The sequence below is a fragment of the Salmo trutta genome, chromosome 30 (genome assembly GCF_901001165.1).
Source record: "Salmo trutta chromosome 30, fSalTru1.1, whole genome shotgun sequence".
In the NCBI taxonomy this organism is placed as follows: Eukaryota; Metazoa; Chordata; class Actinopteri; order Salmoniformes; family Salmonidae; genus Salmo; species Salmo trutta.
Window position 1 is genome coordinate 39,864,660 of NC_042986.1, and position 61,226 is coordinate 39,925,885.

The 61,226-nt window shown below is 44.2% G+C and overlaps 4 protein-coding genes across 11 annotated transcripts; 3 read left to right on the plus strand and 1 right to left on the minus strand.

Annotated features, from left to right (window-relative positions):
* Window positions 1-6,283: 6,283 nt before the first annotated feature.
* LOC115168666 (matrix metalloproteinase-9) lies at window positions 6,284-13,641 on the plus strand. The gene is made up of 13 exons (XM_029724138.1): window positions 6,284-6,571; window positions 6,873-7,111; window positions 7,374-7,522; window positions 7,849-7,977; window positions 8,380-8,553; window positions 8,700-8,873; window positions 9,167-9,340; window positions 10,286-10,441; window positions 10,730-10,937; window positions 11,463-11,602; window positions 11,803-11,953; window positions 12,394-12,497; window positions 12,720-13,641. The coding sequence occupies exons 1-13, from the start codon at window positions 6,428-6,430 to the stop codon at window positions 12,842-12,844; spliced, it is 2,067 nt and encodes a 688-aa protein (XP_029579998.1). The 5' UTR covers window positions 6,284-6,427; the 3' UTR covers window positions 12,845-13,641.
* A 535-nt stretch (window positions 13,642-14,176) lies between these two features.
* On the plus strand, window positions 14,177-39,093 carry LOC115168667 (zinc finger protein 335). 3 transcript variants are annotated; one of them, XM_029724139.1, is made up of 30 exons: window positions 14,177-14,325; window positions 15,389-15,613; window positions 16,143-16,283; window positions 16,731-16,845; window positions 17,013-17,096; window positions 19,912-20,013; window positions 20,126-20,274; window positions 20,478-21,594; window positions 22,159-22,302; window positions 22,577-22,720; window positions 22,940-23,195; window positions 23,422-23,596; window positions 23,814-23,926; window positions 24,168-24,186; window positions 25,412-25,552; window positions 25,679-25,755; window positions 25,990-26,150; window positions 28,907-29,127; window positions 29,320-29,419; window positions 29,595-29,683; window positions 29,838-29,924; window positions 30,787-31,136; window positions 31,373-31,499; window positions 32,085-32,294; window positions 32,761-32,903; window positions 33,059-33,204; window positions 33,401-33,612; window positions 33,906-34,049; window positions 34,245-34,350; window positions 38,562-39,093. In XM_029724139.1, exons 2-30 carry the CDS (start codon window positions 15,389-15,391, stop codon window positions 38,687-38,689), a joined length of 5,226 nt encoding a protein of 1,741 aa, XP_029579999.1. In that variant the 5' UTR covers window positions 14,177-14,325; the 3' UTR covers window positions 38,690-39,093. The 3 variants fall into 3 exon arrangements, with proteins under 3 accessions (XP_029579999.1, XP_029580000.1, XP_029580001.1); XM_029724140.1 differs by having other exon boundaries at window positions 25,433-25,552; XM_029724141.1 differs by having other exon boundaries at window positions 17,013-17,063.
* Window positions 39,094-41,391: 2,298 nt separating this feature from the next.
* On the plus strand, window positions 41,392-43,745 carry LOC115168668 (uncharacterized). 4 transcript variants are annotated; one of them, XM_029724146.1, is made up of 7 exons: window positions 41,392-41,492; window positions 41,623-41,669; window positions 41,777-41,937; window positions 42,248-42,365; window positions 42,495-42,604; window positions 42,783-42,829; window positions 43,088-43,745. In XM_029724146.1, the coding sequence occupies exons 2-7, from the start codon at window positions 41,662-41,664 to the stop codon at window positions 43,271-43,273; spliced, it is 630 nt and encodes a 209-aa protein (XP_029580006.1). In that variant the 5' UTR covers window positions 41,392-41,492; window positions 41,623-41,661; the 3' UTR covers window positions 43,274-43,745. The 4 variants fall into 4 exon arrangements, 3 of the variants coding, with proteins under 3 accessions (XP_029580006.1, XP_029580004.1, XP_029580005.1); XR_003870720.1 differs by having other exon boundaries at window positions 41,623-41,884; XM_029724144.1 differs by having other exon boundaries at window positions 41,623-41,937.
* Window positions 43,746-46,134: 2,389 nt separating this feature from the next.
* On the minus strand, window positions 46,135-60,742 carry LOC115168669 (pepsin A-like). Of its 3 annotated transcripts, none has more exons than XM_029724147.1 (9): window positions 60,641-60,742; window positions 59,884-60,028; window positions 56,472-56,589; window positions 55,947-56,065; window positions 54,535-54,731; window positions 54,196-54,312; window positions 52,613-52,757; window positions 52,188-52,286; window positions 46,135-46,627 (listed from the first exon to the last, which is right to left on the minus strand). In XM_029724147.1, exons 1-9 carry the CDS (start codon window positions 60,697-60,699, stop codon window positions 46,490-46,492), a joined length of 1,137 nt encoding a protein of 378 aa, XP_029580007.1. In that variant the 5' UTR covers window positions 60,700-60,742; the 3' UTR covers window positions 46,135-46,489. The 3 variants fall into 3 exon arrangements, with proteins under 3 accessions (XP_029580007.1, XP_029580009.1, XP_029580008.1); XM_029724149.1 differs by lacking the exon at window positions 60,641-60,742 and adding an exon at window positions 60,311-60,316; XM_029724148.1 differs by lacking the exon at window positions 60,641-60,742 and adding an exon at window positions 60,146-60,253.
* Between the last annotated feature and the right edge of the window lie 484 nt (window positions 60,743-61,226).

Sequence of the window (61,226 nt, forward strand, 5' to 3'; positions counted from 1 at the left end):
ATTATCCTAAATGATTTTTTAGAAACAGTAAAAAAAACTAAAACAGTGGTTTCATATTTGTATTGTTACAAAAAAAATCTGGTAATTTTAGTACAGTTGAGTGAAAATAATGAGGGTTCAAGGTCAATTCAAACTCCCACACGCCAAGCAACAGTTGGCTAACCGGCCTCTGAAACAGCCATCCTTCTGTACTACTCAAAACTAAAAACAACTCTGAAGTGATTTACATTGTTTAGAACCCACCTGAACAGTTCTGTGTGTTTTTCTCCTCTTACAACGGGTATGTGGACACCCATTCAAATTAGTGGATTCAGCTATTTCAGCCACACCCATTGCTGACAGGTTATACAATTGAGCACACAGCCATGCAGTCACTACAGACAAACATTGGTAGTGGTAGGCCACCCAACCTCACAGAACAGGATCTCCGAGTGCTGAAACGCGAAGCGAGTAAAAATCGTCTGTCCTCGGTTGCAACACTCACTACCGAGTTCCAACCTGCCGCTGGAAGCAATGTCAGCACAATAAATGTTCGTCGGGAGCTTCATGAAATGGGTTTCCATGGCTGAGCAGCTGCACACAAGCCTAAGATAACCATGCACAATGCCAAGCATCGGCTGAGTGGTGTAAAACTCGACGCCATTGGAAACACGCTCTCTGGAGGGATGAATCATGCTTTACCATCTGGCAGTCCGACGGACAAATCTGGGTTTGGCAGATGCCAGGAGAACGCTACCTGCCCCAATGCATAGTGCTAACTGTAACGTTTGGTGGAGGAGGAATAATCAAATCAAATCAAATGTATTTATATAGCCCTTCTTACATCAGCTGATATCTCAAAGTGCTGTACAGAAACCCAGCCTAAAACCCCAAAGAGCAAGCAATGCAGGTGTAGAAGCACGGTGGCTAGGAAAAACTCCCTAGAAAGGCCAAAACCTAGGAAGAAACCTAGAGAGGAACCAGGCTATGAGGGGTGGCCAGTCCTCTTCTGGCTGTGCCGGGTGGAGATTATAACAGAACATGGCCAAGATGGTCAAATAATAATAATCACAGTTGTCGAGAGTGCAACAAGTCAGCACCTCAAGAGTAAATGTTAGTTGGCGTTTCATAGCCGATCATTGAGAGTATCTCTACCACTCCTGCTGTCTCTAGAGAGTTGAAAACAGCAGGTCTGGGACAGGTAGCACGTCCAGTGAACAGGTCAAGGTTCCATAGCCGCATGCAGAACAGTTGAAACTGGAGCAGCAGCACGGCCAGGTGGACTTGGGACAGCAAGGAGTCATCATGTCAGGTAGTCCTGAGGCGTGGTCCTAGGGCTCAGGTCCTCAGAGAGAGAGAAAGAAAGAAAGAGAGAAAGAGAGAATTAGAGAGAACATACTTAAATTCACACAGGACACCGTATAAGACAGGAGAAATACTCCAGATATAACAGACTGACCCTAGCCCCCCGAAACATAAACTACTGCAGCATAAATACTGGAGGCTGAGACAGGAGGGGTCAGGAGACACTGTGGGCCCATCCGACGATACCCCCAGACAGGGCCAAATAGGAAGGATATAACCCCACCCACTTTGCCAAAGCACAGCCCCCACACCACTAGAGGGATATCTTCAACCACCAACTTATCATCCTGAGACAAGGCCGAGTATAGCCCACAAAGATCTCCGCCACGGCACAACCCAAGGGGGGGCGCCAACCCAGACAGGAAGACCACGTCAGTGACTCAACCCACTCAAGTGACGCACCCCTCCTATGGACGGCATGGTCTGGGGCTATTTTTCATAGTTCAGGTTAGGCCTCTTAGTTCCAGTGAAGGGAAATCTTAACGCTACAACAGTTTGGGGAAGGTCCTTTCCTGTTTCAGCATGACAGTGCCCCCATGCACAAAGCGAGGTCCATACAGGTTTGTCAAGGTTTGTTGAGATTGGTGTGGAAGAATTTGACTGGCCTGCACAGAGCCCTGACCTCAACCCCATCAAACACCTTGGGGATGAATTGAAACGCTGATTGCGAGCCAGGCCTAATCGGGCAACATCCGTGCCAGACCTCACTAATGCTCTTGTGGCTGAATAGAAACGAGTCCCCGCAGCAATGTTCCAACATCTAGTGGAAAGCCTTCCCAGAAGAGTGGAGTCTGTTATACCAGCAAAGGGGGGACCAACTTTGTATTAATTCCCATGATTTTGGAATGAGATGTTTGACGAGCAGGTGTCCACATACTTTTGGCCATGTAGTGTAACAGTATGTCAGGTACACACACATACAGAAAAAACATACCTGCTGAAGGTGAGTCATGTATATTGTATAAGACCGTCCTGCGGGCAGGCGGAAACACTTCCCCTAACAGAGGAGTGGAGCCAGACTGATTTGACTCATCAGTCCCAAGGACAACAGCCAGTCAGATGTATTTATTTCTGGTCCATTAGACCAGTCTTCATCAAAACAGTCTATTTATCTGATATTTGATCTCTCTGTCAGTCTCCAGATCTCTCTGTCAGTCTCAACTGTGCTGAGTCTGACAAACAGCTTTTTAGGAGCAAGTTAGTATGATTGACTGGGTTTGAACAATTTACAAGACTGTGTAATTACGCTGAGCTTAAGGCTATGGAATTAGCTTCGAGAGCCAACACAAGTCTTCAGGTTTCTGTTACGCATCAAGCGAGCAAGGTTCTGACAAACTATAGCAGAGCAGATCTGTTCCACACATTTTCCCTTAACTCTGCTGGTATAATTAAGCAATAAGGCCCGGGGGGGGTGTGGTATATGACCAATATACCACGGCTAAAGGCTGTTCTTGTGCAGTAAAAATAAATAATTTGTCGTACCCGTAGTATACGGTTGATATACCATGGCTGTCAGCCAATCAGAATTCAGGGGTCGAACCACCCAGTTTATAAATGCAGACAATGACTCCTGTTGTGGTTTTACAGTAAGAGATTTCCAAGAGACGTTTCTATGGTTTTTCAATTTCCTTTGTTTTTATGGTACTTGTTACCTTTTCCTGACCTCCATTTTACACATTCTTTACTAAACAGGACCTTTATGGCATCAGGCCTACAGTGAGCATTGGCCAATGTGTGTTCCTGGACTGGAGCAGTATATTTTTAGGCTGTTACTGTATGTGTATACCAGGTGCATCAAAGCTACTTGTATACTGTAGACTGAAGTGAATTGTGTATGGGATCGAGTAACTATATTTTGCACCTTGGACAGCTATCAAGATAAGACACAAGATATGCTCACGGAACAACATTTCTTTGGTGTTGTTTGTCATATATATATATATCCCTTTACCAATAATTCTGAGAAAACCAACCAGCCTGTTACCAACCACTGGCAGAAAGTAGATGGACAACGCTTCCCATCAATCCCTTGCCTCACGTCCTGCCTACAGAACTAGAATGAATGTGATTCAATGTCTGTAGTTGTATCATCATCTGGATCATTCCTAGCTGTAGACTGCTACTCAGCACATCTGGTCCAGTGTATATGGGGACAGAGAGGGGGGAAATAAAAAACCCTCATGCAGGTTTGAGTCATCTTCCTGCTTCACTGAAATGCTGCTATATACAGAAGTAATTAACCACATAACCACATCATAATAATAGGTCATGTTGTATTTGGTCTTTCGGGGGTCATTGTCTCCATTTTGTTTGGAAAGCAGAAGACCAAACCAATACCCTACTCTGTACTTGGAAAGCTGTTGCACTGAGACTACATAGGCCTATGTAAGGTTATCGGATGCTTGGACTGGAAATAAAACCAGTCTTGAATGATGAAAGATCTCCTCAGTTGGGAAACACACACTACTGATATTCCTATGACCTAATATGGGGCTCACATGTTTGATCACAATGATTCAGGTGATGATCATCACTGTTATGGTGACATTAATGTAGCTTGTTACCTAAAACAAATTGACCACAGACGGTATTGCTACATCATTATTACATGGACATGTTCAGTAAGCCATGTTGTGAAATGAATCACAACGTGTGTTGATAGAAGCATTTTATTTGTGTAATAATGTGCATAGCATTATTAGATCCTTATATATATTTAAAAAATATATATGTAAAAATGTATAAATATATGACTTTCCGTATCAATTTATTTAGTTTGTATCATTTGTATTTAGTTCAATGTCAGCTTTCAGTCATATCATTCTGAACCATACCTCATCTACTACATGTATTCAGTCATTGATCTGTGGGGAAAGACAGAGAATGTTAGCTTGTATATCTTAGACAGTTGTCAGTACAGTAGTTATAGCTTGACCCAGTCAGTCACAGTTTTCCAAGTCTGAAAATAGAAAAGTGGAAGCAATCATCATTTAAATAAATATTTTTTTTGTGGTTACAATGTATTATTTTAGATAACAGAAGTTTGTGTATTATTTTACATTTTACATTTAGCTTCCACATTTGTTACAGTTGCACAACCTCTGGTTAAACCTCACAGATGAATATGACCATTGAATAAACATGCCATAACCATAACTATGCATTTATTTATGTCACTCAAACACGTCAGGTGCTTTTCCCAGAACCTCGTACAGGAAATGAAACCAATGGATTTCTGGGACACTACAGCATACCCTGTTCCAATGAAATCAAAGTTTATTTGTCACATGCGCTGAATACAACAGGTGTAGACCTTACAGTGAAATGCTTACTTACAGGCTCTAACCAATAGTTCAAAAAAGGTATTACGTGAACAATAGGTAGGTAAAGAAATAAAACAGTAAAAAGACAGGCTATATACAGTAGCGAGGCTATAAAAGTAGCGAGGCTACATACAGACACCGGTTAGTCAGGCTGATTGAGGTAGTATATACATGTAGATATGGTTAAAGTGACTATGCATATATGATGAACAGAGAGTAGCAGTAGCAGTAGCGTAAAAGATGGGTTGGCGGCTGGTGGGTGGCGGGACACAATGCAGATAGCCCGGTTAGACAATGTGTGGAAGCACTGGTTGGTCGGGACAGTTGAGGTAGTATGCACATGAATGTATAGTTAAAGTGACTATGCATATATGATAAACAGAGAGTAGCAGCAGCGTAAAAAGAGGGGGTGGCGGGGCACACAATGCAAATAGTCTGGGTAGCCATTTTATTACCTGTTCAGGAGTCTTATGACTTGGGGGTAAAAACTGTTGAGAAGCCTTTTTGTCCTAGACTTGGCACTCGGGTACCACTTGTCATGCGGTATTAGAGAGAACAGTCTATGACTGGGGTGGCTGGGGTCATTGACAATTTTTACAGCCTTCCTCTGACACCGCCTGGTGTAGAGGTCCTGGATGGCAGGCAGCTTAACCCCAGTGATGTACTGGGCCGTACGCACTACCCTCTGTAGTGCCTTGCGGTCAGAGGCCAAGCAATTGCCATATCAGGCAGTGATGCAACCAGTCAGGATGCTCTCGATGTTGTAGCTGTAGAACCTTTTGAGGGTCTCAGGATCCATGACAAATATTTTTAGTTTCCTGAGGGGGAATAGGCTTTGTCGTGCCCTTTTCACGACTGTCTTGGTGTGTTTGGACCTAGTTTGTTGTTGATGTGGACACCAAGGAACTTGAAGCTCTCAACCTGCTCAACTACAGCCCCGTCGATGAGAATGGGGGGCGTGCTCGGTCCTCCTTTTCCTGTAGTCCACAATCAGTCTTGGTTACGTTGAGGGATAGGTTGTTATTCTAGCATTTCCTGTTACTACAGGAAATAGGTTCCCATAAGAAATAGTTATTTAGATTACATTTATGTCATAGTGTCACTCTTTTGCTAAAATTCCATTCATTGCTTTGACTAGAATAAAAGCCAAAACATTATTATTAAACTGTGTATGTTCCCAACTGTGTATGCTATCCTCGTCAGTGGAGGCTGGTGACGGGAGGACAGCTCATAATAATGGCTGGAACGGAGCGAATGGAACGGCATCGAACTCATGGTAACCATGTGTTGATGTATTTGATATCATTCCACTTATTTCCACTCCAGTCATTACCACGAGCCCTGTCCTCCCTAATTAAGGTTCCACCAATCTCCTGTGATCCTTGTACATGTCAAAACGGAACAAAAAAGTTAGATATTTGGGATACATTTGTAGATGAGTACATTTTGGAAACCCCCTGAACAATAACATAATGCTCACTCCCAGTGGGAGGGGTAATGACTGGAAGAGAGATAGACAGAGAGAGAGAGAGAGAGAGAGAGAGAGAGAGAGAGAGAGAGAGAGAAAGGGGGTGGAGGTTAAGAGGGTGACTAAGACTAAGAGCATAAATACTGAACCCAAAGCACAAAGCACCAAAGGAGAACATCCTATCCACTACAAGCTTTGTTACTGCCACTGAGAGTCCCTTCATTGGCTGTCTGGCACATCATAGTATCTTCTCTATTACTTTGGGCGACTTTCATCTTACCTTGGTCTCACCATGAGATCTCACCATAGAGTTCTGGTTTTCCTAGTGTTGGCAATGTGCATAGTAGGTGGATGGTGTGTTCCCCTGAAGAAAACCGTGTCTGTCACCTTCCCTGGAGATGTCCTCAAGAACATGACGGATATGGAGCTGGCAGACGTGAGTAGCAGATGCATAGAAACGCATTAAATGTTTTAGATTTTTAAATCTATAAACAGATTTAATTTGTTGTGAAAACAAAACATACAGCCTGGGCTGTGTGTGGAGGATTGCGAAAATACATTTGGCGAATTGTCCATCGTGTCTCAATGTCATGACTTATAATATAAACCTAAAGTCAATCGATCTAAATGGAGTAATTTCTAATTATATGCAATTATCTCAACATTTGCAATCTCATTATTTGCACTTATCTAATTATCTATTAAATCTGGTTGCATTCATTATTTCCTACCTCCAGAGCTACCTGAAGAGGTTTGGCTACATGAACGTCCAGCACCGCAGTGGTTTCCAGTCAATGGTGTCCACCTCCAAGGCTCTGATGAGAATGCAGAGGCAGATGGGTTTGGAAGAGACAGGGACGCTGGACAAGTCTACGGTAGCAGCCATGAAGGCACCTCGCTGTGGGGTCCCTGATGTACGCTCCTACCAGACCTTTGACGGGGACCTGAAATGGGATCATCATGATGTTACATACAGGTACTGTGAAGTGGATTATGTGGGACTGGTTTAGGGTTCTAGCATTAGGGTTGGGGTAATCTCATCCACCCAGTCGGTAGCAATTGAGCGTGTGGACGAAGTTAGGGTTACAGGTATAGTGTGTGGAGATGTTAAAGCCAGGTGTGCACAGTGTAACAATGGCCTGGAAATACTATATGATTTATAGCAAACAGAGCAAGTAGCTAAACATGTGGCCGTTCAAGCCTCAGTTGCCTTCATAGTGAGTTACTTTTCTCTCTAGGATCCTGAACTACTCTCCAGACATGGAAGCGTCTCTGATAGACGATGCCTTCGCCAGAGCCTTCAAAGTGTGGAGTGATGTCACCCCTCTCACCTTCACGCGGCTGTTTGACGGCACCGCCGACATCATGGTGTCATTTGGAAGAGCAGGTAAGAAGGGCTGCAGTAACTGTATGCAGCCTGGGATCCAAACTGATGCTCTGTTTCACCAATTGCTTCACTTCAGTGAAACGGAGCATATCAGTTTTGGATTTCAAGGCTATGCAATATGTGCCATACAATCTCTGAAAGCATCAATTAAACAGCCTCGGCCTCCCAGAACATTTACATTTTTAAAACATATCTCTAAGAATACACATCCAAATGAATCTTTATTGAATAAACATGAAAGGAAGGAACTGACCAAATTGAAATATATTTGACCCCAACCCTGCATGAAATTAATGGAATTAATTCATTGCCTTGTTATTTTCCAGATCATGGAGACGGCTACCCCTTTGATGGTAAGGACGGCCTTCTGGCCCACGCCTTCCCCCCTGGTGAGGGCATACAGGGAGACGCTCACTTCGACGATGACGAAAACTGGACCCTTGGCAAAGGAGCAGGTAAGCATGGAGGTGTATAGTCAATCCTGGCTGTTTCAGTCAGTCAGTATTTCATGGAGCTAGGTCTCCCCGTAGTGTCCAGTATTTCATGGAGCTAGGTCTCCCCGTAGTGTCCAGTATTTCATGGATATTGGTCTACCCGTAATGTCCAGTATTTAATGTAGCTAGGTCTCGCCCTAGTGTGAAGTATTTCATGGTGCTAGGTCACCCCGTAGTGTCCATTTTAAGCATCTTATTGACTGAGATTGAACTGAACTATGTGCCTCTGCCAACATCCCCACATCATCTGTAGGATTGAAATCTTGAGCTGCTGTGAACCATCTTATTATATGTATTTAATCATGTTTGAAATAGCTATTGTTGACAATTGCTCCCAATAAAAACATAACTTTTTTGTTCTAGCTGTGAAGACTAGCTTTGGCAACGCAGAGGGTGCCCTGTGCTACTTCCCTTTTTCCTTCGAGGGCAAGCAGTACTCCACGTGCACCACAGAGGGGCGCTCTGACAACCTGCCCTGGTGTGCCACCACAGCCGACTACGGCAGAGACAAGAAATTCGGCTTCTGTCCAAGTGAACGTAAGATTGATAGTTAATACTTGAGAGGAATGATTGGTCAGAAAGTATTTTAGACAGAGTTTGCTTTGACATGCCTCTAATCATATGCCCCCTGTCTCTCTACCTCTTTCTCTCTCTCGCTCCCTCTCTCCTTTTCTCACACACAGTTCTGTACACATTCGACGGAAACAGCAACGGCAAAGAATGTGTGTTCCCCTTCGTGTTCCAGGGGGAGACATATGAAGGTTGCACGACAGAGGGTCGCAGTGATGGATACCGCTGGTGTTCCACCACAGACAACTTTGACAAGGATAAGAAATATGGCTTCTGTCCCAACAGAGGTGAGGGAGTATCACCTTTACAGCCACTACCAGACCTGGGTTCAAATAGTATTATTTTTCTTTCAAATACGTTGAATGTTTTATTGATTCTGTCTGGAGAGTCAGATGGGCAGGGTTTGCATTTTTGGGACTATTCCAATGGTTCCATTGCTCCAGGAAACCTCAATCAAGCACAGCTAAAGAAAACAAATAGTATTTGAACCCAGGTCTGATTACTGTCACACATACATTAATCACTAGCCTGCCTTCAGTGACACATGTTCCCTAATAGTGTTGTGTCTGTGTTATGACAGATACGGCTGTGATTGGTGGAAACTCTGAGGGAGAGCCGTGCCAGTTCCCCTTTGTCTTCCTGGGGAAGAAGTATGACTCATGCACCAGCGAGGGACGGGGAGACGGCAGGCTGTGGTGCGCTACCACCAGCGACTTTGACGCAGACACGAAATGGGGCTTCTGCCCAGATAGGGGTGAGTGACATAGACAGCGTAAGTGCACCTACCGTCTGACTCAAACTGCTGGCTGACAGTCAGAGACAACGTCAGTGCACCTACCATGCTGACTCAAACTGTTGGCTGACAGTCAGAGACAGCGCAAGTGCACCTACTATGCTGACTCAAACTGCTGGCTGACAGTCAGAGACAATGTCAGTGCACCTACTATGCTGACTCAAACTGCTGGCTGACAGTCAGAGACAATGTCAGGGCACCTACCATGCTGATTCAAACTGCTGGCTCAGATCATTTACTTTCAAATTGCCCTTTCCAGCACAATTCTAGGTATATGCATAACCAGGCTAGCGCAGTATAGCTCATCTTGGTTCAATAGTGTGGAAAGTGTATATTACTGTAGGTGCACTAGCCTGATCCCAGATCTGTTGTCCCATTCTATAGCCTGGTCCCAGATTTGTTTTCTCCTTCTATAGCCTGGTCCCAGATCTGTTTTCTCCTTCTATAGCCTGGTCCCAGATCTGTTGTCCCATTCTATAGCCTGGTCCCAGATCTGTTGTCCCATTCTATAGCCTGGTCCCAGATCTGTTGTCTCCTTCTATAGCCTGTTCCCAGATCTTTTGTCTCCTTCTATAGCCTGGTCCCAGATCTGTTGTCTCCTTCTGTAGCCTGGTCCCAGATCCGTTGTCTCCTTCTATAGCCTGGTCCCAGATCTGTTGTCTCCTTCTATAGCCTGGTCCCAGATCTGTTGTCTCCTTCTGTAGCCTGGTCCCAGATCTGTTGTCTCCTTCTATAGCCTGGTCCCAGATCTGTTTGTGCTCGAGCCAACTCCATTACTGTAATTTTACAGCCAAACATGACAATGATTGACGGGTAGTTGGCATGATAGCAGACTGGCACTCAGGCCATAAGTGCACACCACAACTGACTTAATGATGTGTTTCTACTCACCCTCTCCTCTCTCAGGCTACAGTCTCTTCCTGGTTGCGGCCCACGAGTTTGGTCATGCCCTGGGTCTGGACCACTCCAACATCAGAGACGCCCTCATGTATCCCATGTACAGCTACGTTGAAGACTTCTCCCTACATGGAGATGATGTTGAGGGCATTCAGTATCTCTATGGTATGATATTATCACAATATGACATGATTACACAATATCCCTAGTCTGGTCCTAGATCTGTTTGTGCTTTCTTGACTGACAACGACCATAGGAGTTGGCAAAACAAACAGACCTTGCACCAGGCTGCAATATCATGTGATCCCACAGAATTCACAACATACATACATACAACAACGCAGTATTTCCCTCTATCACCACAGAGACCAGATGGTAATGGAACAACAATGACAATAGTTAAGTGTTGTTCATTTCATTCATTGCCTTCCTTCCCACTATCTTCCCACCCAGGATCCAAGACAGGCCCTGACCCCACACCCCCTGGGCCCCCCATCCCTACACCTGGTCCCAGCGATGAGCCTGAGCCCAACACCCCCACTACCACCACTACCAGCCCCACCACCACACACCCTGTGGACCCATCCCAGGACCCCTGCCAGATCAACAAGTTCGACACCATCACAGAGATTGATGGAGACCTGCACTTCTTCAAGGACGGGTGAGCAACCTTTTAAAAAAGAAGGTTGCTTTGCGGTCAGACAGTAGAACCTTTTTGAGGGCTTTGATGTTAAATGGGTGTTGTGCCCTTTTAAGAGAGCACAAGAGTTGTGAGATAAGGGAGAGATAACTGGAGAGAGATACAGGACAGAGTTATGGGCTAAAGGAGAGATAACCAGAGAGAGATACAGGATAGAGTTATGAGCTAAGGGAGAAATAACCAGAGATACAGGATAGAGTTATGAGCTAAGGGAGAGATAACAGGAGAGAAAAACAGGATATACAATGTAAGAGTACAGGACAGAATGTAAATAAACAAGCCAAGGATTCACATATTCCTTACACTGGATTACCCTTTTACTACTAAGAACAGCTACACCACAAGGACCATAAGAGCTCATGAACACTTTTTGGTTCATTATAGCACAATTTCTTCTGACAGTGTAGCCCATTATCTTACAATGTAAAATATAATTATACATTGTTGCTAAATTCATAATTGTGATGTTTTTTGCTGATCCAACAGGCAATATTGGAGGCTGTCAAGCAAGACTGACGGTGGACTGAAGGGTCCGTTCTCCATGTCTGAGAGGTGGCCAGCTCTGCCAGCTGTTGTTGACACGGCCTTTGAGGACCTTGTAACAAAGAAAATCTACTTCTTCTCAGGTAAACAGAATTCTGATTTTTTTACACACACACACACACATTTCCCATCCACGCACACACACACGCACACACACACACACACACACACACACACACACACACACACACACACACACACACACACACACACACACACACACACACACACACACACACACACAGACGACATCACTCTAAGCTTTGTCTCTGTTGTCCCACAGGCACCAGGTTCTGGGTGTATACAGGACAGAGTCTCCTGGGACCCCGCAGCATTGACAAACTGGGTCTGCCCTCTACTGTAGAGAAGGTGGAGGGAGCACTGCAGAGAGGGAAAGGCAAGGTGCTGCTCTTCAGTGGAGAGAACTACTGGAGGTGAGTCAAGTTTCAATGTCCTGTATACAAGTACAGTGAAATGCCTTTCTTGCTAGCTCTAAAACACAAAAAAATGCAGTAATCAATATCAATTTAGTACTAAAAAAGAACATAAGGTAGAACAAAAACCTGAGTTCAGGAAGGAGGATGTGTTGAGATAAGGTTGTGGGTTCAAGTTCTGAAGGGATTGTCATCGCATACACACACTAGAAATGCATGCACTCACTGTATTGTAAATTGCTTTGGATAAAAGTGACTGCTAAGCAGCAGAATATTGTTATAAGTTATATTATCATAACCTAGAGAATACTGACCTAAAATGTAACTAGAAGATGAAGAGGATCAGAAGAGCTCAAGGAAGGGTTAAACTTATAACTATTTACTGTATCTGTAGGTCTGTGTTTTGTAATAACCAAACCACATGTATCTGATCCTTACAGGCTGGATGTGAAGGGCCAGAATATTGACAAGGGATATCCCCGCTTCACAGACATTGTCTTCGGGGGTGTTCCCAATGATGCTCATGATGTCTTCCACTTCAAGGGTAAATATTAAATTATTAATTTACTCTGTGTGTAGACCTTTAAAAGGGGGCCTTATTTTATTCTACATGAAGGAAAACAAATATTACAACAAACTGTCAGTTTAGTTTGTACTTTCTTATCAAAGTTAGACACATTATAATCATGTAGTAACTCACAATCATGTTATAACTCACAATCATGTTATAACTCCTCATAACGTATTGTGATTGTTTCTACTCTAGGCCACATCTACTTCTGTCGGGATCGTTTTTACTGGCGAATGAACTCTAGGAGACAGGTAGACCGTGTGGGATACGTGAAGTACGATATCCTGAAGTGTACCGACTCCTCCAACTACCGCTACTGAGCTACTTTACCCATAGAAATTGACATACTAGAATGAGTATCCCCATTCAAGTCAGTATTTTGTGACGGTCTAAGGGGCCATCTCGGTTCTAGTATGTATATTTCTATGGCACTGTTTCTGGGCTGAATATTTAAGAACCTTTCCAACAGGATGTTCATTCTTAGCCTGAGTCCCAGATTTGTTTGTGCTGTCTTGCCAACTTATTGCTATGCCATTCTCTCTCTCCTGAGGCTATAAAAGGGGACCTCTGATGTGAGAATTATGCAGATGAGTGCTTGTGGTACTGTTGGTGTAAGGGGTGCCGTTTGTAAAGTTGAAACAACACCCCAGTTTGTGTGCTTTGTACGATGGTGAAATATTGCCCCCCCCCCCCCCAGTTGATTCAGGTCAAACCAAATGATATACATGTATGGGCAATTTCCGTCTAACTGTGTGAGTAAATGGGTTTATTGTCCTCTAGCCTAGGGTCCAGAGACAGATAACCACAGCCCTGAAATAACGATTTTAGCACTAGCAGATCCGATTCACAATCTGTTGGTGCTTAAGCCTATCTGCCTGGCGCAGATATTTTTGATGAGCCATGAATTTGTATGTATATTACCCTCTGGTTTTATTTGTGTGTTCAACAATGCAATGTTGGTTTATTTGGTGTTATTTTATATTTCTGAACTGGCTCAAAAGCCATGTATTTTGCACTGGATGTCACGCATTGGTGTCTCCATCACTTTTAAGTTATTTTGTAAGTAAATCAATGTTTTGTATTAGAACTGGAAATTCAATAAACAAATAGCACTTCATTATTAGTTGTTGTCATTTTAATTATATAGCTAACTAATCATCTTGTGCAGCTGTCACCAAGCCTCTTCCTCTCTGCTGTCAACACAATGAGGTTCCGCATAATAGTTGGAGCTATGCCTGTTTTTTGTTGTTGTTGAATGTCCACACAGCTGACAGAGCCAAACATCCAGCGTTATTAAGGTGCCACTGCCACTGCTACATTATAAGAAATCTAAGTAAATAGATACGTTGTAACATCTAACCATGGTTATACAATCATCAAGATGCTATTTTACAATTGTAAGAAGCAGCTTGACGCAACATCGTAAGAAGCTCGATATTACACTTGATATTACTGCGCTGCTCGTAGTCAAATTCTGTAATACGTCTTCCTCTGGAAACAATAGTCCTATACATTCCCCAAACATCTAAATATACTCTTAATTCTCTTTATTGAATATAATCGTTTAATACGATGAATTGGGGGGGGGGGGGAGGTCCCCTTAACATAATGAAACTGCAAGGAGCACCTTTTAAAAGCCGCTTCCACTTTAGCAAAACAGAATAAGATCCGGTTTGTCGAACAGGAAGCGAGGACATACTGATGGCGCCCGACTAGAATGGAGTAGCAATAATCGCGTACAACTTCTTATACTGTTTGGCGTATCTACTAAGTCATAAACGAATTCAAGTCTCAATACACGGTAAGTAAAAATCCCACAGGATCTCGTGTTATATAGATAAATTAATTACATTTTCTTCAGGAACGAGCGTTGGGCGATCTGTTTTTTTGCTGAGGCCCTCGAGGCCCCACGCCTTGGTAGGTTGTATAATGCCTGAATGCAAAACGAAGGCTGGCGGAAAATGGCGGAGCAGGCAGGAGAGAGGGCAGCTAGGCTTGTTTAAATCATAAAGAGGGGTCGTTATTAGCTACACGCTCGACTCCAGGTGTGTTTAGCTAGAGTTGCCAACAATTAAAAACGACAATAATGGCTATATTTGACCTGTTATGCCACCGACCTTGTTTGCATGTGTTGTGCAACCTCATGTCAACGGTATTATATTACCAGGATCTGACTGGCTTATCCAAGAACGAAAGTTAGCTGGCTAACTAACCTTGCTATCTTCCTAGCAAAGCTGCTATTACTAGCTAGTTTAGCTACTAGCTAGTAAACTTGGCTTTCACTTTGGCTATCTAAGCACAAAGAAGAAGAAACCACGTCCAATGTGGTTAAGTTACAGTTAGCCATGTAGCTAACTAGCTAGCTAGCTACTGTATGTTCATTAGTATGTATGTTCATCATTGTTTACCTTCACACTCAAAGACCAACAGAAAGGAGTCCGTTCAACAAAGCACCCTCACGAATGTTACTCTAGAGAAACACATCTAAACTGATATGCAATAAGCTGCAATTCTTTAAAAAAATATATGGGCATTTAACACAATCAGTATCCAATTAAAAGTACACTCCATGTGAAAGAATAGGCTAATGCCAGAAGATGGATATTCGATAGATGTATGATAGTTGAAAACTGGTATCCATCATCAATATAGATGTCTCTAGTGTGACCATGATTGTCCTAAGGATGGAAATGGGTCAGATGGCTCAAGAGTTACAGCATTATGTTGACAATGCCAAGGTTGTGGGTTTGATTCCCTCACACACTGAACATGTCACCCAGTCTCTTTGGATACTGAATTTCCCTCTGGGGAAAATGAACATTATATTCTAAAAGCTCTGCTATGGACCATATTTTATATACTAGATGGAAGGGGAGATAGAGGTGGAGAGCAGCAGTGATGTGGGTCCGTCAGGGTCCGGGATGGAGGAGCCATCGGAGAGCGGTATGGGCATGGAGTCCTCAGAGGCCATGTCTGCAGACAGCAGTGATGCAGCGGCCCACCATGCATCCCACCATCACAGCCAGCACCACCACGGCATTGCCCCAGAGTCAGACTGCCACGTGGGACAGAGCTCAGAGGGGGTCCTGGTATGAACAACAACACTGAACTGTTCAGAATCATCAAACTTTAATGCTATGTAACATACAAGAGATACAAACCATTAGCATCTGTGTAATGGTACAGTGTAATAAAGTCAAAAGTAATACACTTAAAGCATGTGTGTTTGTAATGATAATCATAATACATTTTATAAAGCACTTTTTCAAGGATCCAACGACGTCTATGTTTGATTGTCCCGGTAGGGGCTCTAGTGATTTGGTAACACTTTTATTTTGGATAGTCCCAAATAGATGGTTTGTAGATGTTCAATAACTGTCAACAACATTTCAACTAACTATCTACTAAGCTTAACCATTATCCTAACCCTAAACTTAACCCTTACCCTAACCCGTATTCTCAACCTAACCCTAACCATAACAAGCAGTTGCTTATCAACAGATGGTCATACTGTCAACAAACTATCTGTAGAGCATCTATATGGGACTATCCACAGAGTGACCTTAAGTTTTAGTTAGTCTCCATGTCCATGCCTCTCACCCGTGTTTCTGTTTCCAGGTGTTCCTACCAGAGACTAGCTCCAGTACGGATGTCACCCACCACAGGGCCACCGTCCACCTCCCAGACTCCTCCTCTGTGGCCCAGTCCACCAGTGTCTCCACTGTAACGCAGTCCATCCTGGTGTCTGGGTCAGCCCAGGTGAGCATCTCTAATATTCAAGCACACCTTGGTTCACCTCCATAGTACCCCCCCCCCCCTATTTTTTTTTTACTGGTGTACTACACTCTTTTCTTACTAGCATTGATTTAGCTAATAGCTGTGTTTCTTTTAGGTTTGACTTGGATTGACTGATATATGGTTATTTTACCTACCTTAGTTGAATGTCACTGATCATTAGTCGCTTTGGATAGAAGGGGCGGCATGTAGCCTAGTGTTTAGATTGTTGGGCCAGTAACCGAAAGGTTGCTAGATCGAATCCCCAAGCTGACAAGGTAAAAATCTGTTGTTCAGCCCCTGAACAATGCAGTTAACCCACTGTTCCTAGGCCGTCATTGTAAATAAGATTTATTTCTTAACTGACTTGCCTAGTTAAATGAAGGTTAAAAATACATTTAAAAAAACGTCATACCGTATATTGTATTACAGGTGATGGTTCACTCCAGCGCGGCGGTGTCTGACTCGACAGCCTCCACCTCCTCTGATCTGGGATCAGCCATAGACAAGATCATAGAGTCTACCATCGGACCCGACATCATGAATGGTGAGGGAATGAAAACATTTTCCCCGAAGGGAATTTGATTCCTATCAATCGTGAAAATATATAAAACATTAGACACAAACGTAACAATCAATGTCAGTACAACATACGCCATTCAGGTAATGTAATCTGTCCATCACAGTCAATATCTATGTATCATTGTTCTCCAGGTTGTATAGCAGTGACCAGTGCAGAGGATGGCGCTGCAGAGACCAGTGAGGGTCAGTATTTGCTACTACAAGGATCAGATGATGGTGAGCTTTTCTCTCACAGGTTACAGTAACTAATGCCGCTTGTGTACAGTAGTTACAAAAACTCTCCGCTCATTGCTAGACAATTAAAATGCTATTACTAAAGTATTATGTAACAACACGCTAATAAAATGTTGCTTCAAAAGTAAATTAGTTTTTCTACATAGGCACAATAGTGTTTTAATGTTAAGTGTTAGTGAGAATGCTAACTGTAACAAAATATGGCTCTTAAGTATCGAAGGGAAACGAAACATTCCAAAACTGCCTTCTGGAATCAAATACAGCTGTTAGGTTCTAAATATCAGAGTAAGAACGCGACGGACTCTAAGAAAGCATAAATCAAGTTTATTCACGCCAAAGGGTCGAACAGCTGAACAGACAATAGACATAGTCACACAAGCACTGATATTTAACCCTTTCTCCTATGCTGAGTCTCCTCCTACACGTCTGAACAGCCAATGCATCTCTGTTGCTGGACAGAACCTTTCGTGATATCTGTTCTTCCTCACTTCATCTGACCTGACCTCTGCCTCAAAGTACAACGCTCCTCCCCAACTCACGGCTGATATGGTGACTGGTACCAGACTGTGTCTCTTCTCCTCCAGAGGATCCCTCCCCATAGCATCCCTGATGGCTACATATCCTGACAGAATGTAAATGTTATACATTCCCCTCTTTCCCTCAGTGAAAGGAATAAGTATATTTCATGATTTTGTAAGTCAAGAAATCAGAAGCAAACACAGCCAAGGCAGGTTGAACATCATGTTTGTATTCTGAAAAAACTATCCCTTTAAAGATGGTATAGTGTGTTTTTGAAACAAAATATCATTGGTTGATTGGTTTGACTTGATTAGGTACACCTGGAGCGATGGACATTTACAGAATGTAAAGATAGAAATGTATTGTGTAGATCAAATGAAGAGTTTAATTTCAAAAAGCTATAAATCAGGAAATGTCAGTAAATTAGCTTTTGTTGTTTAAAGAACTTATGAAAGAGATGTTTTTTCACCATCTTATCATGGAATGGGGTTGTTCAATGATAGACAAATAATCATGTTTTGTTGCAGAACGTTATATATCCACCTCACTCGCAGAGAAATGGGTAGTACTGCTTGATTTTACAGTCAAATGTGACAAATAACTACACTTAATAAAGAACTCTACAAATGATACATTTTGTGACATCAATATACACGGAGTATACAAAACATTAAGGACACCTGCTCTTTCCATGACATAGACTGACCAGGTGAATCCAAGCGAAAGATGTGATCCCTTATTGATGTCAATTGTTAAATCCACTTCAATCAGTGTAGATGAAGGGGAGGAGACAGGTTAAAGAATGATTTTTAAGCCTTGAAACAATTGAGACTTGGATTGTGTATGTGTGCTATTCAGAGGGTGAATGGGCAAGACAACAATTTAAGTGGCTTTTTTTTAGGGGTCAGGCGCACTGGTTTGTGTCAAGAACTCCAACGCTGCTGGGTTTTTCACGCTCAACAATTTCCTGTGTGTATCAAGAATGGTCCACCACCCAAAGAACACCCAGCAAACTTGACACAACTGTGGGAAGCATTGTAGTCAACATGGGACCGCATCTCTGTGGAACGTTTTCAACACCTTGTAGAGTCCATGCCCCGACGGATTGAGGCTGTTCTGAGGGTGAAAACGGGGGATGCAACTTAATATTAGGAAGGCGTCCTTAATGTTTTGTACACTCAGTGTATATATGAGATATTTTTGAAATAAAACATTTATCAATACAGTAATATGAGATCATGCATTTAAAGTATTTACGTTTGACATGTTAGTCATTTAGTAGATGCTCTTATCTAGAACAACTTAGTTAGTGCATTTATCTTAATATAGCTAGGTGAAACAACCACAAATCAAAGGTTCCATTATAGAAATGCATGAGAATGGTTCTTTATTGAATCTTCAAAAAGGGTTCTATAAAGCACCAAAAAGGGTTCCGCTATAGTTACAAGCCAAAGAACCCCTATCTGATACTATTTAGAACCATTGTTTTGTGTGTGTGTAAAGGACACAAACATTCCGTTTCAGCTAAACAATTGATATATAGCGTTTTGCAACAAAACCCCATTTTAATACACATCTAAAATCTATAAAATTAAGAATCTGAGAACAGTAGTATTTTACACATACACACATGAAGGTACACTCATAAGCAATTATTTCTGATTTAAAAATGTGAAATGTGAAGAATGTGTGTATGTCGCGTTTTGGACAGAAGCTCTAAAGAAATGTCAGATTGGAATAGTTGAGCATCACAACTTATTTATACTTTGTACAAAAATATCATTAGTTAACTGGTTTGACTTGATAATGTACACCTGGGGCAATGGACATTCAAGAGAATGGACATTTACACAATGTTCAGATAGAAATGTATTGCGTAGATCAACTATAACTGTCAGGATAGGATAGGAGATTGTATGTGCTCTATTAATTCTATTTCTATATCCAACATGCAGTTCCAGGCACAGCCCTGCCATTGGTTGAAGACAGCCAATCAAACATGCAGTTCCAGATACAGCCCTGCCATTAGTTGAAGGCACCCAATCCAATAGTTTCAGAAAAGGATTCACTTCCTGACATCTGTATTCAAATAGTTGTAGTCACCTCCAAAGTTACTATTTGTCCCCTGGAAAGATAATTTTTTTCCACAAAGCAGAGTTAAAACTAGAGTTATCCAGGTTTGTACTAGACCCAGACAGAGAGTTACTTTCCACAAAGCAGAGTTAAAACTAGAGTTATCCAGGTCTGACCAGTTTGGTTTCTCCCTCTCCTATGGTAGCTCACACGTCATCCTCGGCCCTGTTCAGCCATCACCGCATCACCATCGAGGCTCTGGGAGAGGGTCCTACCTCCACCTGCCACGACCAGGGAGACATGCAGGGTATGAAATATGCAACGTATGCCAGTGGGTTGCCATGAAAGAACATTGAAACATAGAGATTTCAAGTGAATGCTGTCCCTTTTTTTTCATAAAATGTTTTATGTCATGCAAGATAACCTGCACCCTGACCAGCCAGACCAGCCCTCTGGCAGCCACTACCCAGACCATGAGGACCATGAGGACCAGGACAACCAGCCCCAGCACTCCCACGCATCTCAGTACATGGACTGTAGCGGTGGAGATGTAGACGGACCTGACCAGGTAAGGGGCAGACACGATTTAGTTTTTTTTGAGTCACGTTTGAAAACACACCTTTTAAGTCAAGGATTTAATTGTTATTTTAGAAATCCTTCTTGTTTTATCTCCTTTATGGCTTTTCAGTTTATTTTATTCCGTTCTACGGTAAAGTGTGTTAAATTTTTAAATGCAGTTTTAAATAAAGTTTGACTATTTGATTTGACCAGACTGGAGAGTCGTCCTCCTTGTATGTAGACTACGAGGAACCTGACCAGACTAGGATCTCGTCCCGGTCTCTGTCCCGCTTCCCGGAGTACGGTGTAGTCGACAACTCTGACCAGGACCTGCGGGGGTACGTGGAGGGTAGCGGAGTTGCCGACTCCAACCCCTCGTCCCCTGGCATTCGACGACACCACTCTCACTATGTTGTGGACTGCAGTGCGGGGACGGAGGTGTACCTGGAGTGTGAAGAGGATTTGAGGCCACAGCACTCTCAGAGCTACATCGACAGCAGCAGCAGAGCTAACCACTCCCAGGGTCACCTAACCCTGCCTAACCACTCCCAGGGTCACCTAACCCTGCCTAACCACTCCCAGAGTCACCGTACCCTGCCTAACCACTCCCAGAGTCACCGTACCCTACAGCAGTATGTGGAGTTTGTTGCTGCAGATTCAGAGCAGCCCGGTTGTTCCAACTACCAGGATCAGGAAGGGCAAAGGGAGGACCCAAACAAGAGCCCAGACCAGAACCAGGGCCCAGACCAGGATCCAGACCAGCCACAGCACTCTGACCAGCAGCAACCCCAGCATTCCCACTACATGGAGACCACCAGCAGCAGCACTGGCCCAGAGGCCTCCCCGGGGCGGTACACTGGGATAGGGGAGGGAGGTGAGGGCTCCTCCACAGACCACCACCACCCCGAGGCAGACACTGTGGGATCAGGCACAGACCACCACCCCCAGGCAGACACAGCAGGCTCAGCAGAGGCTATGGAGTGCACAGAGAGCCAGCCTGGCCCTTACATCAGCAGCAGTGGGACCTACTCCTCCCGCCTGGAGCCTGAGGTTGAGGGGGCCCCTGAGCCTCAGTGGTCCCCCAGTCTGGGGAGTCCTTTCAGGGGAGAGGAGGGCGGCATGGTGGGGGGGTCTAGAACTTCAGCCGTGGAGGAGGGGGCCGGGGCTGGAAGAGGACCAGGGGTCACCGTCCCCCACACCATGGCTGAACTGGAGGAGATGATGGAGGTGGTGATCGTTCAGCAGTTCAAATGCAAGATGTGTCCCTACAAGAGCGTCTCCAAAGACACCCTCATCAACCACATGAGAGACAGGCACTTCAAACCCACAGGTACAGTAGCCCCATTCCATCTAGAGCGAGCTGAGAGACAGGCACTTCAAACCCACAGGTCAGTAGCCCCATCCCACCTAGAGAGAACTGAGGGAAGAAAGACACATAAACATACAGTACAGGAGGCAGTCATCTATGAATGAATCACTAGTATTGATCCTCAGTTTAGACGTAGATCTAGACACATCTGAGGGCAGAAACTGAATTCAAATGGAATCAAACTTTATTCATCCTCAATTGAAATAATTAGATGAAAACTATGTATCCTCAGCTGAATTAATTAGATTACAACTTTTATTTATCCCCCTGGGGAAAATAGACTAATACAACCTTTTTATCATTAACCGAACGTGCGCTCTGCCAACGAGGCCTGTATGGCATATGATCAAATAAAACGAGATAGTGCTTTATTAACTCCTAAACTGAGGTTCTGTGCTCCACTAGAAACTAAAAGGAATATGCCTAAATCAATCCCCAAAGGGAAAAATTGGATTTGATTGAGCTGATTGATGGTCCTGAATGGAATACAATGATCTGATTGGTGGTGTGCTGTGTGACTTCCAGGTGGCCCCCCTCCTAAGAAGCGTGGTCGGCCCAGGCGTAGTGATACGTTGGCCCGTCAGCAGGCTGAGGTGAAACCAGAGCCACAGCCTGAGGAGCCAGAGGACGAAGACATCGTAGACGCTGGGGCCATCGATGACTCAGAAGGTACGTTGAGATCCATGTGAAGTTTTTTTTTATATAAGTATATAGCACTTGTCACAAGAAGCCGATAGCCGGTCGGTCGGTCAGCTGGATGGTCAGCCGGGCGGTCAGTTGGTTGGTTAGCCAGTCGGTCGGTCAGTTAGCCCGTTAGCCGGTCAGTCGGTCGGTTAGCCGGTCAATCGGCCGGTCAGCTGGGCAGTCGGTTGGTTACTTGGGTGTAGGGGCTAGTGGTCGATTTGGGATTCACACACTCACTCTCTCCCTCTTTTCTCTCCAGAGGACAGTGACTATAACCCAGCAGATAAGGACTGTAGGGGCAGACAACCTGCCCCTCCTCCCTGCTCCTCCACAGACCGCCCCCGACGCAGGGTGGGACGCCCCAGGAAGTTCACCTACACAGAGGGCAGCTACAACTGCAAGGGTGGGTACTACTGTAGGAACAATACACTCACCATACTCACATTCACTGAACAATACGCTCAGCTGTTTCTGCACGTCTTCTCAATTTTTAAGTGAAGGCTTTTCCAAAGATCACTGCAAGAAGACAATTGTGTGCTGTTTTCATTCACTAAGCTGTTATTGAATAGGTTTCTTATGCATGAACTCTGCTCTGTATTTTCCTTGTTTCGGCTGAGTACAGAAGCTGAGGGTGCACCCAAGCAGCGTAACGGGAGTGTGGACCCTCAAGGCTCCGAGGAAGCCAGTTCCTCAGGCCTGGGAAACGGACCAGATTCCTTGGCCAATGGAAAAGCAGTGGAAGCCGGCATCAGCCAGTCAGACTCTGAGAACAAAGACCCGTCACCTAATGGGAGGCCGGAAGAGGCAGAGTTTTTCCCCAGGAAACGAGGTCGACCCTCCAAGCGGTTTCTCAGAAAGAAATACAAGAAGTACATGAAGTAAGACTCATTGTTATTGACACTTGAAGCGAGCTACTGTATCTCTGAATACCTGTATCGTACTGTCCTGGGATAGCCTGGATTTTAACATTTTACATGGTCCCTTCCAGCAACTATGGTGGTTGCGTACGGCACAGATCTGTACTGTTGGAAAGGATGATGTAGCCTCATACCCGAGATCTTCTAACTAAATACCTTCACTCCTCCTACCGGTGTGTATCACCAGGTATTACACGTCTCTGAAGCCGCTCCTGAGGCCTCACAACTGTTGGATTTGTGGCTCTCGCTTCCTGTCCCAGGATGACTTGAGGTTCCATGTAGACTCTCACCAAGGAAACGACCCAGAGTGCTTCAAGTGCCTGCAGTGTAACTACCGCTGCAAACGCTGGTCCTCGCTCAAGGTGAGTGGGGCCGGGGCATACGGTCCAATCAGTCAGTCAAATGTATTTAGCCTTCATTACAGCATCATCTTTATTGCAAATGAATTACACTGCTTCTTTAATCATTGAATCAGTCTTCAGTTTTTCTCTTGTATCTCAGGCCTGGTCTGTTCCCTGTACTGTCTGTAATAACCACAGTGGAATGTTAAGTGGCTGTTTTCTCTGCTGTGTTAAACAGGAACACATGTTCAACCACCAGGGGAACAAGCCCTTTAAGTGTGAGGAGTGTGACTACAGCAGTGTGTATAAGAAGGATGTCATCAGACACTCTGCAATACACAACAAGGACAAGTATGTACACACACACACACAGGACGTAATCATACACTCAGCAGTACGTAACCAGGAGCAGTATGTTTTCTGCTGACACCATGTGTGGAACATTCACATGTGATCGTCACCAGGACCAACATGGCACATTGACCTTTTATTTATTTATTTTTTTTAAGCTGGAGACTGATCAAAACTTAATCGATTTTAATTCATCAATCAAATCATTTGATCCAGTAACTTATTTTTCATCCTTTCCCAGGAAAACAAAGTCTGAGTCTGTAAGTATTTTCACCTTTTTATCTATAAAATGTTGAGTTACTATAGTTGGTCACCCTAGATAGACTTTTTCTATCCAGATCATCCCATGTAAAAACATGTTATAAACCTAGTGACATATCTTGTTTTCATGCCATAGCAGGTTTATGGAATCTGTATAAAGGTTTTAAACACAGTATGATATCTTGTTTTTTTATGCCATAGGAGTAGTATGGTCTGTCTGTACAAGCCAGATGTATTTGTACAGGTCTGTCTGACTCTCAGCAGGTATCTAAGGTGTTGTCGTTCTCGTGTCCAGTGTGGTCTGTCTGACTCTCAGCAGGTATCTAAGGTGTTGTCGTTCCTGTGCAGTGTGGTCTGTCTGACTCTCAGCAGGTATCTAAGGTGTTGTCGTTCCCGTGTCCAGTGTGGTCTGTCTGACTCTCAGCAGGTATCTAAGGTGTGGTCATTCCCGTGTCCAGTGTGGTCTGTCTGACTCTCAGCAGGTATCTAAGGTGTTGTCGTTCCCGTGTCCAGTGTGGTCTGTCTGACTCTCAGCAGGTATCTAAGGTGTTGTCATTCCCGTGTCCAGTGTGGTCTGTCTGACTCTCAGCAGGTATCTAAGGTGTTGTCGTTCCTGTGCAGTGTGGTCTGTCTGACTCTCAGCAGGTATCTAAGGTGTGGTCATTCCCGTGTCCAGTGTGGTCTGACTGACTCTCAGCAGGTATCTAAGGTGTTGTCGTTCCCGTGTCCAGTGTGGTCTGTCTGACTCTCAGCAGGTATCTAAGGTGTTGTCATTCCCGTGTCCAGTGTGGTCTGTCTGACTCTCAGCAGGTATCTAAGGTGTTGTCGTTCCCGTATCCAGTGTGGTCTGTCTGACTCTCAGCAGGTATCTAAGGTGTTGTCGTTCCTGTGCAGTGTGGTCTGTCTGACTCTCAGCAGGTATCTAAGGTGTGGTCATTCCCGTGTCCAGTGTGGTCTGACTGACTCTCAGCAGGTATCTAAGGTGTTGTCGTTCCCGTGTCCAGTGTGGTCTGTCTGACTCTCAGCAGGTATCTAAGGTGTTGTCATTCCCGTGTCCAGTGTGGTCTGACTGACTCTCAGCAGGTATCTAAGGTGTTGTCGTTCCCGTGTCCAGTGTGGTCTGTCTGACTCTCAGCAGGTATCTAAGGTGTTGTCGTTCCCGTATCCAGTGTGGTCTGTCTGACTCTCAGCAGGTATCTAAGGTGTTGTCGTTCTTGTGTCCAGTGTGGTCTGTCTGACTCTCAGCAGGTATCTAAGGTGTTGTCGTTCCCGTGTCCAGTGTGCCATAGAGTCTACCCCATGCAGAAGAGACTCACTCAACACATGAAGACACACAGTGCTGAGAAACCACACATGTGTGACAAGGTAACACATCATCTGACCTTGATTAACAATTCCAATAATCCACTCAAATCAATCAGGGTTCTAGTTTTAATCTCCTGATTTTCTTTGAAATCTTTATAAATATCTGTTTGTGCTTTGACTTCCCAGTGTGGGAAGTCCTTCAAGAAGAGATATACGTTCAAGATGCATCTCCTCACACACATCCAGAGTGTTGACAACAGCAGGTCAGTACAGGATGTAGCGCCATTTTCATTAGGCATCTCAGCAGAACATAGCGTCTCAGCAGAACATAGTCATAGTCCTGTGAAACCAGGGTGGTGTTCATTACACACTGTAGCAAAACCAATTTGCACTGTGAAGTTGTTAGTATCTCCCTGTTTCAAAATGTTTTCTCCTTATCATACACTACACAGTGTTAATATCCTGTAACCTGTCTAATGCATGTGTCCGTCTACCAGGTTCAAGTGTGAGTTCTGTGACTATGACTGTGACAACAAGAAGCTCCTGCTCAACCACCAGCTGTCCCACGCCAACGACCGGCCCTTTAAATGTGACTACTGTAAATACTCCACCTCTAAAGAGGACTTCCTGGTCTCTCACCTGGCCATCAAACACACAGGTGAGTTCTACACCTAATCCTGACTCTTAAAACCCAGTCAGTCCGGAGACCCCAGGGGGAAAAAATGTGTCTTTTCATTTATGACTTTCATTGATCTGCATGTCCAGCCCTTATATTTAGCTTCACTATGAGGTGTTTTACCATGTTCTGTTCAGGACAACCAGAGCTAGCTACATCAACAATTTGACATAAACAGTAGGGCTGACCCCAATTAGTCCACTGGTCAATTGTTTGATCGATAGGCTGTTTTGTCGACCAACATTTTGTATATATTATTATTGAAATATTTTTTTTTACGGCACACAAGATTGTTTTATTCGCGCCCATCTCAGTGAACTAATCCATTGTGGAGGCTGCGGGGATGGCACAGTCCAAGAAGGGGATTGTGGATGCACAATGCACTTCTCTCTCCAGAATGGGCTCTCTCTCGACAATTTGTGCACGTTCATTGTTTCATGACTTATTGTGTGAATTGTTTGCTTTTGATTGTTAGTGTCTATCAATTCTCCATTACATATATCACCAGTAGTATATTTACTGTTAATTCCTATCAATTCTAATCTACAATGTTTGTTTGATTACGTTCACGTCTGTTAATTCATTCAATGTATTATTATTCCAGTCTTTTACCGTTCTCATTGTCGGAGATGACACGTTGTTCGCAGAGCCCACAACCTATGTTACGCTTGTTGAGTAAGGACGTGCACCTGATTACGCATAGAAGTAGGCCTATAGGCTACCTAGCCTGTGTGCAAATGTTGGCATATAAATGTGCCCTGATAGTATTTCTGATTGGTCTAATGTACCACCACTAATGAGCTGTGGAGCTTCTCAAAGTAATGTTTTCTTCACCTCAAACAGCAAGAAAACAAAGTCTGTTTTTACATCCATTGAGAATGACAATAGTTCCTCAATGTATTTGAAAAATCTTTCCAACTCTCTCCCACTGTCGATAACCACTCAGCGTTAAAGGGGAAAATGTTGTGCTCTGAGGCAGTGGAAACGTCATAAAATAGACCTACCTAATTACTTATCTTTTGAGTCAAATAGCCTACAGCTGTGTCTGTCCTGAGCTCAATGACACAGGAAAGCTGAAGGCCCAGAATATTTTATACAATGTTGCAAGTTTGCTAGTGCAAGCTTTGGACCAGACCCAAGTTAAGAGTTGATACAATGTTTTAAGTTCATTGCAGACAGGCCATGTGCAGCCAATGTGATTTATAGGATATTTATTTTTATCAGGAGGTTTTCTACCTGCAGGCTGCACTGTTTTTTTTGTTTTTTTTTACATTTTTTGGTCTTTAAACACTTTTTACATAGTTGGCAATGCAATAGATGTTACTTTTCTAGGTTCATCATTTTTCATTTAGATTTGGATATACATTTTGATTAACCACATGACAATGATTTTCAGATACGAAGATGATATTATAAATTAAATGAAACTGTTCCAGGAAAATGTGCATATGAAAACCATAAATGGCAAGATAAATGGTCATTCCACATGAGAAAGGTTGCCGACTCCTCCTGTAGCCGATTACCGGCAATTTCAGGAGAGTAACGGCAGAATCTGCCAAAACCAATAGGAGCGGGAGGACGGCGGTCGGGTAAAGATATTTTTCTTCTGATTATCTTGCTCTCTGGCTCCCTCTTGAGTCATTTGTCTTATTCCATCAAACAGTGCGCTTTAACCATCAGACAAGCTCAATGCATATATGGTTTATTTTCTTAGCACATAGACATATGTATGGAAAAATACACGTTTTAAATTTCTACCAATCGGTTGGATCGAAAGAACAGACGACTTTTGGTCGACCAAGTCATTTTTAGTCATAGACAGCCCTAATAAACAGTTGCATTCAAATGTCAATAAAAAAAAACGCTAAAGCAAAAACCTGATAAAAATGTATTTATATAAATGCTGTAAGTACAGAAATTGTTTGCTCAGTAGGAAATTAAATCCAACTAGTCAGTGACAACTGTGTGGAGTTTGTGACAGCAACTATGTGAGTTTTTATTATAGACACTATGTCCATGATATTTCTTATGATCTTCTTTGTAGAAGAACCCCTTACCATCTAACAGCTCTGTAGCTTGTGAGCATCATATGACATGTTACATGTGCGTGTTTGACTCTCAGCCATTTTTTGTAAAAAGACACGGCGCCGGGCCCCTTTGGGTTTCGCCCTTGTCTCACTAACACCTCTCTAGCTCATCCCCCGTTTAATCACACAGATTAATGGTACCAACGGATGCGGAAGAAATAGACAAATCCTATGGTACAAGCCACACTGTTTAAAAGGGGTTAGTCCAAATTGCACCGGCGTTGCAGTGGGACTCAACCCTTTTAATGTGGCTACTGTAAATACTCCACTTCTAAAGAGGACTTCCTGGTCTCTCACCTGGCCATCAAACACATACGCGAGTTACTGTAATGTCACTAGGATCTTCTCCATCCCGATCAGTTTAGTTCACTAGCTATTACAAGGGTTTACCACTCAACCCCTGGAGACAAACACACCCTTGAGGGGTTGGTAGCACAAGGTCAGGCTTACTCTCCACCAGTCCCAGTCCCCCCCCCTGGACCTGGGATTCGAACCAGCGACCCTCCGGTTGATGGCTCTCTTCTCACCTCTCTCGGATATCTGCCGCCCCTATTCAAGGTGTTGAATATCTAGGAGCAGAAGGATTTGGGATCACTGCTTTAGCATATTTGCCCCATGGTAGATCTAATCTGCCCTCCTTTCACCCTCTAGGAGAAAAGCCGTTCTCCTGTGAGATGTGCCACTTCATGACGAAGCACCGTAAGAACCTGGGTCTGCACGTCCAGTGTCGCCACCCGGAGGCGTTTGAGGAGTGGAGCGCTACGCACCCTGAGGAGCCCGTCAGGCGGAGGAGGAGACCCTTCTTCACCCAGCAACAGATAGAGGAACTTAAACAGCAACACGACGACACAGCGAGCCTACAGAATACAATAGTACGCCTGGGGAAGAGATATACTGTACTTTAAATATCTATATACCTCTAAATATAGAGATGAACAGGAGTTTGTGGGCTTCAGTGGGTCTTCTAAAGGAAAAAGATTAGAAGCTACTAACTCGGAATTAATAATATCTAATGGATAGTTTTGGATAGGGGATGTTTGACTGTTTTTCCACCTATGTGTTAGGTAGCAGTGGATTCTGACACACTACAAGCCATGCAGACAATTCAGAACGCCTCAGTCTCCCAAGATGCAATGGGAAACACCACCATCACTTACGAACAGGGTCAGTTATTTTTCGTCTTCATTCCTCAATATTCTTCCTCCTTCTTCAGTGACCAAGGACAGATAAACAGACACTTTCGTATGGCCTAAGATCTCTACCAAGCCCAATGGTAATGTTTTATAATGCATTGAGAAGCATGACACAATAATAACTTCATCTCTCTCCATCTCCACAGCTGGGAATTCGGACCTGTCAGCCCAGAATGCTCTGGATCTGCTGTTGAATATGAGCAACGCCAGACAGTTGGTGGAAAACTCACTACAGGTACTGGCTTGTTCACACATTGGCTCATTGAGTAGACCTCTGCTGTTCTACTGACCTATATAATGATTCCTACAGGTCTGCTACACAGCTCTGCATGATTGGGACAAACTAGGTTGTGTATCGGATGAGCAGTTTGTCTGTGTGTACTCCTCAGGTACAGATGTTGAAATCATCGGACTCTGAGGTTCTAAAAGCGGGCTCCTGGACAGCGGTTACATCAGCGACCGGGGGAGCCCAAAAGGTTTATTTGATTTTCATTTATTTCAGGCTGGTGTAGCGTAATGTTTCTTTAAAGGAGAATTCTGGCTTATTTACAACCAGATCTCAATTTGTATGTAAATTGCATGTTATAGAAGAGTCCAGACACAATTTCGTACGCACACTTAGTACTGTATATATGTGCTTTAGGAAGCGTCATTACCCGGTAGATCAGAATTTCTTAATCCTGGTCCTGGGTAACCAAAGGGATGCAAGTTTAGTTGTTGCCTTAGCTCTCACACACCCGATTGAAATCAAAGGCTTGGTGATGAGTTGATTATTTGAATCAAGTGTCTGAGTGGAAGGGCAAAAGCAAAAAGAGTTAACCCCTTTTGGTCCCCGGGATTAAAGGAGAATTTTTTTTCTTTTTTACCAAATCTCTGTCTTTGTATTTGGCATGTTATAGAAGGGTCCAGACACTTTTTTTTTTCTTTTGCGATTTCAATTGTTTTTGTATAAACTTACCCCAGCCAGCGATTCAATTTCCTCATCCTTGTTGTGCAGTATGGGGTCTCTGATAAAAACACTATACCGAGAGCTTTTCCTTTTCTAAAAGGATGTGTTTCAGAGTCCGTCCGTCCCCCCCCCTCCCGTACTGCACAACGAGGATTAAGAAAGGCTGGTCTAGTGGGTAATAACGCTTCCTAAAGCACATACAGTACCAACCCCCGAGTGTGAGTACTAATCCCAGTCACACCACTGTCCTGCATTTCCTTTTCTCTCCATCTCCCCGCTTATTTTTAATGATATCCCTGGCTAAATAACATTTTAAAAGTGGCCAAAAATAGTAAGAATTTAAATAAAAAAAGTATAGTCCTTTTTTAATTTCCGCTGTGGTCCTTTAGGTTGTGACGTTCCACATGTCTGAGAATGGGGAGACCCTGGTGCAAGAGGTCCAGGAGGTCTATGAGGCTGGGACCAATGAGAATGGAGAGATTACTCAGATAGCCATCCAGGCCTATGAGGGGGCAGAGGGCTTCAGTGTTGTGGAACAGATGGAACAGGCTTCTGAGAAGGGGGCAGAGGACTTCAGTGTTGTGGAACAGATGCAACAGGCTACTGAGAAGGGGGCAGAGGGCTTCAGTGTTGTGGAACAGATGGAACAGGCTTCTGAGAAGGGGGCAGATGACTTCAGTGTTGTGGAACAGATGGAACAAACTACACAGGAGATACAAAGCACTGGACCTGGATACAGGTACAGTAGAACCTGGCCTCACCTGGCCAACACGGCACACTGGCCATTAGCTAATGAGCGCCATTCTGTCTTTCTGATCTGCTATACAATTTGCATTCCTGATGATATTTTACCATGATTTTTGAAGCGCTGAAATAAGTTTCTTCTCCCATTTTGAAAAAGTATCAAACAGTTTTGGAGATAAATCAACTTGGTTGACTTCCACTTCACAGTGTTCCAATGTGTTGTGTTTTCAGTAGTGGCGAGGGCAGTCCCCAGCCCATGGAGGAAGAGCAGGAGGGAACAAAAACACTCAAAGAGAACAGACACACCCAGTACTACCTGACCTCTGGTGTGGGGGATGGAGTTCTACAGCAGGTAGAGGTAAGCCAGCCACAGGAATACCACATACTGTAGCAGGGGGTGTTAGAGAACAGTTTCTACAGGAATACCACGTACTGTAGCAGGGGGTATTATAAAACAGTTTCCTCAGGAATACCACATACTGTAGCAGGGGGTATTATAAAACAGTTTCCTCAGGAATACCATATACTGTAGCAGGGGGTATTATAAAACAGTTTCTACAGGAATACCACATACTGTAGCAGGGGGTGTTAGAGAACAGTTTCCACAGGAATACCATATACTGTAGCAGGGGGTATTATAAAACAGTTTCTACAGGAATACCACATACTGTAGCAGGGGGTGTTAGAGAACAGTTTCCACAGGAATACCATATACTGTAGCAGGGGGTATTATAAAACAGTTTCTACAGGAATACCACATACTGTAGCAGGGGGTGTTATAGAACAGTTTCCACAGGAATACAGTGCCTGTATCTAAGATGATGTTAATGCTCTGAAACTCTCGGGAAACTCATCCCTGTTCAGTTGAACTGTAGATGTCTGAGAAGGTAATCTGCTGTCTCGTCCTCCATCACTCTCTCCATCTCTATCTCCCTCTCTTCAGCTAAGCAGTGAGCTCCCCGGTTCCCCCTCCATGGTGGGATCCCCCCAGGACCAGAACCAGCTCAACCCAAAGAGGTTCTCCTGTCGTATCTGCTCTGAGTCGTTCCAGGGCCGCAGTGACATGGAGAACCACAAGAGGGCCCATATCGATCCCTCCACCTTCAAGTGTCCTGACTGTGACTTCACTGCCTCCTCCTGGCCAGACGTCAAGGTGGGTCTTTTATCATTTTTCAGCCAGGGTGTAAATCTAAAAAAAAAAATCTTTCCTTGATTCCTTGTGTCCTCTCTAGAGGAGGGCTTTGGAGGAGTAGATAAGGACCCTCCCCTCGGATCTCTGGTCTTCTACACCTGCATTGCTTTCTGTTTGGGGTTTTAGGCTGGGTTTCTGTACAGCCCTTTGTGACATCAGCTGATGTAAGAAGGACTTTATAAATCAATTTGATTGATTGATTCTCTACCGTCTGACGTTTTCAGAAGGTGGTGAGGAGAGCACACCCAATAAATTGAGGAAAGAGTTTGAGATTAACCCTTTTAATAAATATGAAGGGACTTTTTATTTGCCCCCCAAAAATGTTTTTGGTCTTGAAAGGCAGCATTGACCCCAAGTAGTGAATTACAGTTTGTCTCTATCCAAAGCATGCTATCATTTGGTTATCAATGTACAATTCCTTTCCCAGACCCACATGGGCATGCATACCTACCTGCGGCCTCACAAGTGCCCCAGCTGCAGCTTTGCCTCTAAAAACAGGAAGGACCTGAGGAGACACATGATGACGCATACCAACGAGAAGCCCTTCACCTGCCAGATCTGTGGACAGAGGTAATTCAATCAATTAGGGCATCTTGAGGCCGTGAGAATAAACTTTGTTATGAAGTGTTGGGATGGTGATGCCAGCATAGAATGTTTTTTGTTGTTGTACAGAAAATGTTTTGAAAGCACCTTAGGTAACCATTCTGGTCTGTCCCACCTATCAGGTTTAATCGTAACGGCCACCTCAAGTTCCATATGGAGCGTCTCCACAGCCAGGACCATGCGACAAGGAAGACCCATTCTGGAGGAGGCTCCCAGCAGCAGACCTTTATAGTCAGCAGTGATGAGGAGGCTCTCGCCATGCTACAGTGTAAGGAACACACACAGACACACGTTTACACCAACTTGTAGGTAATTTCACTGGGTGAATAAATCACTGATGTCCTCTATTTCCATCCATCCCATTTGGAGGACGTTTTGTTTCAGCTACAGTTTGTTTGAAATGTTAACACTTATGTTGTTATTGGCCATTGTCTGAGATGCTGTTGTTTCTCTCTTTGTTACAGCCCTGCAGGCAGGACAGACCATCAGTCCGGAGCAGCTACAGAAGTCCCTGGGTCAGGACAACATTATAGTGTCCCAGGAACAGGGCCTGGATCAGGACCACATTATATTGTCCCAGGAACAGGGCCTGGAAGACAAGGAGGAGGCCACGTACATCCAGCAGATCACCACAGTGGACGGACAGACGTTACAGTACATAACAGGAGATAACCAGGTGACGTTACAGCACATAACAGGAGATAACCAGGTGACGTTACTGCACATAACAGGAGATAACCAGGTGACGTTACTGCACATAACAGGAGATAACCAGGTGACGTTACAGTAAATAACAGGAGATAATCAGGTGACGTTACAGTAAATAACAGGAGATAATCAGGTGACGTTACAGCACATAACAGGAGATAACCAGGCGACGTTACGGCACATGACAGGAGACAAGCAGTCTAATTCTAATTCTCCTCCTTCACCCTCCCGGGGTCTAATTCTCCTCCTTCACCCTCCCAGGTCCAGTATGTCATCTCTCAGGATGGAGTCCAACACTTCCTACCCCAGGAGTACGTGGTGCTAGCAGACGGGAACCACATCCAGATGTCAGATGGACAGATCATCCAATATGAGAATGATGGGGCCTTCCTACAGGAGCAACAGGTTAGATAGAGGATCCCAAAAACACTCCCATCACAAAACAATCAAGCCCCAAAAGAATCACTCCTAGAAATATTCAACCCCCAAAACAGACAAACAAGAATACTGCTGTATTTTGGGATAAGGAATTTAAATGTTCCCTGTGACATAGAGTAAGATGAAAGGTTAAGTGTTTAACTTCCCTGGCTCTCTTTTCAGATTTCCCTGAGTCATGACGGCCAGATCCAGTATCTTCCCATCAGTTCAGAACAACAGATAGTCATTCCTGAAGACGTGGAGGTTGCTGAAAACTCTGCTGTCACCGGTATGATAACACACTGTCTGCTTCAGTAGAGGGCCTGGAGGGGAGGGCCTGGAGGGGAGGGCCTGGAGGGGAGGGCCTGGAGGGGAGGGCCTGGAGGGTAGGGCCTGGAGGGGAGGGCCTGGAGGGGAGGGCCTGGAGGGGAGGGCCTGGAGGGGAGGGCCTGGAGGGGAGGGCCTGGAGGGGAGGGCCTGGAGGGGAGGGCCTGGAGGACAGTAGCATAAAGAAAGTATTCCCTGGGAGGTTCAGGAGGGTGTAGTATTAACAGCAGCAGCAGATAGTCAGTCCTGAACATCTGGAAGATTGGAGGTTGCAGAACACTGCTGTGACTGGTATGTTAACCCACTGTCTGCTTCATACATCACAGCATTGTTTCCCAAAGCACTACTCTGTCTTCAACCATTCCACTTACACAATGTGATCTATGACAGTGGTGGGACACCTGGCTCACCTTATCAGGGGACTGCAGATGGAAATGAGCTGTTAGCTAAATCTGGTTCAATGTATCATTTCTCAAGTGTACTAAGACTTGTGTTTTTGTTGTACACTGAGTATACAAAACATTATGTACACCTGCTCTTTCCGTGACAGACTGACCAGGTGAATCCAGGTGAAAGCTATAATCCCTTATTGATGTCACTTGTTAAATCCCCTTCAAATCAGTGTAGATTAAGGGGAGGAGACAGGTTAAAGAAGGGCGTTTTTAAGCCTTGAAACAATTGAGACATGGATTGTGTATGTGTGCTATTCAGAGGGTGAATGGGCAAGACAACAATTTAAGTGGCTTTGAATGGGGTATGGTAGTAGGTGACAGGCGCACCGGTTAAAGTGCGTCAAGGACTGCAATGCTGCTGGGTTTTTCACGCTCAACAGTTTCCTGTGTGTATTAAGAATGGTCCACCACCCAAAGGACATCCAGCTAACTTGACACAACTGTGGGAAGCATTGGAGTCAACATGGGCCAGCATCCCCGTGGAACGCTTTCAACACCTTGTAAACAATGTTCCCTCAATTGTTTTTAGTCACTGAGCAAATTTCAGGTCTGCTGAGCGCTAACTTGAACGGTGTGAAAATTCTGTGCAACTTCCAGTATGCGTTTACTGTGAACACTGAGGCTGTACCCGCTTTACATGTGTAAAGTAGGCTACTGTGGCTATTTGGTCATAATGTAAGCCTACTAGAGTGGCCTACCATCAAAAGAATGGAGAAAATGCATCCCATAACATTTTAACATGGAAATAGCTGTTCTCTCATTCAGCCTACAGTAGCAGCCAATGTGTGGTGTTCAATGTAAGCCTACATTCCATGAGACTTTTGAAAAAAAACATGTAGGACTTGACATTAACCTGTTGATCCACTTGTCCTTCAGACAAGGAAGTGACTGAAAATGTTGTTGTTTGACGTAAGAAACCACTTTACAAAATAAAATGCATTGTTATTCCCATACCATTAATACAGAGAATCAGACAAATTATACTACCCTCTACCTATTGGCTACTTAGCTTATTCAAGCCAGGGAATTAACGGGAATATATGCATATTAATACCATTTAAATGTAGATGCTTTTTGCATTGGATATATTTACCATATCATATGGCGACAGAAACATAAACCTTTTACCTTATCATAAGTAGACATAATTGCAAATTATTAAATCCTTCCAATAGAAAAAAATAATAATTTAGTTACGCATTTAACTTAAATTAAATGATTTGACTCTTCACATGGGATGATTTCACTGAACAACAAAAGAAAGGGAATATTGAATGATCCCAATGATCCATGGCATCTCCCAAAAACATTTCAACATCTGTAAAATGATAGTCTAGAAACTAAAGCTTTGGTTGTCTTCCTCTCAGGCTTCCATGTCTTCTCCCTGGACCTCCTCAATGTCCACCTCTTGAACATCAGACTCTGAGGCCCCATCTTCACTGTCACTTTCCAACCTTGTTGAGGATGGCTCGTTGTCAGGGTCAAAAAGCACGAATTGTTCAACCCTTGTATTGGTCAGCCTGTTGCGTGCTTTGGTGTGTGTGTGTGTGTGTGTTCTCAAACAAGGACCAGTTGCGCTCTGAGGCGGGTGATGTTGGTGGGATTTGGAGGAGGATAGTGGCAACAGAGGAAAGCGCCTCAGATCCACAAAGTCCCTTCCACCAGGTGGCTGATGAGATATGTTGGCACGACTGCCATATTGCATCTCCATCCCAAGGCCCTTGCTTGGAAGTGTACTTCGCCAGACTGCCAAGAACCTTGCCCTCATCCAGGCCAAGGTGGTGAGACATGGTAGTGATGACAGGCCTTGTTGATCTCTGCACCAGACAGGATGCTCTTGCCAGCATACTTGGGGTCCAACATGTACACTGCGGCGTGTATGGGCTTCAGGCAGAAGTCTTCACGCTTTTTGATGTATTTCAGAACTGCAGTTTCCTCTGCTTGGAGCAACAGTGAAGTGGGCAGGGCAGTACGGATTTCTTCTCTTACATTTGCAAGCAGAGTCTGAACATCAGACAGGATGGCATTGTCTCCCTCAATCCGTGCAATGGCTACTGCTATAGGTTTCAGGAGTTTCAGGCTGCTCTCTCCCAAAATACATCACCCAGGAAGATCCTCTTGATGGGGCTGTCCATATCGGCAGACTGTGATATGGCCATTTCTTCCTCCCCTCCAGGAGACTGTCAAACATGATGACAACACCACGCCAGCGGGTGTTGCTGGGCAGTTTCAATGTGGTGCTCTTGTTCTTCTCACTTTGCTTGGTGAGGTAGATTGCTGCTATAACTTTGACCCTTCACATACCTAACTATTTCCTTGGCTCTCTTGTAGAGTGTATCCATTGTTTTCAGTGCCATGATGTCCTTGAGGAGCAGATTCCATGCATGAGCAGCACAGCCAATGGGTGTGATGTGAGGTTAGGACTCCTCCACTTTAGACCAAGCAGCCTTCATGTTCACAGCATTGTCTGTCACTAGTGCAAATACCTTCTGTGGTCCAAGGTCAATGATGACTGCCTTCAGCTCATCTGCAATGTAGAGACCGGTGTGTCTGTTGTCCCTTGTGTCTGTGCTCTTGTAGAATACTGGTTGATGGGTGGAGATGATGTAGTTAATTATTCCTTGCCCACGAACATTCGACCGCCCATCAGAGATGATTGCAATGCAGTCTGCTTTCTCTATGATTTGCTTTACCTTCACTTGAACTCTGTTGAACTCTGCATCCAGCAAATGAGTAGATAAAGCATCTCTGGTTGGAGGGGTGTATGCTGGGCGAAGAACATTCAGAAATCTCTTCCGATACACATTGCCTGTGAGCATCAGAGGTGAACCAGTTGCATACACAACTCGAGCAAGACATTCATCAGCATTTCTCTGACTACGTTCCTCCATTGAGTCAAAAAAACTTCTGATTCCAGGAGGACCATGAGCTGTTGCTATCGATAAGGTGTCTGATTCATCATTTTCACCTCGAATAAAATTAGAGGGACTTTTGTCAGAGGTTGCTTGTTGTGAGCGCTGAGGGAACTTTATCCACTTGGCCAGATGATTCTGCATCTTTGTTGCATTCTTCTTCACATATGATTTGGCACAGTTTTTTCAAAAGTACACAGCTTTTCCTTCTACTGTAGCTGCAGTGAAATGTCTCCACACATCAGATAGTGCCTGTGATAGTGCCTGTTAACGAAGGGAGAAAACTCTAGAAAGTTGAGTGTTCAGTGTTCAGTCTCGTGTTTCTCTGCGCAGGCTGATATTTCTTCTGCGCTGCAGTCCCAGGGGGAGCTGTGTGCGCTCGCAGCTTAGAGGGAACGTTGCTTGTAATGTCCATTTCCACCAAGGAAACAAGGCTCCTCTGAGGGCGAAAAGGGGGTGCAACTCAATATTAGGAGGGTGTTCCTAATGTTCTGTACACTCACTGTACATCGTTCAAATAAACATTAATAAATAAATAAATCAAGGACTAGATCATGGGTGGGCAACTCCAGTCCTCGGTGCCTGATTTGGTGTCACACTTTTACCCCCATCCCTAGCAAACACACCTGATTTAATCAAATTGCATTCTAAACTGAAGATCATGATTAGGTGATTATTGGAGTCAGGTGTGTTAGCTGGGGCTGGGGCAAAACTGTGACACCAATCAGGTCCCTGAGGACTGGAGTTGTCCACTCCTGGACTAGATGATAAAGTTGAATCAGTACTTACTCTCTCTATCTGTGTTCTAGTCATAGCAGATGGTGCCACGCAGCAGACACAGACAGTCTACACTGAGGCCACACAAGAACAGCTGGAGCTGCTACATCAGCAGGGCATCCAGTATGATGTAGTCACCTTCACCGACGAGCAGAGATGACGTCATCACCTTCAGACACTGCTGTTGGATGTGATGTCACTGCTTTAAAGGACAGAGAGACAGGCCTGCAGTGCAGGGCCCAGTGTGATGGAACCACAAGGAGCCAGTGACACATCGTTTTTTTTTATTTTATTGATTTAACTAGGGCAAGTCAGTTAAGAACAAATTCTTATTTACAGTGACGGCCTACCGGGGAACAGTGGGTTAACTGCCTTGTTCAGGGGCAGAATGACAGATTTTTACCTTGTCAGCTTGTGCATTCGATCTAGCAACCTTTCGGTTTTTGGCCCAACGCTCTAACAACTAGGCTACCTGCCGCCCCCTAGTAGCTATCGTTTAAGAAGTTCAGCCAAAGCAAGGCTCTGCACACAATCCCCAAACTACAAATCATCTTGTATCCCAAACAACTACATTACCTGATCAGGATTAGCAAACTGGGCAGCGCCTTGCTCAAGCTGATCCCCTCGAACACGGTGCTCTACTCTATCTGTGATACACTATATATACAAAAGTATGTGGCCACCCCTTCGAATTAGTGGATTCGGCTATTTCAGCCACACCCGTTGCTGACAGATGTATAAAATCAAGCACACAGCCATGCGATCTCCATAGACAAACATTGACAGTAGAATGGCCTTACTGAAGAGCTCAGTGACTTTTAACGTGGCACCATCATAGGATGCCACCTTTCCAACAAGTCAGTTCGTCAAATTTAAGTGGTGTTATTGTGAAGTGGTAATGTCTAGGAGCAACAACGGCTAACCTGCGAAGTGGTAGGCTACTTAAGCTTACAGAACGGGACCGCCGAGTTCATGTAAAAGTCATCTGTCCTCAGTTGCAACACTCACTACCAAGTTCCAAACTGCCTCTGGAAGCAACATCAGCACAATAACTGTTCGTTGGGAGCTTCATGAAATGGGTTTTCAAGCCTAAGATCACCATGCTCAATGCCAAGTCGGTTAAGAACAAATTCTTATTTTCAATGACAGCCTAGGAACAGTGAGTTAACTGCCTTGTTCAGGGGCAGAATGACAGATTTGTACATTGTCAGCTCAGGGATTCGAACTTGCAAACTTTTGGTTACTAGCCAAAGTGCTCTAACCACTAGGCTTCCCTGCACTTTGTGAAAACAGTTTGGGGGAAGGCCCTTTCCTGTTTCAGCATGACAATGCCGCTGTGCACAAAGCAAGGTCGATACAGAAATGGTTTGTTGAGATCGGTGTGGAAGAGCTTGACTAATCTGCAAAGAGCCCTGACCTCAACCCCATCATACACCTTTGGGATGAATTGGAACTCTGACTGCGAGCCTAATCGCCCTGGCTCACGGGGGGGGGATTTTTGGAATGAGATGTTCGACGAGCAGGTGTCCACATACTTTTTGTCATGTGGTGTATCTTCAGATATCTAAGTTGATAGGAACAGTAATAGAGAGGATTTTAGTGGCTGCTAGCTATTACTCGTCTTTTCAGTGTTCAAATAGATAAACTCACTGTTAAATACATGTACAAAAATCTTCTGTAAATTCTAAAATGTTGCTTCTAAGTTGATCATAGGGGCTGCTGTACATTTTAAGGAACAAAGTTACACGAGAGGTTGGTTGATCTAGTGTGAGTCCCAAATGACACCCTATTCCCCACATAGGGCACTACTTTTGACCAGAGCCCTGGTCAAAAGTAGTGCCCTAAATCAGTAATAGGTTGCCATTTGGTACGTAACCCCACTCTGTAATTATTTAAAATGATCTTTCTGCGTGTGCCTCAATACCTGCTTTGACTTGCAAGACGAAGAAGAAGATGGAATTAAATGTCTGATATATTTAAGCAATAAGTCCCGAGGAGGTGTGGTATATGGCCAATATACCACGGCCAAGGGCTATTCTTAGGCACGACACAACACGCTAAGCCGTGGTATATTGGCCATATATCACAAACCCCCGAGGTGCATTATTGCTAACATAAATTGGTTACCAACATAATTAGAGCAGTAAAAATACATGTTTTGTCATACCTGTGGTATACGGTCTGATATTCCACGGCTGTCAGCCAATCAGAATTCAGGGGGCTCGACCCACCCAGTTTATAATTCAGAATAGAGCACACCATCCAGTGGACGTTTCAGTTTTGAATAGTAAAGGACTGTGTGAAGGCTATGCCTATGGAGGATCGGATGACTGTGTGACTACAGGATTGATTGTGATTCGTGGTTAATCATTTGGTAATTTGTACATATATTTTTGCATATAAAGCATTTTGTTCCATGATCAAGGATATGCTTGAATGAAAATGTCTGAATAACTAAAAGCTGATACCAAATAAATCACTGCTATATTGTGTAAGATCTTTCACTTCCCTTTTTGTGATTGTTTTCTTATTTTGGCCAGACAATTTGTTTTTCTACGACCAAAACAGAGGTATTGTGATACTACTTGGAACCATGATGGCCGAGCTGGTACCGTGACAACCTGTCATCTTCATACTCTAAGCCAATAATGAGTGTGCTCTAAAACTTGTAAAATCAAATCAAATTTTATTTGTCACACACCATGGTTAGCAGATGTTAATGCGAGTGTAGCGAAATGCTTGTAATTGCAAGTTAGAGAGATCCCCTCCCCCAAATGAAGGAAGTTAATCACAAGGCTGGTGTCAGAACAGTGATGTCAAACCGCTATCAACCTTTGGTCCTTTTTTTGGGGGGGGGGGGGGGGGGGGGTTGGTGAGTAAGATGTATGGGGACAGCTGCCCAGCCTCAGTGAGTATTTCACTGAAGATGAAAATGATTATCTTTCTCTTGCTTCTTCTATTAGGTGAGATTTTATCCAGGTTTGTCTCATTGAGATAAAAAAAAAAAAAAGTTTAGCAAGAGATTTTTGTGCCATATTTGGTCATTTCTAAGTGTGTGTGTGTTCGTTTGTTTGTGTTCGCTTGTTTTGATAGATGACCCTGAGATAGAAGCACAACAGTGGACGGAGGTGAATGGACAGGTATACGGACACGTTCTGCTGAGATTTATCTTTCCTCCCTTCTACAATGATTATGAGAAGTTATGTTATAAACTATATCCTGAGCCATTTCCTGTTGTGAATACCAGAGGATATGTCAACAACTTCTACAAGGGAAGAATATCAAGAATGGAATACAACGGTGGAATGTTCGTTACGATAAGGAATTTAAAACCTGTGGACGCTGGTGACTACAGGTGTGTTGTCAGCAGTGTGAATCATATCTACTCTGACTTTCACCTCCAGATTGGTAAGAACCCTCATAAATAAGTCAAATCATCTTAAATGAGGTAAAGAACTATTTTGTTCTATTCTAGGAACTGGTATTAGAAACTGGAATGCATACTGTAGGTAAACCAATGTGTTGAGGCCAAAGAAATCTGTAAGCATGTACAGTAGGAGGAAGATAACATGTATTTATTTAATTTAACCTTGACTTAACTAGGCAAGTCAGTTAAGAACAAATTCTTATTTACAATGACGGCCTACGCTAAGTCAACTTGTAAAAGAACAGATCGCTGTGTTGAAATGAGTGCTTATTAAATTCGGTCTCTGTTTAGATAGTGGTCGACGTAGCGGTCCTGTACCCCCTCGACCTCGTGTCAGATCAACCATCAGACCCTCCATCTCCTCATCATCATCATCCTCCTCAGACACCTCTGGGCCTGTTTCCCCCAGGTGCAATCTCTCTCTCACACACACACACACACTGGTTAATTATTCCTTCTAGTTGATAATGTTATAGTTGTGGGAGTGGTGTAATGCTTATGTCAATATTTTGTAATCTTTGTCCTATTCTCCTGTTAGTGTTTTCCGGAGTGTTGGTATACCACTGACTGCAGGTCTCTGCATCACGATGGGGATCGTTATCTGTTCAATCATAGTTGCTGTGATTCATCGCAAAGTCAGGGCAAAAAGTAAGAGGACAGGCTTTCAGTTACAGCGTTCAGTGTTTCATACATGAATTGCTGTTCATGTTAAATCGTCTTTCAAATACGTAGGCTACGACTTTTAGCCAGTAGACGTTCAATGATTTTTGACATTGTTGCACTGTGTCTGTTCTTTAAGTTGATGTCATTTTCATGTTCTTCACAGAGAAATGTGGAGCAAGTTCCAGTGACTCAGCAGCCCACATCCTCTCAGTAAGTGGTAAACTTGGACGGTGTCTTCGTGACTCAGTGTCAAATGTCCTGTTTTGTCCCAGAAACAACAACAAAGGGTAATACTAGTGTTTGAGCTTGACGTACCCATGATGTCTGTTGATATGTCTTTTGCAGTGGGCCCCGTAATAAACTTTTTATAAACAACTTATACATATGTATAAATACAAATTATAATACAGTTATATACCTTAATATAAAGTGTTACCAAATAATATTTAATATGTATGTTTCCTGCAGCATGTCCCTCAAGAGGAGAGCAGTATTGTCTACACCACAGTGGACTTCAAACCTCGTGAGAACCATACCACAGAGCTGTATGCTAACCTACAGACACTCAGCAGCCCCAGAGGTCATGACCCTGACACACACAGAGAGCCTGCTGGGACGGTGGTGTACTCCACACTGGCTAGCAACCAACGCTGAACCGGATTGTTACGTATCTGTATCTTTCTTAGCCTGGTGGTCACAGATCTGTTTGTGTTGTCTTGATATGCTGTCATGACCAGACTATCTGTATAATCGTTAGTTGCTACATATTTTTTATTTAATTATATATAACTTATAAATGCCTCAGGAGCTTAGTTCATCTGTCGTACCCCCATCAGAACCAAAAATATAAGCTTGTTTTACTCCAATGTTTGTAAACAAAGTAAATGTAAACAAACACATTATAGCCTCAACACATGGTTAAAACTATAGTGTTGATATCATGGATGGTCAGTCCTTTTATCCATAGCTCTGTCTAGGATTTAGACAGGCCCATCCTTCCGCTTTTTACCAAAACAGTAGCGGGGTGCCACTTTGTTTAAACTGCGGATTCTAGCTTTAAGATGATTGATTTATGTGTATATTCTTTTTGACTTATGAACTATACAAATGAAAGAACTCAACTGCACCAGGATTTACTCTGACTGTCTTTCAACAAGCTGGCTCTATTGACAGGCTGAGAGACACTATCTGGCATCCAATCACCATGTCCTTATCAGTTTCCTCTGGATAAAACCTTACAGACACAGAGTTCCCCTACCCATTCAAATAAGAGATGGTTGTATATGTCTCTGGGCCTACCTGCCTCCACCATGTTTGGGTCTATGTATCTGGGCCTACCTGCCTCCAACATGTTTGGGTCTATGTCTCTGGGCCTACTTGCCTCCACTATGTTTGGGTCTATGTCTCTGGGCCTACCTGCCTCCACTATGTTTGGGTCTATGTCTCTGGGCCTACCTGCCTCCACCATGTTTGGGTCTATGTCTCTGGGCCTACCTGCCTCCACCATGTTTGGGTCTATGTCTCTGGGCCTACCTGCCTCCACCATGTTTGGGTCTATGTCTCTGGGCCTACCTGCCTCCCCCATGTTTGGGTCTATGTCTCTGGGCCTACCTGCCTCCAACATGTTTGGGTCTATGTATCGGAGCCTACCTGCCTCCACTAGAACAACTGATTTCCAACCTCAACAACAGCCCCTTCACATTACACTCCATGCAGTTTGGCTTCAGAGCGAAACACTCCACAGAAACGGCCAACTGCTTTCTTCTGGAAAATGTGAAGTCCAAGATGGACAAAGGGGGCGTTGTTGGGGCTGTGTTTCTGGACCTAAGGAAGGCTTTCGATACTGTTAACCATGAGATTCTCATCACAAAATTGTCCAAGTTCAACTTTTCCCCCGATGCCTTGAGATGGATGAAATCATACCTTGAAGGCAGAACTCAGTGCGTCAGAGTGAGCAATGAGCTGTCACCCACTCTTAGCTATGATGTGGGCGTGCCCCAAGGGTCAATACTGGGGCCCCTCTTGTTCAGCCTGTACATTAATGATCTGCCTTCCGTCTGCACTGGGTCTGAAGTTCAAATGTATGCAGATGATACAGTGATATATGTGCATACAAAGAGCAAACAACAAGCTGCACAAGAACTCACTACTGTAATGGTCCAGGTTACAAAGTGGCTCAGTGACTCGTGTTTGCATCTCAATGTGAAAAAAACTGTTTGCATGTTCTTCACAAAGAGGGCAACAGATGCTACTGAGCCAGATGTCTATGTGTCAGGGGAGAAGCTCCAGGTGGTATCTGATTTTAAGTACCTTGGAATCATACTTGATTCCAACCTCTCTTTTAAAAAGCATGTGAAAAAGGTAATTCAAATAACCAAATTCAACCTAGCTAATTTCCGATTTATACGAAATTGTTTGACCACAGAGGTAGCAAGACTGTACTTCAAATCGATGATACTCCCCCACTTAACATACTGCTTGACTAGTTGGACCCAAGCTTGCTATACAACATTAAAACCTATTCAGTCTGTCTACAAACAGGCTCTCAAAGTGCTCAATAGGAAGCCCAATAGCCATCATCACTGTTACATCCTCAGAAAGCATGAGCTCCTGAGTTGGGAAAATCTGGTGCAATACACCGACGCATGTCTTGTATTCAAGATCCTAAATGGCCTGGCTCCCCCTCCACTCAGTATTTTTGTTAAACAGAAAATCTAAACATATGGCAGCAGATCCACAAGGTCTGCCATGAGAGGTGACTATAGTTCCCTTAAGGAAAAGCACCTTTAGTAAATCCGCTTTCTCTGTGAGAGCGTCCCATGTCTGGAATACACTGCCATCAGACACACATAACTGCACCACATATCACACTTTCACAAAATGCATGAAGACATGGCTAAAGGTCAATCAGATTTGTGAACATAATCCCTAGCTGTGTATTGCCGCTTTCCATGTTGTCTGTTGTCTGTAGCTTGTGAGGTGTGGAAACACTGTTGTTTTTATGGATTTTGTCTTGCTTTTTGTTCTATCTGTATGCTACATCTTGCTTGTCCTATGTTGCTCTGTCTGTATGCTATGTCTTGCTTGTCCTATGTTACTCTGCGTGTGCTCACTGTTCTATGATTGTCTATATTGTAATTGTTTTTAATAACCTGCCCAGGGACTGTGGTTGAAAATTAGCCGGCTGGCTAAAACCGGCACTTTTACTGAAACGTTGATTAATGTGCACTGTCCCTGTAAAAATAAAATAAACTCAAACTATGTTTGGGTCTATGTCTCGGAGCCTACCTGCCTCCACTATGTTTGGGTCTATGTCTCTGGGCCTACCTGCCTCCACCATGTTTGGGTCTATGTCTCGGAGCCTACCTGCCTCCACTATGTTTGGGTCTATGTCTCTGGGCCTACCTGCCTCCACTATGTTCGGGTCAATATTCTATCCCTATTCTTTTCTTACATGAAGAGGTTCCACAAGAGGATAGTTTCACTTCAGGGAAGAAAAGCTACAGACAATGAAACACAGAACATAGGCTTTATTTTGAAAGCTAAAATACATTTGAATTTGATTACATTTAACAATCTGCAACATTTCCCCAACCAGTTTAGAGCATAAATCACATATACAACATATTAGTCATTACCTGGTAAACTAGCTCTTCGATTCAATCCAGACTGCGGAAAACCACACTTTAAATTTAAAAGGTGATGTTTCCGCATTTTCTGGAGACTTCATTCATGGTATTCGCTGCATATGTCGACTCAATCGCACTATTGCACTTTTATGCGGATTTCCGCTGTCAGGATTTCATCTAGCCATAACGGATCTTTTAAGATCTCTAGGATAAGTGGACCTCTGTAGATCTAGTGGATCTCTTACACAGCATTGGCCAGACCAACCCTGTTGTTGTCCCTGTCAAAGATTGCATAGTACTGCCTGATGAAGACATCTCCAAGAATCCAAAGCTGCTGATATCCACCGTTACTAAAACCAGTCCTGCAGCCGTAGGGGTCCTATAGAGAGAGATGGAGAGGGGTGGGAGTAAAATCAGGATTTCTTTCTGATACCATACTTTTCCTCTTAGATATGATGCCCTTTGCTCCACTAGGATCTTAAAGAAAGAAGTCAAGTCTCAGATGTACGGGAGCTCTGATGAAGGAGCTTGCTCCGAAACACATCATCATTAAAGATCAGATAGGTTGTATGTAACATGTCTTTCAGTAGACTCTACCTGGGAGGTGATATGTTGTATGTAATTCCTATTGGACCTTGTAGACCTTGTAGATAATATTCACATTTTTGGTGACCATAATATTCTCATGGAAAAGTCCACAGACCTACCCCAAAAGGCTTTCGGAGCCATCATCGACCTAGTAGGTTTTGTCCAACATGTCTCCGGACCTACTCACTGCCACAGTCATACTCTGGACCTAGTTTTGTCCCGTGGATTACATATTGTGGATCTTAATGTTTTTCCTCATTATTCTGGACTATCGGACCACCATTTTATTACGTTTGCAATCTTAACAAATAATCTGCTCAGACCCCAACCAAGGATCATCAAAAGCTGTGCTATGAATTCTCGGACAACCCAAAGATTCCTAGATGCCATTCCAGACTCCCTCCACCTACCCAAGGACGTCAGAGTACAACAATCGGTTAACCACCTAACTGAGGAACTTCATTTAACCTTGCGTTATACCCTAGATGCAGTCACACCCTTAAAAACAAAAAACGTTTGTCATAAGAAACTAGCCACCTGGTATACAGAAAATACCAGAGCCTTGAAGCAAGCTTCCAGAAAATTGGAACGGAAATGGCGCTGCACCAAACTGGAAGTCTTCCGATTAGCTTGGAAAGACAGTACCATGCAGTATCGAAGAGCACTCAGTGCTGTTCGATCATCCTATTTTTCCAACTTAATTGAGGAGAATAAGAACAATCCAAAATGTATTTTTGATACTGTCACAAAGCGAACTAAAAAGCAGCATTCCCCAAGAGAGGACGGCTTTCACTTCAGCAGTGATAAATTCATAAACTTCTTTGACGAAAAGATCATGATCATTAGAAAGCAAATTACTGACTCCTCTTCAAAGCTCTGTTGTCCTGAGTCTGCACAACACTGCCAGGACCTAGGATCAAGAGAGACACTCAAGGTTTTTAATGCTATATCTCTTGACACATTGCTAAATAGTTATGGCCTCTAAACCTAAAAGCTGCATACTGGACCCTATTCCAACCAAACTACTGAAAGAGCTGCTTCCTGTTCTTGGCCCTCCTATGTTGAACATAATAAACGGCTCCTTATCCACCGGATGTGTTCCAAACTCACTAAAAGTGGCAGTAAAAAAGCCTCTTGAAAAAGCCAAACCTTGATCCAGAAAATATAAAAAACTATTGGCCTATATCCTATATATCCTATAGCCTATATCCTGGAAGCCTGTGTTTCAGACATAAGGAAGTGGATGGCGGCAAATGTATTACTTTTAAACTCGTACAAAATAGAGATGCTAGTTCTAGGTCCCAAGAAACAAAGTGATCTTCTGTTGGATCTGACAAGTAATCTTTTTTTTACCCCAATTTTGTGGTATCCAATTGGTAGTAGTTACAGTCTTGTCTCATCACTGCAGCTCCCGCGCGGACTCGGGAGAGGCAAAGGTTGAGAGCCATGCGTCCTCCGAAACACAACCTAGCCACACTGCTTCTTGACACAATGCACATCCAACCCGGAAGCCAGCTGCACCAATGTGTCGGAGGAAACACCATACACCTAGCAACCTGGTAAGCATGCACTGCGCCCGGCCCAACACAGGAGTCTCTAGTGCGCGATGAGACAAGGATATCCCTGCCGGTCAAACCCTCCCTAACCCGGACGACGCTGGGTCAATTGTGCACCGCCCCATGGGCCTCCCGGTCGCGGCCGGCTGCGACAGAGCCTGGGCTCGAACCCAGAATTTGCCTTAGACCACTGCACCACCCCGGAGGCCCCCTGACAATTAATCTTGATGGTTGTACAGTTGTCTCAATTAAAACTGTAAAGGCCCTCGGCGTTACTCTGGACTCTGATCTCTCTTTTGACAAACATATCAAGACCGTTTCAAGGACAGCTTTTTCCATCTATGTCACATTACAAAAATCTGAACATTTCTGTCCAAAAATGATGTAGAAAAATGTATCCATGCTTTTGTCACTTCTAGATTAGACTACTGCAATGTTGTACTTTCCGGCTACCCGGATAAAGCACAAAATAAACTTCAGTTAGTGCTAAACATGGCTGCTAGAATCTTGACTAGAACCCACATTTTTTTCATATTACTCCAGTGCTAGCCTCTCTACACTGGCTTCCTGTTAAGACTAGGGCTGATTTCAAGGTTTTACTGCTAACCTACAAAGTATTAGATGGGCATGCTCCAATCTATGTTTTCGATTTGGTCCTGCCGTACATACCTGCACGTATGCTACAGTCACAAGACACAGGCCTCCTTATTGTCCCTAGAATTTCTTAGCAAACAGCTGGAGGCAGGGCTTTCTCCTATAGAGCTCCATTTTTATGGAATGGTCTGCCTATCCATGTGAGAGACGCAGACTCGGTCTCGACCTATAAGTCTTTCTTGAAGACTCATCTCTTCAGTAGGTCCAACGATTGAGTGTAGTCTGGCACAGGAGTGTGAAGGTGAACGGAAAGGCACAGGAGCGACGAACCACGCTTGCTATCTCTGCTTGGCCGGTTCCCCTCTCTCCACTGGGATTCTCTGCCTTTAACCCTATTACGAGGGCTGAGTCACTGGCTTACTGGTGCTCTTCCATGCAGTCCCTAGGAGAGGTGCGTCACTTGAGTGGGTTGAGTCTCTGACGTGATCTTCTTGTCCGGGTTGGCCCCCCTCGGGTTCGTGCCGTGGGGGAGAACTTCATGGGCTATACTCTGCCTTGTCTCAGGGTAGTAAGTTGGTGGTTGAAGATATCCCTCTAGTGGTGTGGGGGCTGTGCATTGGCAAAGTGGATGGGGTTATATCCTGCCTGGTTGACCCTGTCTGGGGGTATAGTCGAACAGGGCCACAGTGTCTCCCGACCCCTCCTGTCTCAGCCTACAGTAATTATGCTGCAATAGTTTGTGTCAGGGGGCTAGGGTCAGTCTGTTATATCTAGAGTATTTCTCCTGTCTTATCCGGTGTGTCCTGTGTGAATTTAAGTATGCTCCGTCTAATTCTCTTTCTTTCTCTCTCTCTTTCACTCTCTCTTTCTCTTTCTCTCGGAGGACCTGAGCCCTAGGACCATGCCTCAGGACTACCTGGCCTCATGACCCCTTGCTCTCCCCAGTCCACCTGGACGTGCTGCTGCTCCAGTTTCAACTGTTCTGCCTGTGGCTATAGAACCCTGACCTGTTCACCGGACATGCTACCTTGTCCCGGACCTGCTGTTTTCGACTCTGTCCCCTCTACCACACCTGCTGTCTCTAACTCTGAATGATCGGCTATGAAAAGCCAACTGACATTTACTCCTGAGGTTCTGATCTGTTCCCCTGCTGATTTTGTACGTTTGCCCACTGACAAAGAAATGATCAGTCTATAATTTTAATGGTAGGTTTATTTGAACAGTGAGATACAGAATAACAACAAAAAAATCCAGATAAACGCATCAAAACGCGTCAAAAATGTTAGAAAATGATTTGCATTTTAATGAGGGAAATAAGTATTTGACCCCTCTGCAAAACATGACTTAGTACTTGGTGGCAAATCTCTTGTTGGCAATCACAGATGTCAGATGTTTCTTGTAGTTGGCCACCATGTTTGCACACATCTCAGGAGGGATTTTGTCCCACTCCTCTTTGCAGATCTTCTCCAAGTCATTAAGGTTTCGAGTCTGACGTTTGGCAACTCGAACCTTCAGCTCCCTCCACAGATTTTCTATGGGATTAAGGTCTGGAGACTGGATAGGCCACTCCAGGACCTTAATGTGCTTCTTCTTGAGCCACTCCTTTGTTGCCTTGGCTGTGTGTTTTGGGTCATTGTCATGCTGGAATACCCATCCACGACCCATTTTCAATGCCCTGGCTGAGGGAAGGAGGTTCTCAGATTTGACGGTACATGGCCCCGTCCATCGTCCCTTTGATGCAGTGAAGTTGTCCTGTCCCCTTAGCAGAAAAACACCCCCAAAGCATAATGTTTCCACCTCCATGTTTGACGGTGGGGATGGTGTTCTTGGGGTCATAGGCAGCATTCCTCCTCCTCCAAACACGGCGAGTTGAGTTGATGCCAAAGAGCTCCATTTTGGTCTCATCTGACCACAACACTTTCACCCAGTTGTCCTCTGAATCATTCAGATGTTCATTGGCAAACTTCAGACGGGCATGTATATGTGCTTTCTTGAGCAGAGGGACCTTGCGGGCGCAGCAGGTTTTCAGTCCTTCACGGCGTAGTGTGTTACCAATTGTTTTCTTGGTGACTATGGTCCCAGCTGCCTTGAGATCATTGACAAGATCCTCCCGTGTAGTTCTGGGCGGATTCCTCACCATTCTCATTATCATTGCAACTCCACGAGGTGAGATCTTCCATGGAGCCCCAGGCCGAGGGAGATTGACAGTTCTTTTGTCTTTCTTCCATTTGCGAATAATCGCACCAACTGTTGTCACCTTCTCACCAAGCTGCTTGGCAATGGTCTTGTAGCCCATTCCAGCCTTGTGTAGGTCTACAATCTTGTCCCTGACATCCTTGGAGAGCTCTTTGGTCTTGGCCATGGTGGAGAGTTTGGAATCCGATTGATTGATTGCTTCTGTAGACAGCTGTCTTTTATAAAGGTAACAAGCTGAGATTAGGAGCACTCCCTTTAAGAGTGTGCTCCTAATCTCAGCTCGTTACCTGTATAAAAGACACCTGGGAGCCAGAAATCTTTCTGATTGAGAGGGGGTGAAATACTTATTTCCCTCATTAAAATGCAAATCAATTTATAACATTTTTGACATGCATTTATCTGGGTTTTTTCATTGTTATTCTGTCTCTCACTGTTCAAATAAACCTACCATTAAAATTATAGACTGATCATTTCTTTGTCAGTGGGCAAATGTACAAAATCAGCAGGGGATCAAATACTTTTTTCTCTCACTGTATGAGCATTTGAACATCTTGGCCATGTACTGTTATAATCTCCGCCCGGCACAGCCAGAAGAGGACTGGCCACCCTCAGAGCCTGGTTCCTCTCTAGGTTTCTTCCTAGGTTCCTGCCTTTCTAGGGAGTTTTGCCTAGCCACTGTGCTGCTACATCTGCATTGCTTGCTGTTTGGGGTTTTAGGCTGGGTTTCTGTATAGCACTTTGTGACATCGGCTGATGTAAAAAGGGCTTTATAAATAAATTTGATTGAATTTGTTTGATGTAACAACATGTCTTTCAGTAGACTACCTGGGAGGTGATAGGTTGTATGTAACATGTCTTTCAGTAGACTACCTGGGATGTGATAGGTTGCATGTAATGTATTTCAGTAGACTACCTGGGAGGTGATAGGTTGTATGTAACACGTCTTTCAGTAGACTACCTGGATGGTGATAGGTTGTATGTAACATGTCTTTCAGTAGACTCTACCTGGATGGTGTAGGCAGAGGCAGGGATGGTGAAGTTGTGTCCGTTGAGGGTGAAGGTCACCTCGGGCATGTTGGGGATGTTGTTGCAGTTCACGGTGGTCTAGGAGAGAAATAATAACGTCACCCTTTATACTTTATTCTGTGGTTAATGAAAGGGGAGCCGGTTATTTGAGAAAAACAACAACAAAACACACTTATACCATGCCGGTTCCAACCTAAATATGCTGGCTCAGATATTTGCTGTTCACACTTGTTCACCCCGTTCCAACAACACGGTTAGTTCCAACAGTTAACAAGGCCAGGCAGCTTAGTGCAGCTTGAGTTGGCTCGGCTTGGCTCAGTAGTTTGAAGAGCCCTATAATTGGACTCACATCTCTGTACCGGTCGGTCGGTGTGTGCGTTTGTGTGTGCGTGCGTGTCACTCACATATCCGTACTGGTTGATGGTGGCTCCGGCCCAGTAGTTCATGTTGTTGATGTCATCGGTTGGACCGACGATCAGGGAGGTGCCAGTATCTATGATAGCCTGACAACCACCATTGCAAGCCACTGTTTTGCCGTTGATGGTAACACTGGAAGGACAAATATTAGCTGGATTTAACTGTTGTTGTATGTATTTCTTGCTGTTATTGTGTTTTTTAAATGAGCAAATAAACTTGAACTTGGTAAGTGCACGGCAAGATTCAGTCATAGGCTCCAGACTGGAAGTACACTGAGACACTCCATTTAGTATGATATTTTATGTTTTGTATGGTATGTATTAATTTGTGGATGTCCATCACCCATTTTGTATGATATGTTACGAATTACAATTCGTTTTATATGTTACGAATTTGCCGAATGTACTATATGTAAAAAAAAAAGCTAAACGTACTATATGTTACAAATTTGCAAATGTATTATATGTTATGAATTCTAGCTAGCTGGCTAATGTTAGCTAGCTGGCTAACGTTAGCTAGGCTAGGGGTTAGGGGTTAAGGTTAGGGTTAAGTTTACGAGTTAGGTCAAATGGTTGAGGTTTGGGAAAGGGTTAGCTAATAAGTTTAAGGTTAGGGGAAGGGTTAGCTAACATGCTAAGTAGTAGCAAAGTAGCTACAAAGTAGTAAGTAGTTGAAAATTTAATAATTAGCTAAAATGATAAAGTTGTCCATGATGAGATTCCAACTCATTATACGCCAAGCCATCCACCCCAACCAACCATTCTTCTTTGTTTTTTTCATTAAGTAAACATCTGTCTTATGTACCATATCATACTCATTTGAGTGTCTTGGATTTATATTTACTATGTTACGTCTAGTTTATGAGACCAGGCTGGGATGTAGGAATGTTCATTTTATGTACTGCTACATACAATGTGTATGTGGTCGATGAGTCTATGGCAAGCGTCCAACTCATTCCACGGAGGGCCATGTGTCTGCGAGTTTTCAATCCTCCCTTGTACTTGATTGATGAATTAAGGTCACTAATTAGTAAAGAACTCCCCTCACCCTGGTTGTCTAGGTCGTAATTGAAAGGAGAAAAAAAACAAAAAACCCGGAGACACTAGGCCCTCCATGGAATGAGTTTGACACCCCTGGTCTATAGGTCATGGGAGGTGGCATGAAGGGATGATCCAAAAGTTGATAACATGTTGAACAGGGACTTAATGCTCTGTGTAGAGACTAAAGGCGATATATAAGACATGGATATAGGCTCTGTGTAGAGAGTAAAGGCGATATATAGGCAGGGGCGGTTCTGGGGGGGGGGGGCTTGCAGTGCCCCTGTGACAACAATTTTGGACCCCCTAAATGTGGAGTATGAAATCATTTTTACATAACTAATTTTTGCTATCGTTCTTTTTTTATATCCATTATTAGACAGTGAAGAAAACGTTATGACAATAACGTCTAATGTAACTGGCCCCTCTAACAGTACAACTGGCCCCAGCTTGGCCCCCCCAGTTGAAATGGTCTAGAACCGCCACTGTATATAGGACATGGATATAGGCTCTGTGTGGACTAGTGTACCTACCTGTCCATGGTGATCTGCCAGTAGGTCACAAAGGACAGGGGGATCCAGGTGATCTGTCCGGTGTAGTAGGAAGGCTCGATGACACCGAAGGACACCATGCTACCCTCTGCTGAGTTTCTATTGGTCGAGGAGAAATAGTCAAAAAAGGTTGTTTAATCATCAACACATGTTTTAAATGGAGGCCACCTCTCCTTCAAAGGTATTAAAGCAATTGTTTAATTGTATTTACTATCAATGCACTGGTACTTAGATATTTATATCACAACTAAGACAAAATGCCACTCTCGCCATCCAAATGCCACCTCCCGTCCAGGTGTATTTGTACAGTAACTATGTTACCTGCTCAGGTAGACAGAGAAGAGGGACTGGGACACGAGACCCTGGGTCATCATGCTGTCAAAGACTGGTGTGACTCCAGAGGCTGCCAGGTTGGGGAAAGCCAGGCCCAGGATACCGTCGGCAACCATGTAGGACATGAAGGGAGCCTCGGTCTCACTGGCACCAAAGATCTGCTGGGTGACAGAGATTTCTCCCACCTGGAAACACACAACAGCAGACGTCAGTCACTTGGCACCATAGAAATAGAATTACACTAGAATGGTTATCCCCATTTCAGTTAAATGTACTGTGATGGGCCAAATTGATTATGTCATATTGAGTGCACCTGGGAACATAGAAATATAATTACTAGAACGGAATTTCCAATTCAATTGCTTTGTGATGTGTGGACCGGCGACCATATTGAGTGTACCCAAAATAGTAATTATATTTCTATGCTGACTATACTGGAGGCAGTTACTAATATACTTGTGTATTTTTTTTTTAATCATGTGACGTTATAAAATGTGACTAAGATTATTTTGGGGTTGTATGTAATGTACAGTATGAAGTGTCAATGAAAAATATATCACAATAATCAGGGGCGTCGTGCACCCCAAAAATCTGAAGGGGCACAAATTACATTAGGATGGATGGGGGGGTGGTCCCCGTCCGTAAATTTGATAATTTAGCAATACAAAAATAAAACTGAAACAGCTTTTTTCCAGCAAACTAGAGCCATAATAATTACACTTAATTATATGTAAAAAGAAAAACATATATATTTTCCAGCATATCTAAGCATACCTCTTGAGCTGTCTAACTGGTGTTATTATTTTTTAAGAAACCAAATATGATTCTCTACATCTCTGTTAAAATCTGGGTAAAAGATTGAAAGGAATGTGACTCTCATTCAGTACATTTAGTTATTGCTAGCTTTTCTAAAGTCTGCCAACCTTGCCATTAGGCATGCCAGCTAAGATAGTTAGACAAGCTAGCTACTCTAAGTTGAATAATAGCCTGAAATGGCTTCTTATTAGCTAGTTTTGAGGTTGGGAACCTATCTGGGCTAACTAAAGCCAATTTCATAACATGTGTGGCTAAAATGTGTGGCTAGTAGTATTACAGAGAAGAAAAAATATGTTATTAATAACATTTTAGTCATTTAGCAGACACTCTTATCCAAAGTGACTTGCAGTTTGTGCATTCAGCTTCAGATAGCTAAATGGAACAATCACTTCTCATTCATGTTAAGTCATTTTTTCCTCAATAAAGTACCTATCAGCAAAGTCAGTGCTAGTACGGGGGAAAAGAAGTCTAGTGCTATTATAAAAAAATATATTGAAGCAGGACAAATCTTAGAGGGCACGTGCCCCCTATGGGCATGACGCTTCTGACAATAATAGGTAGCTAGCTACATTCACAATACTTACCAAAACAGTGTCGTATGCCAGCTGTCCAGTCATGCTGCCAGTTCCATACTGAATGGAAACAGTCTTGCTGCCCCACTTGAAGGTGCTTGACAATCCAGGATTGAATTTGTCATGGTTCTCTATTCAAAATATGAACATGTTTATTACAGATCAAGCACATACCATACCATTGCAAAACTGAACATTCATTAATTGATTCATTGGTATTTCAAACATTGAGTTATTCTCTGCAATACACACTGTAAAGGGGAAAACATTCAAATACATTTGTCCAATTTCATGTTTTATTGTGTCGAGCCAACCCCCTTATGCAGTAAACCTCAAGGTACTCCCCTCAGACACGAACCTCAACCCATAACCAAGTCTCCCATTCTCTGGCAAGGTACTTAATATGAAACTGTTTGTGCAACACTGTCACAAGAGACGACTCAGAGAGAGAACTCAGAGACTACACTGTGAGACTACCTAGAGAGACTATCCAGAGAGACTACCCAGAGACTACTCTGACCCCTGGAGTATACTCACGGCAGGCCTGACTGGAGCAGTAGACAGAGGGAACCCACAGGTTGGAGGAGCCAGTGTCAAAGATGACCTTGAAGGACTGGGGAGGGGTTCCAATGGAAATCACGCCATAGTAGGACAACTGCAGGGAGACGGGGAGACAGAGATGTACTGTAAGTCAGAGTATTGCAGTATGAACTGAACAGTCGTTTGTCTGGTATGTAGATAAACTGAACAGTCTTCTATACAGATGTGAGCCGATGTGAGCAAGACATTTACAGGTCAACATTCACAAGGCCGCGGGGCGTATTACAAGGACGTGTACTCAGACATGGGCGGACCAACTGGCAAGTGTCTTCACTGACATTTTCAACCTCTCCCTGACCGAGTCTGTAATACCTACATGTTTCAAGTAGACCCCCCCCCCCTCCGTTTTTACACTGCTGCTACTCGCTGTTTATTATCTATGCACAGTCGCTTTACCCCTACCTACATGTGTCAAGGCTCAGGAGAAGACCCAGATGCACAGTTTCAATGTAACAAAAGTTTATTTCAAAAACAAGGGGGGCATGCAAATGACAGGTCAAGGGCAGGCAGAGGTAAGTAGTTCAGAGCAGAGTCCGAAAGGTATAGAATGGCAGGCAGGCTCAAGGCAGGCAGAGGTCAGTAATCCAGGGTGGTATAACAAGGTACAGAACGACAGGCAGGCTCAGGGTCACGGCAGGCGGAATGGTCAAATACTGGGGAAAGCTAGAAAACAAGAACTAGAGACAGACAGGAGCAATAATCTTGGAGATGGGGAAAGCATGGTGCATGGTGTTTGCATGGTGTTTGCAACGCCAGGGTTGTGGGTTCGATTCCCACGGGGGGCCAGTACGGAAAAGAAAAAAAAAGAAAAAAAAATGTATGCATTCACTACTGTAAGTCGCTCTGGATAAGAGCGTCTGCTAAATGACTAAAATGTCAAATGTAAATGTAAAATGAAAGGGCCGATAAAGCGGGGGAAAAGTTTGCGGGACTCCACCGGGAGAGGCAGGTCTCAAGTGAACAGCCATACCCTCTGCTCGGACGATACCGGGGAGTCGGAGTCCGGTGGCGGTCTGCTTTTCATCGATACCTGGAGGTGGTCTTGAGAAGAGTTGACCTGGCTCTCTTCCAGGTATGGCGACAGGGGCGGACAAACATCTGGGCCAAGGGTATGACGACCTCTTCCAGTGGCAGAGCAGGGGACGGTGTTGCAGGTGTATTCAACCCACACGAGTTGCTGGCTTCAGGTGGTGAGGTTGACAGAGACAAGGCGGCAAATAATCGTTGGACTGAGGGGGGAACCCGGAGGTTGGCTGGCAGACGACCCAATGAGCGTGCTGAATGCCTTCCAGAACCGGGACGAGAACTCAGGACTCTGGTCGGAGACCATGTCCACCGGGGGTCCATGGATCCGGAAGACATGCTGCACCATGAGCTGGGCCGTCTCTTTAGCAGAGGGTAGCCTGGAGAGAGGAATGAAATGGGCGGCTTTGGAAAACTGTTCCACTACTGTCAGGATGGCGGTGTTGCCATCAGACGGGGGAAGACGCGTGACGAAGTCCAGGGATATGTGAGACCAGGGATGGTGAGGGACAGGCAGAGGTTGAAGAAGACCAGCCGGAGTTTGCCGAGGAGTCTTGTTCTGGGACCCTGGTAGGCCATCAAAAGCATTGCCACACAAAGGCCAAGGTCCGACGGGAGCCCTGGTGGCAGGCAAGCCTGGAGGAGTGGGCCCACTCCAGGACCAAGGAGCAGACAGCATCAGGCACAAATATCCTGTTTTTTGGGCCCCCCGTGGTTCGGCTGGGAACGCTGCGCCTCACAGACCTGCTTCCCTATTCCCCAGCTGAGTGCCGTCGCAAGGCATGAGGTGGGAAGGATGGTCTCGGGGTCTGAGGGTGTAGCCGCGGGGCTATAGCGGCATGACAGTGCATCCTGCTTGATATTCTTGGATCCCGGTCGGTAGGAGAGGGAAAAATTTAACCGGGTGAAAAGCAGGGCCCACCGAGCTTGCCTGGAATTGAGACGCTTGGCGGTGAGGAGATATTCCAGGTTCTTGTCATCCGTCCTCACAATGAACGGATTTCCACCGCCTCCAACCAGTGTCTCCACTCCTCCCCACATTCCCCACATCGTAATTCTTCTCTGTGGCGTTGAGGCGATGGGAGAAGAAGGCGCAGGGATTTAGCTTGAAGTCCAGAGCAGAACTCTGGGACAGGACAGCCCCCACTCCCACATCCGAAGCATCTGTCTCGACCATCAACTGATGGGATATGTCAGGATGAACCAATATGGGAGCTGTGGTGAACGCCCGGGTCAGCAGCTGGGAGAAGGTTGAAGGTTGATCCCGCAATCATAGGGTTGGTGCGGAGGAAGTGAAATGGCCCTGGGCCTTACTGCATGTCAACCAGAGCTGTTGCAAGAGAATTGAATGGTCATTTCCATACCATAAGTCTCCTCCAACATTGTTGTAGAGAATTTGGCAGTACATCCAACCGGCCTCACAACTATAGACCACGTGTATGGCGTCATATGAGTGAGTGGTTTGCTGATGTCAAACACTGTGAACAGACTGGCCCATGGTGGTGGTGGAGTTATGGTATGGGCTGGCATAAGCTACGAACAACGAACACAACTGCATTTTATGGATGGCAATTTCAATGCACAGAGATACCGTGACGAGATCCTAAGGCTCATTGTCGTGCCATTCATCCGCTGCCATAACCTCAAGTTTCAACATGATAATCCACGGCCCCATGTCACAAGGATCTGCTCACAATTCCTGGAAGGTGAAAATGTCCCTGTTCTTCAATATCCTGCATACTCACCAGACATGTCACCCGTTGAGCATGTTTGGTATGCTCTGGATTGATGTGTACGACAGCGTGTTCCAGTTCCCGCCAATATCCAGCAATTTCGCACAGCCAATGAAGAGGAGTGGGACAACAGCTTTCCACAGGCAACAATCAACAGCCTGATCAACTCTGTGCAAAGGAGATGAGTCGCGCTGCATTAGGCAAATGGTGGTCACACCAGATACTGACTGGTTTTCTGATCTACGCCCATACCTTTTTAAAAAAAAGATATCTGTGACCAACAGACACTTATCTGTATTTCCAATCATGTGAAATTCGTAGATTAAAGCCTAATGCATTTATTTCTATTGACAGATTTCCTTATATGAACTGTAACTCAGTAAAATCTTTGAAGTTGTTGCATGACGCATTTACATTTTTATTCAGTATAAATCAGAAGAATCCTACAATATAACCTTTGTAGACTAGCCTGGTACCACATCTGTTTGTATATAATGGTATATAACTCTCATGGTCATTGGCTATACAGCACAAACAGATCAGTCACTAGGCTAATGCAGAATATGACCATACTGCTCCTGACTCTGCCTTACATCAGCATCGTTGGTCATTGCCTCATCTGCACCAGTCTGGTTGAACTTCGCCATAGGGTTGTAGGGGAACTTCTGCCTAGTCTCCTCCCATATACCTTTCTCCATCAGGGTCTCTCTGGCCGTCTTCCCCTTGATCAGAGAAATCCTGAAAACACACAATCAAAATCTGAATCACCGTTATTCGACAGTTACATGTACTAGGAATTTGACCTAGTGTCAACAAACAGAATATACAGACAAAAAAGAAAAGAACAGGACTTACCTGGTATGACACTCGGAGAGGAACAGGACTTACCTGGTATGACACTCGGAGAGGAACAGGACTTACCTGGTATGACACTCGGAGAGGAACAGGACTTACCTGGTATGACACTCGGAGAGGAACAGGACTTACTTGGTATGACACTCGGAGAGGAACAGGACTTACCTGGTATGACACTCGGAGAGGAACAGGACTTACCTGGTATAACACTCGGAGAGGAACAGGATTTACTTGGTATGACACTCGGAGAGGAACAGGACTTACTTGGTATGACACTCGGAGAGGAACAGGACTTACCTGGTATGACACTCGGAGAGGAACAGGATTTACTTGGTATGACACTCGGAGAGGAACAGGACTTACCTGGTATGACACTCGGAGAGGAGCAGGACTTACCTGGTATGACACTCGGAGAGGAACAGGACTTACCTGGTATGACACTCGGAGAGGAACAGGACTTACCTGGTATGACACTCGGAGAGGAACAGGACTTACCTGGTATGACACTCGGAGAGGGCCACTATGGCACACAAGACGATAGCCCACTTCATCATGGGTGCTTCTAGTTCTTCTTAGATTCAGGGAGTGAAGTTAGAGTAGGAGAACCAAGGCCTTATATACAGTTATCCTGTACACCAGGGCCCAATCCACAGCCAGTAAAAACTCCAATCCACAGCCAATTGACCATGTCATGCCATGCCTTCCCTTAGCAAACAATATCATGCAATGGGTATGTCCTAAAATGGCACGCTATCACCAACATAGTCCACTACTTTTGAACAGGACCCATATGCCTCTGGTCAAAAGTAGTGCACTATATAGGGAATAGGGTGCCATAGAACTCTGGTCTAAAGTAGTGCACTATATATAGGGAATAGGGTGCCATAGGGCTCTGGTCTAAAGTAGTGCACTATATATAGGGAATAGGGTGCCATAGGGCTCTGGTCTAAAGTAGTGCACTATTAGTAGCAAAAGTAAATATGCTTTGGAACAATGTTAATGAACAGTCATTGTCATTATCTAATCTTGGGAAATAGCTGACACAAGTCTGAGTCACCATCACCCTTGTTTCGTAATTGAA

Coding starts and splice junctions, on each gene's coding strand:
- LOC115168666 (XM_029724138.1), top strand. CDS start 6,428: ATGAGATCTCACCATAGAGTTCTGGTTTTCCTAGTGTTGGCAATGTGC. Junction 9,341..10,285: donor GGGCTTCTGCCCAGATAGGG/GTGAGTGACATA, acceptor CTCCTCTCTCAG/GCTACAGTCTCTTCCTGGTT. Junction 11,603..11,802: donor GAAAATCTACTTCTTCTCAG/GTAAACAGAATT, acceptor GTTGTCCCACAG/GCACCAGGTTCTGGGTGTAT.
- LOC115168667 (XM_029724139.1), top strand. CDS start 15,389: ATGGAAGGGGAGATAGAGGTGGAGAGCAGCAGTGATGTGGGTCCGTCA. Junction 25,553..25,678: donor AACCACACATGTGTGACAAG/GTAACACATCAT, acceptor TTGACTTCCCAG/TGTGGGAAGTCCTTCAAGAA. Junction 31,500..32,084: donor GAGTTCTACAGCAGGTAGAG/GTAAGCCAGCCA, acceptor CCCTCTCTTCAG/CTAAGCAGTGAGCTCCCCGG.
- LOC115168668 (XM_029724144.1), top strand. CDS start 41,411: ATGTATGGGGACAGCTGCCCAGCCTCAGTGAGTATTTCACTGAAGATG. Junction 41,938..42,247: donor TGACTTTCACCTCCAGATTG/GTAAGAACCCTC, acceptor GTCTCTGTTTAG/ATAGTGGTCGACGTAGCGGT. Junction 42,605..42,782: donor TCGCAAAGTCAGGGCAAAAA/GTAAGAGGACAG, acceptor TGTTCTTCACAG/AGAAATGTGGAGCAAGTTCC.
- LOC115168669 (XM_029724147.1), bottom strand. CDS start 60,699: ATGATGAAGTGGGCTATCGTCTTGTGTGCCATAGTGGCCCTCTCCGAG. Junction 54,313..54,534: donor TTCTCTGTCTACCTGAGCAG/GTAACATAGTTA, acceptor CTCGACCAATAG/AAACTCAGCAGAGGGTAGCA. Junction 52,287..52,612: donor CCATCAACCAGTACGGATAT/GTGAGTGACACG, acceptor TTTCTCTCCTAG/ACCACCGTGAACTGCAACAA.